We start from the raw sequence: 70,432 nt of genomic DNA, 5'->3' as shown, positions 1-70,432 counted from the left end.
AGCACCCCAATGTTGCTGATAGAGGTAGCCGAAAGCTCTGTGCTTGAAAATTGTTTTGGCATGTGTCCTTACAGACCTCATGCGAGGAAAACCCATCTTTGAATGCAGTATTTTTTAGCCTTTGAGGAGAAATCCAGGCTTTGCGCATACACACAACCTGAAGTAAACGGTTGGCATTTTATATAGCGCCTTCATCCAAAGTGCTGCACAATTGATGCTTCTCATTCACCCACTTACACACCAATGGCAATTGGCTGCCATGCAAGGCACCGACCAGCTCGTCAGGAGCATTTGGGGGTTAAGTGTCTTGCTCAGGGACACTTCGACACAGCCCGGGCGGGGGGATCGAACCGGCAACCCTCCGACGGCCAGAAAACTGCTCTTACTGCCTCAGCCATGTCGCCCCTAGTTGTGTTGTGTGCAGAACTATTATCCGAGCACGATTACCACTTTCGCCCACATTCTGGCAGTGGTGGGTTGGAGCCAACACGTTTCTTGATAAACCGGAGATTGTGGCAGTTCCCATGCACACCGTACAAGCAATGGCATATATCATAATTATAGTATCATAATTCCTCTGAAGATCACTTTCAAACACGTTACAATCAGGGCACATGCATTGGCATGAACCAGTGTAGTTGTTAACTATCTAACTACTGAAAAGTTAAGCTGTTTTTGTTTATGTGTTAGTACATAAACAAAAATTAAGAAATACAGAATTAATTGAATGCTTAATTAATGCATTTGTTAATAATTAATTCACGTTAACAACTACAGTGGTTAATGGCAATTCATGTGACCTGATTGTAAAGTGTTACCAATATTCTATCAATGTTTCTCCAAGTTAGCATGTTTTTGGGACTAAACACTCTGGGTTTGTTCAATGGACCCTTCTCGTGATAATGATACCAACTTTTTTGCGATTCATGCCGTGTGCAGAGTTTCAAAACACATAATTGTTCCCAACCGTGCTTCCTGACATAGGATAACGATTTTGTTATTCATCTTTTTTTTACTTGATTTACTTTTTTTTTGTGATTACAGTACCCATACGTTTAATGTACCTTACCTAATGCCTTAGCTCAGTTCTGGGGTACTTTTCCCTCCCCTGCTGCCCACTAAGTTTCACGTGATGCCGTCACTCACCCCCATGTCGAAGACACGTTGGGTCTGAGATGGCCTGGCTGTAGGCCTCTGGGTCATGGAAGCTAACCCCAATTACGTCGAGGCCCAGCTCCCACACAAGCTCCAGGAGCAGGCAGCTGCTCTTCACCGTTGCCCCGTATTTCACATTCCCCCTGGTACGCCACCTTTGAGTCGTCCTGCCGAAGCACAGCATCAGCCTGAGATAGAGGATTTGATTTTTCAAAGCAGACCACATTACATTACATCACATCACATTACATCACATTAATGGCATTTGGCTCTTATCCAGAGTGACATACAGTTGATTAGACGAAGCAGGAGACAATCCTCCCCTGGAGCAATGCAGGGTTAAGGGCCTTGCCAACGGCTGTGTGGATCTTATTGCGGCTACACCGGGGATCGAACCACCAACCTTGCGGGTCCTAGTCATGCACCTTAGCCACTACGCTACAGGCCACCCTACAGGCCGATGCACAAACATGGAAACTGAAGTGTCTGTACTGCAGTTTTAGCATTTAAAGTACACTCACTGAGCACTTTATTAGGTAGACCTGTACACCAGCTTGTTAATGCAAATATATAATCAGCCAATCATGTGGCAGCAACTAAATGCATACAGGCATGCAGACATGATGAAGAGGTTCAGCTGTTTTTCAGACAAAATGTCAGAATGGGGAAGAAACGGGATCGAAGTTACTTTGATTGTTGGAATGACTGTTGATGCCAGACATGGTGGTTGGAATATCTCAAAAACTGTTGTGATCTTCTGGGATTTTCACGCCCAACAGTCTCTTCAGTTTGCAGAGAATGGTGTAAAAAACCACCCAGTCTGCCACCAACAATCATTCCACGGTCAATGTCATTTTTTACCCCCATTCTGATGGTTCATGTGAACACTAACTGATGTCTCCTGACCCATATCTACCTATATCTATGATCGTATGCATTGCACTGCTGCCACACAATTGGCTGATTAGATAATCGCATGAATAAGTTAGTGTAATAAAGTGCTTGGTGAGTGTACACTTGCTTGTGTCAGGTAGCAGTCCCTGTGCCTGTGGGCCATTACAAGTGTGTATAATATGCACAGCCTAATGAGTTAAGCTGTGAAATCAAGCCTACTTCCCCATGAGTGGGGGAGGCGCGGTGGCACAGTGGATGGTGCTGTCATCTCACAGCTAAGAAGGTCTGGGGTTCGACTCCCAGCCTGGGCCTTTCTGCGTGGAGTTTGCATCTTCTCTCTTTGCCTGCATGAGTTTTATCCACCGACTCCATTTCCCCACACAATATACAGGCATGCAGATTAGGCTGCTTAGGGTGGGGCATTAACTGGGTGTTGCTGCTAAAGAGCATAACCTATATAAATTTAAGGTTAATAAATCACAAGTGACATTGATGGGACCAGATGAACTCTCTGTATGGCTGCAGGCAGGCCTGGGGCAAAGTCTTGATTGGGTGAAGCGTTTCATGAGGATATTATTATTATTATTATTATTATTATTATTATTATTATTATTTATTTGCACATAACCAGAAACCAGAGATACAAGAGTACATAATGCGATGGGGGAACCCAAAAAACCCTCAATGGGTGTAGACAGTGAGATGGAGGCCATTCATCAATGAAGCCAGGAGCCAAGGAGCCAAGGCTGAAGTAAGCAATGCAGGTTTGTATCATACGCTGCGTCTTTGAATTAGTCATGATCTATAAGTACTGCCCAATTATTCAAAAGAGAAAATTCACACCCTACGCCCTTGGGAAATGGTTCATACACGGTCTTGCATCTCTCCCTTTCTGTGCAGTTCCATCGGCTCAATGATCCTGGGTACTGCGTGCTTGGTGTACTGTTCGTACAGCTTGCGGGCGGGGCCCGGTTTCAGAAAGCTGCAGATCTCTGGCTCCTCACTGGCCTCCTCCTCAGGGGCATACAGGCCCTTAGCAGCAGAGATCTCCTCAATGTGTTGCCTGGATACAGGAAGGAAAGGAGGGGGTCAGGATCTACAGTGGCTTTCAAACCCACAGCTATGTTCACCATGACAATCCTTTAGTCCGTTACTGAATATGCAGTGAGCATGTTACATTTTAGTGGCAGTTTTTCCCCTTTGCATGATTGATATCATGGTCCTCTTCATGGAAAGTTCATGATGGTTTTGGTTGACTTCTCAACAAAAGTAACATCAATTTATTTTCTTAAATGTTGTTGTTAAGGCAAGGAAAAAGCACAGCACACCTTTAATGAACAAGCCACCGAAATAAGCTGCACACTAAAAGCTGGCACCTTTGCATTCATGCCTGTGTTTTTGTTAATCATTGTGTACCTTCCCCGTAAAACAAAATGCTACAAATCAGGGAATATATAAGGTAAACGTCTGTCTTGCTGCAGAAATGCCAGCTAAATGAGCGCACCTACTCCAGCACCTTCTTCGGCCAGACCTGTGATGGGCAGGACCTCATCATGGAGGATTTTCAGCTTCCCGAACTGCGGGAGGGCGAATGGCTGCTGTTCCACAACATGGGGGCCTACACCATCACCACCTCCACCACCTTCAACGGCTTCCAGAAGCCTGACATCCACTACGTGATGTCCCGGAGCATGTGGTGTGTGCCTGAGCGCCTTATGTTTTCTGACCTTCACCTTATATATTCCCTGATTTGTAGCATTTTGTTTTACGGGGAAGGTGCACAATGATTAACAAAAACACAGGCATGAATGCAAAGGTGCCAGCTTTTAGTATGCAGCTGATTTCGGTGGCTTGTTCATTAAAGGTGCGCTGTGCTTTTTCCTTGCCTTCACAACAACATTTAAGAAAATAAATCGATGTTACTTTTGTTGAGAAGCCAACTAAAACCAACAGGAACTTTCCATGAAGAGGACCATGATATCAATTATGCAAAGGGGAAAAGCTACCACTAAAATGTAACATGCTCACTGCATATTCAGTAACGGATTAAAGGATTGTCATGGTGAACATAGCTGCGGGTTTGAAAGCCACTGTAGATCCTGACCCCCTCCTTTCCTTCCTGTATCCAGGCAACACATTGAGGAGATCTCTGCTGCTAAGGGCCTGTATGCCGCTGAGGAGGAAGCCAGTGAGAGCCAGAGATCTGCAGCTTTCTGAAACCGGGCCCCGCCCGCAAGCTGTACGAACAGTACGCCAAGCAAGCTGTACCCAGGATCATTGAGGTGATGGAACTGCACAGAAAGGGAGAGATGCAAGACCGTATATGAATTCTTTCTGCATGCCTGTGTATTGTGGGGGGAAATGGAGTCAGTGGATAAAACTCACGCAGGCAGAGAGAGAAGATGCAAGGGCATAGGGTGTGAATTTTCTCTTTTTAATAATTGGGGAACACTTATAGATAATGACTAATTCAAAGACGCAGCTTATGATACAAGCTTATGTTCGCTTACTTCAGCCTTTAGCTCCTGGCTTCATTGATGAATGGCCTCAATCTCACTGATGGGGGACCAGTTTCTAGATGTGTCCAATCCCCAGACATCACTGCCTGGGCATCTGTTCTCAGGCTATCACTGGGGAGACCTCTATTTCCTTGGAGGTTCTACTTATACTTCTACATGTATAGGACATAGTGTATCATCCTGTTAGACTGCTTTCTTATTCAGCTAAATAAAAGCATTTCTGATGAACCCATCGCTCGTGAGTGCAAAGTCTGTTGTTTGAGTGAGAGGCTAAATTTCCACGACAGTACCATCAGCTCCGTCTAGGATATAAAAGTCGGTGTTCAGTGCTGATCACATTGCCCCTTTACTTTCTTACTGCTATTCCTAAATTGGCATTAATGATGATGGAGATGCTCTGTGTGTGTGTGTGTGTGTGTGTGTGAAAGTGTGTGTTTACATCTTTACATTTACATTTACATTTTTGTCATTTGGCAGACACTTAATCCAAAGCGACTTACAAGTGCATAGGTTCTACCACAAGTCAAAGCATCACATCCATAAGTAGGAAAATACACATGTAGAATGCTGTTCTACACATATAGTCATCATAAGTGCCTTTTTTTTTTTTTTTGGGTAGAGAAGGAGGATAGGGATATCAGAAGGGGGGGGGGGGCAGGGGAAATCAGGAGGGAGGACTAATGTAGAGTTTGAAAAGGTGTGTTTTGAGTCTGCGTCGAAATAGGGGGAGGGATTCTGCTGTCCTGACAGTGGTAGGCAAGTCATTCCACCACTGAGGAACCAGAATGGAAAACAGGCGTGAACGTGCAGCTCGACCGCCAGGTGCACGTAGAGAGGGAACCATAAGGCGACCAGAGCTGGCAGACCAGAGCTGGGGAGTAGGGAGTGATCAAGGATATCTGAGAAAAGTCTGTGTTCAGTGCTCATCACATTTTACTTTCTTACTGCTATTCCTAAATTGGCATTAATGATGATGGAGATGCTCTGTGTGTGTTTTTGAGTGTGTGTGTGTGTGTGTGTGTGTGTGTGTATGAATGGGTGGGGCTGGTTGGGTATGCATCTGATTATCTGTAATGTGCAAAAGAGGGGATCTCCAGCTGTCTACACCCATTGAAGGTTGTTTGGGTTCCCCCATCTCATTATGTACTCTTGTATCTCTGGGACATACAAGGACATACAATCTCCATGCATTTAGTCAGCTCTTCAGAAATGACAACCAAAAATATATGTTGTAAGACAAAATTTGCTTAGAAGTCAAGCTCTATGCTTCATGGCAGGTTCTTCATAATGAGTAATTATGCTGACCAGAGCAACAGCACAGTGCAATGCGTAAGTATTTGGACAGTGGGACAATTTCATTGGCATTGGCTAGACGGAAACGTAATTGTTTGTGAAATTGAGGGCGACAGTCTTCTTGCACTTCTCATCCTCATAAAGAGCCGCTCCCACCACGACTTTGCCCCAGGCCTGCCTGCAGCCATACAGCCAGTTCATCTGGTCCCATCGATGTGATTTATTGTGATTTATTAACCTTAAATTTATATAGGTTATGCTCTTGAGCAGGCGGCACGGATGGTGCAGTGGGTAGCACTGCCGCCCCACAGCAAGGAGGTCCTGGGTTCGAATCCCCGTCGGCCGGGGCCTCTCTGTGTGGAGTTTGCATGTTCTCCCCGTGTCTGCGTGGGTTTCCTCCGGGTACTCCGGTTTCCTCCCACAGTCCAAAGACATGCACGTTAGGCTGATTGGAGAGTCTAAATTGCCCGTAGGTATGAGTGTGTGAGTGAATGGTGTGTGTGCCCTGAGATAGACTGGCGACCTGTCCAGGGTGTATTCCTGCCTTTCGCCCGATGTATGCTGGGATAGGCTCCAGCCCCCCTGCGACCCTGTCCAGGATAAGCGGGTTAGGAGAATGGATGGATGATTGTCCTGCCTGATGGGAGGAATATAAAAATGGATGGTTGGGGTTGTGGGCGATCCTGTTGAGTGGTCTCATATCAATTGGAATGCAAAACAGCCTTGGGAAAAAAATGACAGTTTTTTTTTAGAACAGCACTTCATGTGTATTTTCCTAGTTATGGATGGTGATACTTTAACTTGTGGAAGAACCTATGCACTTGTAAATCGCTTTGGATTAAAAGCGTCTGCTAAATGACTAAAATGTAAATGTAAATGGAGGTAATGAGGAATCAGGAACATAAACATTTTGAATGCATATTTTGCAAGCAGACAACACTTCAGCATGTATATGAGATAAATTGGTTGTACAATTTGTTGTACGTCGTTCTGGATAAGAGCGTCTGCTAAATGCCACATAATGTAATGTAATGTAATGTAAATTGATAAACACAAACACAAATAAATGTCTAAATTAATTATTAAATGATTAATGTATAGCATTTCTATTACACTTCAGCCCTTTTTCTTCATGATTAAAACCATAAATTAAATAAACCCTCTCATCGGTACACATTTTTATACACATTTTTGCACTACAATGTTCTTCAGTGTCGGGGTGGTCATATTAATCATAAAACAAATAGTGCTATTACACACTGGCGAAACAGCCTCCACTTCATCACAGTGAACTTCCCGGGTATGTGTGGCAGTACTCATCAGCGGTGTGATATTTCCAGGAATTCTGAATCATACACTGGAAAAAACACAGGCACCTACCTGATGGCCTCGCCCTGATAGCCTGATTATATAACTTTTTCTCAGTAGAATTGTCAGCCATCACCCAAGGCTGTTCACACAACAAGCAAACATACGGTCCAACTCATGCATTGGGTAACACATGATGAATGAGGCTGAGCTCAACTTAATCACAAGTTATATTTTCCCGTTGTCAATACACACTTGGTTACCATGGTCCCCGGATACCGAGTTGTCGTAAAAGGGGCAGCAGCTTGTTGCTAGGCAACGCTGCTGGCAGGCAGGCCAGACAGGTGCCATTAGGGTGCATCTTCCTGGCCCCGAACAGCATGAAGGCGCGCCACACATTGTCCTGCCATTCTGGGGGAGCTCCGAGGTACCGAGTGTACCACCAGAGAGACCGTTGGTTGTGTGGGTGCTGCCTTATTTGGATCATCTGGACATAGCAAAAGATGATCAGAGCCAAGAAAGGGCGGCCTGTAGCGGAGAGGTTAAGGGACATGACTGGGACCCGCAAGATCAGTGGTTCGCTTTTAATCCAAAGTGATTTACAAGTGCATAGGTTCTTCCACAAGTCAAAGCATCACATCCATAACTAGGAAAATACACACGCCATTACTCTTTGGGCCAATCAATGTGTTCCTTGGCAAATTTTAACCGATTCTGCACATGCTGTTTTTTCAACAATAGCGCTTTTCAGGGGCATGTTGCTGGTTGCTTAGCTTCGATCAAACGTCTTCTGACTGTAACAGCACTTACAGGGAATTGTAGATCATCTTTGATCTTTCTGGAGCTGATGATTGGCTGAATCTTTGCATTCTGACTATTCTTCAATCCGTTTTTACCAGTAGTTGCTTGTTTTCTTCTGCGTATTTCGGCATTTTAAAGAATTTGATATCATTTTAGCAGAGCATCCTGTAATTTGCTGCACTTCTTTTTGCGTTTTCCCCTCTCAAATCAAGTTTTTAATCAAATGACGTTGTTCCTCGGAACAATGTTTGGAACGGCCCATTTTACTTAGCAATTCGGAAGGAAATATATTTTATAACAATGAGTGAAACATTTGTTTCCCTTCTTCCTTAATAAAGGAAATTAATGACACTGTTTTATCAGAATAAATTAGTTCTCTACTCCCCACTGCTATTATTTTGAATACGCCCCTTTCAATGAATGAGTCAATTACTCAACAAGCAGCGTGCATGTCATGACAGTTGGGTCTGTTGTTTTTCTATGATACTACTACATCTACAAGTAAATTATTTGCCATGCAGAAATATCACTACTGCTAATAACAGTGGTTACTCAGGTTACTGATGTTGTACTGCTAATTTTTGTAACATGACTGTATATAAGTGCTATTATAATCTATGGCATACGCAAGGCTAATCATGGTGGTGCGGTAGGAAGGGAAAGGTGTGGCCTGTGCCGTAAACCTGAGGGTTACTATTCTTAGTCAGATCCTGACCCCAGCAAGGTCACCTTGCATGGACCAGAAGTGGATATTGTAAAACACCGTCAAGCATTCATCCTCTCTCTCAGATCAATTCACTCCCATGTCAAGGCGGGACGTCCAGCTGTGGCCACAGGACCCCTGCATCCCATAAGACCAGGAGATGGGTGCTGGTGAAGGAAGCATCGGCACCAACCCCTGTGGAGAGGGCTCTACCAAGTGCTGCTGATGACCAACATCGCCGTCCGAGTGACAGAGGGAGAGACCTCGGCCGAATTGTACTTGAGCCCTAGGAGAAGAGATGACAAGCCCAGGCAACTGGGCTGCTCTACAAGCCAAGGGCTATGCTTTCATTACATGTCATGTCAGGTCATTTGGCCGACACTTTTATCCAAAGCGACTTACAGTTTATTTAGACCAAGCAGGAGACAATCCTCTCCTGGAGCAATGTGCCTTGGGTCTTGCTCAAGGGCCCAACAGTTCTGTGGATACCCGGGGATCGAACCACTGATCTTGCGGGTCCCAGTCATGTACCTTAACCACTCCGTTACAGTTTCTTTATCCTGGGCTGAAATACCTGTTTTTTCGGTGAAGTTGGTTACTCGATGCAACACAGATGCGCAGCAGTCACAAAAAACAATGGTTTTGCAACTAAATATTAGTTCAGTAATTTAAAGTGAAGTTAAATCTTGAAAAATGTCTTCAGTTTATACAGTAATGCTTGAGTTTGAAGTGAAACATGTCGACACTGCCATTTTTTTGAACAGATTAATATTCCTTTTCTTTGCTTCCTGTAAAATAATAATGCAGACTTGATAAAATGTGTTAATGCTTTGATTTGGAATTAAATGTGTAATGTTTCCACTACATTTAAAACATGGAACTAAAAGCTATTAAAAAATAGTTGCACTTTATTCACTTTTTTTAACACTAGGACTCCTCCCTCCATACTTTCCTCTAGGGTCCTCATTGCACTTGTCCCTGTGTTTGATTTGCACTTCATTGTACTCCGCTCTGAATAAGAGCATCTGCTAAATGCCTGTAATGTAATGTAAAGTAGCCACACAGACAATTTTCACTACAAAGGCAACTTTTGGCCCCCCTGTTCTTCAGGACTCAGGCCTTCTTTTCCCACAATTGTCACAATTGTCTCCTAATTTGTTGGGATCAACTAATCTCCCCACAGACACATCATATAAAGGCTTAGAGGTTTGACACATCGTGTGATCAGATATACACTCCTGTATACTACTGTTGCAGTGTTTGGTTATATGCCAACTCACATATGCTGCCCAATGAAAAGTTATTACGCCTACAGCATTCGCTGCCTGTTGAAACTAGTAACACGTGCTTTGCTGTGTATCGTAACTGTCAACTGTCAACACTCTGGCACTCATCCACCTTCAATGTCTTCCATAAACCAGACATCCACCATGTGGTGCCCCAAAGACTGTGGTATATACCTTCAATTTAATGTCATGTTTTACTGATTTTAGCATTATTTTACTTTTTTACGGGGAAGGTGCACAATGATATTGTTTTTTTTTTTAAATGTGAATCAATGTATAGCTGCCAGCTTTTTCTGAGGGGTGGGGACCTCAGTTCTGCGACTGTTTCAAGGACCAGTTACCAGTTGGTTGGCTTTTTTGAAAGGGTATTTTCATAAATTTTGGTTTCACCATGTAGTAATTACTGCACTTTTCATTTGTACTGTAATCCCCCATTTCAATGTCTGAGACAAATTAACATACTGTCACATAAAAGAGTCATGTTTTGTATTTGGTTGCATATCCTGGTCCTGGGCAAACTGTGTATACAGAGACGTTGTGTGTGGCCATTCTGACCCCAGGCTCTGTATAGCTGTATAAAATATATACAATATATAACCCGTTCATTTTAATATCTGTCATGTCAAGATGTTTATATTTCAGTCATTTTAATAATTTTGTGTTGGTTTAAACTGACCTCAAACATAAAAGGCATCATAAAATGTCAACATAATATGACTTATCTCGTTAGCATGGCGTCGGGCAGGGTTGGTGCGTCAGCAGCCCTTCTCACTTTTGTGATGTTTTTGAACTTTACAGGTCTTTTTGGTTTTACCCCCCATAATTTTAATTGCGGGTTTTTAAATGTTTGTAAAACACAATCAGAAGGTGAAGTTTTGATCGGAATGAACGTCAAACATTTTGGATTTGGCAAAGCCGTTTTGATGAGTACTTTTGCGTGTCATCTTGGGCTCAACCGCGTCAGATACAAATCCAAAACAATCTAAAGAAATTTAGACACATGCTTATCATAGCCATTTGCCTGCTTTTATCTGGAGATATTCATCAGTGCCCTGGTCCGGTTAATGCGAATGAGGAAGTCAACAACCTGGCGGATCTACTGGAGAGCAATAACAGGTGAGCATGGTAAACAGTGAACCTGCTGGTTTTACCTGTGACATCCTTACTGATCCGTCTCCACCTCTTTGCTGTCCGGGGGCTGCGTCGAGGGTCGGGGGAGACGATGCCAGGCGGACCGAGCGTGGCGTATTGGGAGAAGGAGTTGGTGTGGCGGGGTTCGGTACCAGACGCAAGGGCGGCTTCGGGCGGAGTGCGGGAGCGGCGGCCACCGGCGTACCTGTCGCGGAGAGTCGAGATCCGTTCTGTACGGCCCACAGTGCTTACCGAAGCAACATTAACCCTGTTTTTAAAAAACATCGCAGACTGAACTTTTTTAAAACTGTTAATCACTCTCAGGTGATCTGGGACCCACGGCTCAAACCCAGGGGTATTTTTGGAGGACATATTAACATCCGTCGCCTCACCCCAAAGGCTGAACAAGTGCATCATCTTCTTAGTAACTCTAACTTAGATTTTCTATGCCTGTCAGAGTCGTGGTTACATAGCAACTCTCCATCTGCTGCATTACATGTACCAGGCTATAACACCTTTAGACAGGACAGATCTAAGGGAAGAGGGGGTGGGGTCATGATCTATATCAAAGACCATATCAACTGTCATCAAATATGCTGGCCTTTTAATCATGATTTAGAATGTATTGGACTGAATATAATGCTCTCACCTGAAATGTCCTTTGTGCTCATTGTTGTATATCGTCCACCTTCTTCCAATAATGATTTTTACATCACATTTAAAAAGCTGCTTCAAGCATGTGATTTTAAAAATGAGGTAATACTACTTGGTGATCTGAATTGTAACTGGCTAGATAAGACTAATAGGAAAGCCCTTAAGCAGGTCACAGATAGTTTGGATTTTACGCAACTGATGGAAGGACCAACTAGAATAACTGCATCCTCCCAGACACAGATAGACTTAATATTCAGCAACAAGCCTGAAAGAATTGTTAAGACATTCAATTTTATTACTGGACTGTCCAACCATAATTTGAAATTAATGTCAAGAAAACTCACAAAGAAGCGCTTTCATCATTCCCATAAACCTGTGGAGCAACTTAGGATTCCAAAAAATGAAATGGTCAATTTTGAAAGAGCAGTTCAGCAGACTGATTGGAAAAATATACTTACTGGGACCAACGTAGAAGCAGATTGCAAAACGCTTACAACCAAGTTACATAGTTTAGTTGAGGAGTTCACTAGAAAAGTGAAAGGAAAGAAAAAAAACAATGCACTTCCTTGGCTCAATACTGAAATATTGAACCTGATGAAGGAAAGAGACTCTGCATTGAAAAGAGCTCTGAAGACTAAATTAAATAGTGATAGGCAGAGGTTCACCTCATTACGTAACAAAGTAACCAAAGCAATCAGAAAGGCCAAAGCCAACTTTTTTTATAACAATTATCAATGAGGCAAAGGGTAACACAAAGCTGATCTGGGAACAGATTAAGAATGTAATGGGGATCAACCACAGGCCTAGGAACCAGTTAGAGCTGAAACTGAATGGTAAGCTAATGCAAGACCCAGCACAAATAGCTGTAGCCTTTAATAAATATTTTATCAATTCTGTAGCCAAAATCGCACAGAATTTCCCCTTAACAACAGAAAATATTATTAAGGTTGACGAAAGCAAGCCTTCCTTCAGCATTCAACCCATCTCTGAACTTAAGACTCAAGCAATCATTAATTCTCTTAGAACCTCAACGGCGAAGGATATATATGGTATGGATTCTATAATGCTTAAATCTCTGAAAGAATACATAGTCCCCCCTATCACACAAACTATTAACCTGTCAGTATTACAGGGGACATTCCCAAGTACCTGGAAGACTGCAATTGTATCTCCCATATTCAAGTCAGATGATCCCCAGAACATATGCAACTATCGCCCAATCAGCATTTTACCTGTGATTTCCAAGGTTGCTGAGAAGTGGGTATCAGAGCAGCTTGTTTCTTTCTTAAATAATGGTCCATTTAATCTCCATCCCATGCAGTTTGGCTTCAGGGCCCATCACTCCACTGAAACAGCTAACTGTTTCTTCTTAGAGAAGGTCCGTGCAATGGTCGACAAAGGAGGTGTTGTCGGTGCTGTGTTCTTAGACTTTCGCAAAGCTTTCGACACAGTCAACCATAAGGTCCTTATTGCCAAACTGTCTGCTTTTAACTTCTCCTCGTTAGCACTCAAATGGATTGAGTCATACCTAACTGGTAGAAGCCAACATGTTTCTGTGAACAACCACCGTTCATCAGCTCTTAACCTATGCACCGGTGTACCTCAAGGATCAATACTTGGCCCGCTTCTGTTTAGCCTATATATTAATGATCTGCCATCTGTCTGCCCTGATGTTGAAACACAATTATATGCAGATGACACTGTAATATATGTGCATGCCAAGACCAAACATCTGGCTGCTGCCAAACTCATCACAGCTATGGATCAGATCACAAATTGGCTGAACCGTTCATGCCTTCAACTTAACGTAAATAAAACTGTAGGAATGTTTTTCACTAAAAGACAATGTAACACTGTGTCCAATATATCAATCTCAGGTAAAAATATTAGCATTGTGCCACAATTTAAATATCTGGGTATCATTATTGACTCCAATCTGTCATTCAAAGCACACATTAAGAAAGTATGCCAAAGAGTCAAGTTTAGCCTAACTAATTTTAAATACATCAGAAATGTAATGCCTTTTAATGCTGCCAAATTAAACATGAACGCCATGATTATGTCACATCTGACATACTGTTTGACAAGTTGGGGACAAACTAACAGCTCGTCACTCAAACCACTAGCAATTCTCTACAAGCAAACCCTTAAAGTCCTGGACCAGAAGCCTAACAGCTCTCATCATTGTATCATCCTAAATAACCGTAAACTTCTGAGCTGGGAAGATGTGATCAAATACAAAAACATCTGCCTGGTCTACAAAGTCTTACATAACACTGCTCCTCCTCCTCTTAACTCAATCATAATCCAATGTAACAATAGCAGTCAGATCACCAGAAGCACCACACGAGGCGACTTCTTAGTCCCATTTAGGAAAAGTACATTTGGTCAATTATCATTCTCTGTTATAGCAATACAAAACTGGAACTCAATACCTACCTACATAAAAAATATACATACATACTCCACCTTTACAACACACCTTAAAACATGGCTTTGCGATAACTACAACTGCATACATTAATCTCTGTCAGATGTGACGTGTGTTATGTACACCTCCATCTTTGCTACCCACCTGCATATGTCTGTGTGTGTTTCAATGTCTGGATGCTACTGTGCCTGTATGCTGCTGTGTCTGTATGCTACTATGTCTGTATGCTATTATGTCTGTATGTTGCTGTGTCTGTATGTCTGCTATGACTATTTGCTCTTCCCTTGTACTGTTTTATCTCATGTACTGCATTGATGTTGCTGCCATTTGTGCTTGCATGTCTTGTCTCCCCGCATGTTTGTGCTTGCTCCAATTGTGCTTGATATGTTTGTATGTCTTGCTCCATTTGTTTGTGCTTGCTGCAACTGTAATTTTATTATTTTTTTAACTAATGTATTTTAGGGAGCCTATTGTCAACTGGCCGGGGACTACAGCTGGAAATTAGTCATGTAGGCTAAAGCTGCTCCATTTACTGTTTACAGTTAATTAATGGGGACTGTCCACGACATTATAAACAAATACATTCAAATTCAAACTTAGACACCTATTGAAGGAAAATGTACTCTTATAATCCCAGGAATTTCAAACAATTAAAACAATTTCTGCCTTCATTTACTTTTATATGAAAACTAGTTCTAAGGAACTTGACTGACACTAAATGTATCATACGAGATTGGAACCTGAGAACAACTGACTGAGGTGGAATATTGACTGAAACCTTGAGCAACACATAAGTGATTAATTTGATAGCACTTAAGAAAATAAATTACAAACAATGCACAGAATTTATTGCTTAATACACTCTTTCCCCACTCACTCTCTCCCCACTCACTTGTCAAAAATCCATTATGTACAATGTTTCAGCATTGCAACCCTGTCATTTCCCCCTACGTCCACGTAGTGGCAAGTGGCCAGTTTAGAATCTGAGACCAAAAAAATGAAATATTGACTGACGCCTTGAGCGACACGTAAGTGTTTTATCTGACAGTACTTAAGAAACTAAATGACCAACCATGTATAGTATTTCCTCTTGCTTAATAAACACTCCCCCAGGCAGATTGTACCTACTCTGCTGCTCACAGGAGAGTAACAGCGCCACCTCCTGGTGAAGAGGATGAATTTAACAGGGCTTCAGATTAGTAATGAACTAACCGCATCCAGCAGTGCTTCTCAAACTCAGTCCCGTGGGACCACTGTGGATGAAGGTTTTTGTTCCAACCAAAATTGTTTAAAACTATTAGTTTTCATGTTTTGAGGAATTATTTACCCAAAGAAGCCATTTTGTCAGAAATAGCTATGCATGCCATGAAGAAAAAAGTCCAATATTCACATTGTGCTACATTGCACTGATTACATGAAGTGAGGAAATAAAAATGAAACTGAAACATTTCACTTTCTTGTCATTTTGGCAGACGCTTTTAATCCAACGTGATTTACAAGTGCATAGGTTCTTCCACAAGTTGAAAGCATCAAATCCATAAGTAGCAAAACCCAAAGTAGCTGTTCTACACAAAAAGACATAATAGTCATTGCAATACTTTTTTATTTTTTTCAAGGGTTAGGGATAGAAGAGGGATATCAGAAGGGGGAGGGGGGGGGATCAGGAGGGAGGACTAAGGTATAGTCTGAAGTTGTTTTTAGTCTGCGTGGAAATATGGGGAGGGATTCTGCGGTCTTGACAGTGGTAGGCAAGTCATTCCACCACAGAGGAACCAGAACGGAAAACAGGTGTGAACGTGCAGCTCCACCACCTGGTGCTTGTAATGAGGGAACCAGAAGGGGACCAGAGCTGGCAGACCAGAGTGGTCTTGCTGGGGCATAGGGAGAAATTCAAGATTGTATGTAAAGGGGGGGCAGTCCCCTTAGCAGCCTGGAATGCCAACACTAGCGCCTTGAAGAGGCCTTGAAGGTAGTGCTTGGTCGGCTGGTCTCCTTACTGCAGCAGGACAGGGTACGGCTGGGACAGGACTCTTCCACGGGGGCAGGCAGCCCCTGAGCAGAGATCTGCTGGATATGCTGCCTGGAGACAGGAAAGCAGAGGGAGGGTCACTCAAACTCAGGATCTACAATGGCTTTCAGGCCCACAGCTATGGTCACCACAACAAACATTCTCATCCTTTGCTGCAGGAACGACATGGCTCAGGCAGTAAGAGCAGTCGTCTGGCAGGCGGAGGGTTGCCGGTTCGATCCCCCGCCTGGGCTGTGTCGAAGTGTCCCTGAGCAAGACACCCAACCCCCAAATTCTCCTGATGACGTGGTTGGTGCCTTGCATGGCAGCCAATCACCGTAAGTGTGTGTATGAATGGGTCAATGAGAAGCATCAATTGTACAGCGCTTTGGATAAAGGCGCTATATAAATGCCAACCATTTAGAATTTACTGCAAAGGCAGTCAATATGTTACATTTTTAATGGAAGTTTTTTCCCTTTTGCATAATTGATATATATCCATTGGAGCAACAGGGACAGCTGATGGTTTCATGCCTTTTACACGCTTACACACTTCCTGTTTGCGGGGTTGGTGGTGTTGTGTGTCATTGACGTATATATGTCTATGGTTGTGTGTTCCATATGTGTTTTCCATATAATATTTTGGGTGTATTTTTGTCCAGAGATTAATAAAAGTACTAGCCAACCAGACAGCAAGCGACTCTGGGCCGGATCTGCCCCCGATGTCAGCCAGTACAGGCACAGATCTGGTCCGGAGTCAATTGATCTGGGTAGTTAGCTAGTTACCCAGTACAAGCGTTCTTTTCTTTTTGAGTTAATGTTAAATGCCGGTTATTTCAAGTCTAAAAAACTTTTATTTAGCAAAGCTAGTATAGAATATTTTCCCTAGTTATTCCTAGTTATTCTATGTTTATCTTATGTATCGGTATGTTTATTTTATATTATTCTATTTATCAGTATCTGCACTAACACAACACTATAGTATACACTGAAGTATGATATTTGCACTGTATTGTATTATTTTGATATATTCTCAGCACTGAAGTACACTGCACTGAATTGTATTATTTCAGTTTTTCCTTAAAACACTGGAAACACTGAAAACTCGAATGTTTTCTTAAAGTAAAATGTTAAGGGGGGATTGATTAAAAGTTTCTGAGATGTGGATGAGAAGGTGTAGGACAATCACGAGAAGTGTAAAAGCCAATCAGAAGCAACTATAGCGTGACTGGAGAAGATGGAGCCGTACCCAGACAGAGGGAGATACCAAGGCCACGAAAATGATATATCAGAAACTGTGTTGCAAAGTGTGTGCGCTCAGCTTGCTCAACTCTGCTCATGCTGTGTGTGTGTGTGTGCTTGCTGTTCTGTGCTCTGCGGATGCTTTTGTAATTGGATTCCATCTGATGGAATAAAAGCCTATTATTCGACACTTTACTCCAAATTGTATACTTGTAATTGGACTGAAAATTTGTTGGTGTGGGAGCCCACAACTTTAGCTGACTATTAACCATATTTATTCCGCATCTGGTCATCCTTCTGGGTCAAACTAAGTGTTTAGATAACGTTAAAAGGTTAAGAGGCTTTTTCCTTGTCCGGTCTCTACTAAGTTAAGTCGCAACGCTAAGTTAACTGAGTATATCGTTGATTTATATTGCTAGCGCCTGGTAGTTTTCTTTGTGCAGTTCAGTAGCTAGCTAAACTTATGAAGTTAAGAGGCGCTTTTATCTCTTTTTTCTGCTGCTAACTGTTCGGAGCCACCTGGCGCTTTTTTAAGCTGCGTTTTTTGCTTCCATTTGGGCACTCTCACCTTCTTGAGAGTTTTACCAGGGAGGAGGTTACTAGTAGGCCAGAAGGCATATTCAATACCCAGCCAATATTGCGATAGGGGATAAAGTAAATTACATAAACTAAAGACAAATAAGGCAGCAGGCCCCAATGCCATATTCCCAAGGGTACTCAAAGAGTTAAGTGAGATCATTTTTAAACCATTGGCAAGTATTTTCAGACAGTCTTTAGAAACTGGAGAAATACTGGATGACCGGTAACAAGCTAATATAATACCAGTATATAAGAAAGGGGACCAGACCGATCTAAGAAACTACAGGCCTGTCAGTCTATCTTGCATCACATGTAAAATACTGGAATCTATCATAAGGGACAAACTGGAAATATTTATTGAAAATAATAACATTCTAAGGGATAGCCAGCATGGTTTTCATGGTAGGTCATGCCTGACAAACCTTTTGGCATTCTTTGAGGAAGCAATCTAGATTTCCAAAAGTAGGTACAGGGGTAGGTAAAGGCAAGCATTGCTGGGCTGAATGGGCTGTTCTCGCTGGGCTGTTAAGATCCCGATGAAAAAAAGTTCCTGCTATTTTTAGTCAGTTGATAAATGTTAATGTTGATATATTTTTTTAGGTAATGCTATGAAGTTGAAGGCTTTTAAATGATATTCATAAACTGACGATTTCCCACTCTCTCGGTGTGCTGGAGAGATGTTTAACCATAGTTCTTTCTTCGTTTTGTTGGACATTGGACATATTTTCCTAAAACTGGAAAATAATGTTTCTGTATTCAGTGCCACGTCTAACAATATCTGTATTTCGTTTACTGAGAAGATTTGGGACCGCTTATTTATTTGTGTTATGTTTTGTTGTTTTTGACTACCGGAACCTACTTGCTCTTTAAGCTAATAGCCACAGCAACACAGCGCAGTTACAAAACATGCACATCAACATTTATCTCTCTTTACCTTCTCCAATAATGACGTTACATACCCTGAGAGGTAGTAACCGGCAAATATGACTGGGTTCTACGGCCCCAGCCCTGTCCGGGATATTTTGATCCCCTAAACAGTGTACATGCAGTAAAAGAACACAACTCTCCCTAACATATGCTGATATGAAAGAAATTGTGCTACTCACCACACCAAGGACCGCAAAACCAGATGGAAGGAAAACCACACACCCGCGGTAACGGTATCATGCCCGAATGCAACAACACCACCAGAAGGAGCAAACTTCAGACACCCCCATTGTAAGCCTCAGCAGACGAATCTTACATGGATGAAATTTGTTCACGTTGAGCTTGCCAACTGTAAAACTCCAGATTCCACACACATGCATGAAATTTGTTCACATCGGCAGACAAATCTTATATGAATGAAAATTTGATCACGTTGGACAAATCAGATATGAATGAAAATGACCATCACGTAATGAAATTTGATCACGTTGGACAAATCTGATATGAATGAAAATTTGATCACGTCGGGGTCACCAACTGTAAAACCCTACGCTAACCCAATGACGGAATTTAGCTTGTCCTTCTGGCGTTGCTGGGAGAACATTAGTAGGGTTCATTATTATCCTCCGTACAAGAACAGAGCACAATTATGTTTAAGAATATACTGGGTCCGTTGCCATGGGTCGGATATGGATTTACCTGCCGCTTATAGCTGGCCAGAAACGGATCAGTACAATTCTTAATATTCTCCATTCTCAAACCGGGCCGTATTGTATGCTTAGTGGTTACTATAGTTTTACTCATTTATCTGACTCCATTTAAAATATAATTTAGAAATTTGGGTTTGCAACTTACGCGGACCTCGGGAGTGATTACATTCGACTTGTACCTGCGCCACCATTACTCAATATATGCTCCCGGGATTAGCATTACTGCTGAAATCTCAGTTCGGTGGAGAACTCAGAGGCTGAGGGTGCAGTCAACACAATACATGCAAACCTGCCATGATAGTTGCGAGCCCAGGTCGGCGTAGCATTAACTGGGCTCCTTAGAGCTAATTTGGCAGGAACCAGCGCCGTAACGCCCAAGGGTTCCCTTCGCACCAAATCACCCGACCCTTTAAGGGACAGAAATTGCTGGCCTCACAGCTTAGAACTACCACAGGTGTATCGCCCTGCCGATCGGTCGGTCTTTGGCCACCATTTCCCCCTGAGTATTCAGTTGTAATTTAGGCTGAAAAGGTACAAGATGAATTAGAGTCATGGAGATCACGCAAGTTACAAACAAAATAGTTTATTCGCAGACAGGTAGGTTATTAGTTTTAGAATATCACAATCAAGTACAAAATACACAAATTAAGAATAGAGAGAGAGTAAATAATCATACCTAGCCTGCTTGGACTACACACAAACAAAGAGTATAGAATATGCCATGTATGGGAAGCCGATTACGATCTTCCGTTGCTACACATACATACATACATACCTACATACCCAAGACATGTTGTGTGGGAAGTCGAATACGATCTTCCCGATACTTACATATACATACAATGTGCTGTGTGGGAAGTCGAATACGATCTTCCCAGATTGGTCTGTCTCCCTTGCTTTTATGCCAAATCATACGTTTGGAACCAGGCGGCAGTGTTATAAATCAACCTGGAGGGGTGGTCAAATCTGGAATTTAGACCCCCACCGTTGGAGGTTGTTGAGTAGGGAAAATGAGATGATTACCAAGAGAGGACATGCAGGTTTTCCCTTGGGATACTGATTTATTAAATTCCATTTGGTATGAAATGTATCTCATCCGATTCTTTGATTTTATCAGATCACATCCATACCAAACACAACCCTTATGTTTTATTATGTTGCAGTTATCATGAAACTTCCCTCCTGATTATCCATTTTACATGCAACTCCTGTTACCATTACATAAGACTTAATGCAATAATACAAGGATCACATGGGCAATGTTTTCAAGGTGTTACCGGGTCTATTTACTATCTTAATAGCAGTTTTTAATCTAGGAGAGCAGTCACCGGTGTAATGACAGCAGTGCCCAAATGAGGGCACTGTGGCATTGTCCGGAGTCTTCCCCCTTGGAAGTGACCAGGTATGGGGTCACAGGGAGGTCACCAATGTTCTGGAGGATTCTTTTCCCATGACCCAACTGGCCTTGGACCACTCATACATCTTAACTCCCCAACAGGTAGTCTAAACAACATTGAAACCCCAGCTCTCAGGCCCCTCACAAATGGCAGCCCTTCCTGACCTTAACCACTATGCTACAGGCCGCCCCATCATATCTATGAATGCTGTAGTTGGGAGTTTTCAGGATAACTGCATTATGCTGTAAATATGTCTTTGTGCCTCTCATGGTAATATACCTTTGGGATAAACCTGATTTGGGTGAATGAAAGGAAAGGAGACATCCCAGACTGTTTGGTTTCTTCTCCTTATCTCCGAAATCCAGGCCTTAGTTCTTGACCCTAAAAGTGAGTCACCCATCTATAATTTACAGCCAGGCCCACCAGGCAGGGGGCTAAAACACATGGCTTCTACAGAGACAACTTTTGCCCAGTTTCCCCTCGGCTCCTGAATGGTTATGCTATCAAAGGTAGACTGTTACAAAAACTAGACCATTACACCAGTCACACTGAACCAATCAGAATAACACCAAACATCACTATATTCTGACCTGGGATTATCATGAAACATCTTTATACCATCTCCAATATTCCTGTTCTGGAATGTGAGAAAGGAAGGTGCCTCTAAGAATCCTTCTCTAGCTCTCCCCCACAGACATGTGTGCCAACGGTGGGGGCTAACAATGTATGCTCCAGGAGGGGGAAGTCAGCAAGCTGACCAGCGCATGAGACCAAATGTTACTTATGACTAGCTTACAAGGGTGATCTGGCCGAATATATATCATATTTCAATCAGAATCTTGATCCATGATCTGAATCACAATTTTTGTACCTCATTTTAAAGTTGTCCTGTATGGTAGCCTGCAGTGGGGCGGCCTGTAGCGTAGTGGTTAAGGTGCATGACTGAGACCCGCAAGGTCAATGGTTCGATTCCCGGTGTAGCCCAACTAAGATCCGCACAGCCGTGGGGCCCTTGAGCAAGGCCCTTAATCCTGCATTACTCCAGGGGATTGTCTAATCAACTGTACGTTGCTCTGGATAAGAGCGTCCGCCAAATGCCAATAATGTAATGTAGCCTACAACCAAACTAGAAATAGCCTATGGATTTTTCTATTTGTACATAATTAAAGACAGTATTACATTAATGATACACTCTCAGAAATAAAGCTACAGTGGAGGTACATTTTTGTTCCTCAAGGATCAAATTTCCAAAAGGTACCCTGAAGGTACAGTACTGTTCTCTTTGGGTACAAATGAGTCTTCCTAGCAAAAAAGGTACAAATTAGTTTAATATTGCTGGTTAGGGGTACACTTTTATGCACCTATAGGGTACCACCCCAGATACCAGCATTTGTAGGCACTATTCCTACCTTTATTTTTGAGAGTGGACCACACTATTTTCACTATTAGGTTGATGAATACCTGAGTGCAACTTTACTGTGAACATTCAGCAAACTTGTAGCTAATAAATAATAAATAATACATACATAACTGCCAAATGGCACAAATATCAAAGAATTAACTATTTCAAGTACTCAGAACTTGAAATGGTGCAGTGGGTAGCACTGCTGGCTCACATCAAGGAGGTCCTGGGTTTGAATCCCCGTCGGCCGGGGTCTCTCTGTGCGGAGTTTGCATGTTCTTCCCGTGTCTGGGTGGGTTTCCTCCGGGTACTCAAGTTCCATCCCACAGTCCAAAGACATGCAGGTTAGGCTGATTGGAGAGTCTAAATTGCCTGTAGGTATGAGTGTATGAGTGTGTGAGTGAATGAAGTACTCAGAACTGAAATACTGAACAAAATGTAACAAATCTGCAAGTGCACACCTGCAAAATTTCACCAGAATTTCAGCTTCTCAGAAGAATAGTGATTAATTGGCTGTGTCCCAGTTATTTCAACAGCCTCAGGTGCAAATATTGCAATAAAGGAAAAAAGGATCTGGCAAGAGTTCAGCGAGTTCCCTCTTCTCGAATCATGTGCGCGTATGCACCGCAACTACAGTGGGCTCCAGAATTATTGTCACCCTTGATAAAAATGAAGACGTAAGACTAAGTAAACAACACAGATAACAGTCTATATTTTATGTTCAAACATATAGAAAAGCTATGTAAATACTTTTATTTCCATACATTTACTCTCATGCCTCAATGTTTTTGAAATGAAATGAAAACCATAGGCGGCAAAATTATTGGTACCCCTGGTTTAATACTTTGTGCAAACACCCCTGGCAAAGAAGACAGCCATCAGTATTTTCCTAAGGTTTGAAAACACATTTGGAGAGATTTGTGAACATTTCTCCACGCAGAACATTTCATAGTCATTGATATCCCTCGGTTTGAACTTATACACTCACCGAGCACTTTTACCTGACTTTTGAATGCGATTACCTAATCAGCCACTTGTGTGTCAGCAGTGCAATGCATACAATCATGCAGACATGAGTCCGGAGCTCATCAACCATCAGAATGGGCCAAAAGAAATGTTATGTAAGTGACTTTGATCATGGAATGATCAATTATAATAATTCATTGAGTCTCTCTGTAGATAATGATTGTGGAAATTGGACAGCTGAAATCTACACTACTGTTGGAAGCAGTTCCCGATTCAAGTGGCCTGTAGCGTAGTGGTTAAGGTAAATGTCTAGGACACCCAAGGTCGGTGGTTCTAATCCCGGTGTAGCCACAAGAAGATCCGCACAGCCGTTGGGACAACTACAGCAGAACAACCCTATAGTGATAACTAAACTTAATGAGAAACAGCACAAACAAATGATACTTAACTAATCCAGGAGAAAATGCTAACAACCCACTGGAGAACACTCCTGCACAGAGTTCATGTCATAAAGGATTGTGATACCCCCCTCCCACCTTCATTCCATTCCTCAGCCATCACCCAATCAGGGAATCCATGGGTAGCCTGGCTGTGGTATTTAAGATGGCCACAGGAACTGTTTGTGCATTAGATTTTGGATCTTTGGAGGATCGTTTTGGTGCTGGTTCCTGGGGTAATACGCTGGTAAGGCATGGCCTCTCTTCCTCTCTTCCTCTCTTCCTCTCTTCCCTCTTCCTCTCTAAGTAGTGAGCCTACATTCAATAAAGAATGCATGATTTCTCCTTTTTCATGAGTTAATCTGTTTTGTTCTGATATAGAGTTTGTTTTGACCTTTGGTCGATTACTATAGACTGACCTATCCAATAATTTGGTGATTTAAATGATAATTGTCATTCTCCATAATTATTCATTTCAATCTAGCACGCAATACCACTTGTGTTCAGTACTTAGAGGGTTGAACATCTTAACAAGGATATTGTTTGTTGGAACCACTTGTATACAACCCATTTTCTTCATTTTTATTAAGGGTGTCAATAATTCTGGAGCCCACTAACTGAACTTCACTATTGAAGTTGTCTTCCCCTACACTCTATAGTGGGAAAAATCAGGACACCAAGCTGTAATATTTCTATCAGAAATATTCTGCTGTTGGATACCTGAGACAGCTCCATTCAGAAAGATAATTCTCAGGTTTCATCAGGGGGCAGCTTTGGACGTAGGTTATTTGGCATGAGATGTGTTTGGTTATATTAATATGTCTCATTTCTTTAAATCCAAAATTGGTGCAATAATGCCTATTGGGTAGTGGCGGTTAAAAAAATAAAAAAGTCTCAAACATGTCCTATTTAGAATCTGAAAGAATTATAATGACATTTTACTTGGTTCAGATAGAGATTGTTTGATTATTGGTTTGGCTTCAATTTGGGCTGTAACATTTTGAAGTGCATGTGCTTTTGGTTCCTGACTTTCTTGTCGCATCACTGGGCCTGAAGGTGTTAACAGACCGGCACAGACATGCAACACATCTGCTTCTGACTTTCAGAGCTCTGCATGGTCATGCACCTGCTTACATAACTAACCTGTTTTTACCCTATAAGACCACTGTGTCCCTCCGTTCTGAAAATGCAGGCAAACTGGTAGTCCCGAGAGTATCAAAAAAGCTGAAGGTTGGTAGTCTTCTTACACATAGCTCCACTACTGTAGAACACCCTATGAGGGAGCCAGACAGTCTCAACATTTAAATCTAGATTAAAAACACGCTTTTACGTTCAGGCATATAATCAGTTATGACGCGGAGGGCTGGCATCATCGGAAGTGTTTCTTTATGGAGATGGGCGCTGGATACGGATAGTGGTTATTAAGAAATCCACACTTGACCATCAGCGGTGCCAGTGGGGTTAGCTACTACCTTAGTCACCGGGTACGTATGAGTGGTCCCTGCATTTGTTCTGTGCATGAGGAAATCTTATTCTATACATTTTAGGGTATGACCTTGCCTGAACGCATGCTTCAGAAAAGGGCACCCAGTTATGCATTTCGTTGATCTGATCTGGGGTGCAGTTGGTGGTGTGGGGAGAAGCGCTTTAAAATAACTTAAATCAAATATCTAAAATTACACTTCAACATATTCCCTTGCCTTGCAACCAAGAAGCAAATAAAAGAACCTGTGAGACCATGACTACCTTCACTCCAGAGGACTTTGGCTTCACCTTGCTGGAGGATGGGACTTCTGTCCAGGACGTCATCGATCAGAAGATCGACACGTTGCGTGCGGAGGTGAGAGAGCTTGAGCTGTCCTGGAAGGCTGCTGGTCAGGCCTTGGAAACGAGTTGTCTGGACTTCAGCTGTTCAGTTCCTCGAGTTAATCCTTGTGTAGTCTTAACATTCGGTATAAACAACCTGTAACAAATTTCAAGTTGAGAAATATCATTTAGGGGGTTTTCTCTGCTGTTAAACATAGTGGCAGGTCATTTGACCCTTGAGACAACACTAGGGTTAAGCATTTGAAACCAGCAGATGCTGGCAGATCTACCCCAACCAGAATTTGAGATCCATGGTTTGGCGTCTTGCCTCGCTGCTGGTGCTTTGATGCCGTTCCACTTCGTGCCTGTCTGTTGTCCTTGACCTCGCGTCCCTAGGAGTCCAAAGAGGCCTTCTTTGTGGCGGACCTGGGGGAGGTGGTGAGGAGGTACCAGTTGTGGGTACGTGAGATACCTCGAGTCACGCCCTTCTACGCCGTTAAGTGCAACGACAGCCCTCCCATTGTCAAGACGCTTGCCGCCCTGGGGGCAGGGTTCGACTGCGCCAGTAAGGTACTAACCCCAAGCTAGAAGAGTGTCAGTGTATGCATGATTGTGTTTTCAGCAATTTGATAGGGCTAATTAGTAAATATGAGAGAAAATGTAGCCGTATTAAATGTTTTCACGCAAAATGATGTCAATTCGAGACCCTGCAGCTCTTGTCACACAATTAAGCTCCATCATAGTTGCCTTCTGCATAAGAGGCCCACTGGAATACCTGATGCACTCGTTTATGTATTCATGTCCATTTCAAAATGAGATTTGAATTCACAACTCCTCGCTACTCCTGATGCAAACGGGGACTACTGCGTTCACCATGGTGCAAAAACTAGAAATAATTTTTGGATTAATTCAATTTAGATGGTGCCAGCTGCCATGTTAATTCCATTTTTTTTTTACCAGCTTATCTGGTCCAAATGATGTCAGCTATGTGGGGAGTTTACACATATTAAACACTGATTTTAAATAATTAAATAAACACTGGTTATTTATTCAGGACATTGTTTACATGATGGCACTGATTTAAATGTGTATATATTTTTGACTCCTATCAGGATACAGATGATAGTGTCTTTGCAGGCTTGCTTCTTATTAGTGTGCTAGTTCATTCATAGAATAGACTCCAGTTCAACAGTTATCCTAATCTGAACCACTCGGGATGCCCTGTGATCCTGTTTTTGCCTTTGCCCCTTTCCGCTTTCAGTGTGAGATGGAGCAAGTGACGTCTATCGGGGTGGACCCCAGCAGGATCATCTTTTCCCACACCATCAAGCCGCCCACCTACCTGAAATACGCCACTTCCCTTGGGATCCAGAAGATGACCTTCGACAACGAGGCAGAGCTTGTTAAGATCGCCCAATGCTGTGAAAATCCCAAGTGAGTGATATTGTTCTCTCTTTTCTGATTTGTACTCCACCCCCTTAAGAACTTTAATGCATGAATATATTCAGGGCTCAACAATAAGGTGTAGCAGATGCCACTTTCCAAGTTGAGCCAGTGCCCATATACTGCAAAAAATGCAGTCTGTCTTAACAAGTGTTCTAGTCATGTATTGAGACTGACAATCCTTTTTTTTTTCTTATCAAGTACAAAAAGTTATGCAATTTACAGCAATCTTCCTCTTTGGCTAATCTTGAATCAGTGGTTGTGGTGCTGCTTGATTATAAGCCAATGAAATTAACTATTTCCCTGTAAGGTCCATGAGCATCAGATCAGGGTGTATTGCCAATTTCCATCATGCACAATTTCTGAATGTATATGTTACAATTTTAAATCTAGACCAAAGAATACAAGAGTTATGGTAAGCAAATGTCCCATGTAAGCATGAGCCAAATGGATGTATGAACATTTATCCCATTCACATGCAGTGTTCTGCATTATTTTTTTTCTAAGCTACGTCTAGACAGTTTTGCAAAGGACATTTGAAGACTGCAAAATGGCACAAGACCACTAAATGATAGTATGGGTCTCATACTTGTGTTTTGCTCACTAAAGTATCCTGACCTGTCACCCTCCTCCTACCTCTCCCTCTCCTTGTGCTCTCCTCAGATAGCAACTTTAAAGAAGATTTAAGAACTAAGTACAATAATCACAACAATAATATATTGTACACCATTATATTCATTGAGATGCTTTGATTGACATTTGTCAAATACCCAGCTGATGTGGTGGAGCACCGAGCCAAGAGAACAGAAGTTGTGGCACTGTCCAAATACCTATGGACTGCACTGTATGAAGGGCTGATGAGTAGAGTGATGGATGAATAATCGATAATACTGTACATATTCGCATGGGTAGATACTTGGGTGTATCGATAGGTATCTGGATGGATAAACATTTGGATGGAAGGATATTTGGGGTGATCAATGGTAAGATGGATAACAGATTTAGATGGAAAATAAATAAAATGTAAAAATGATACTCCGCAGATGCATCGAGTTTCCACATTTGTGCATCTGCTTTGGAAAAACTCACCCTTGACTGGGCCCCTCCCACCCTTTCCTCTTCCTCAGGCTGGTCCTCCGCATTACTGTGGATGACACGCATTCCATGTTCTCCATGAGCACCAAGTTCGGGGCGAAGCTGGAGACATGCCCGGCACTCCTGAAACGTGCGCAGGAGCTGGGCCTGGACGTCATCGGGGTCAGCTTCCACGTGGGCAGCTACTGTATGGATCCTGTGTCCTACACAAAGGCCATCGAAAATGCCAAAGGCATCTTTGACCTGGCGGTGAGCACCTGGCACCATGTGAAAAGCTCAACTCAGCTGGCAGCTACATTTAGAAATGCCATACAATGTTGTAAAAGTAACTATTTTGACACACCCAAATTGGCGAACTCAAATTCCAGGTCGAGAGGGCTGTTCTTATTTTTTCTGATCTTTCAATCATAAGTGACATTTTGCCTCTAGAAAGATATGTGGGTCTTCTCTAATGCATGAGTGCAATGAACCATTCAAGTACTGAAACGCCAGAAACCAGTAGATGTCGTAACTATCGAGGACTGGACTGGAGATTTGTCAGAGCTGATTACATGGTTGTGACACTGAAGCATCTGTGGCTTGATGAGCTGTGGTCTTGTGTGTGTGGTAGGAGTCTGTATTGTGTAAAGGATGTAAAGCGTCATTCATGGATGATTGTTTTGCAGGCAACGATTGGCTACAAAATGACCTTCCTGGACCTTGGTGGAGGATACCCTGGGTTTGACATTCCCGATGTTCTTCACTTTAAACAGGTAATCATTTTTCCACTCTCTCAGAAAGCACACAGCAGGTGTGCAGGGGAGCCTCAGGTCTCTTCTCATAAGAGGCTGATGTGGATGTGAAGGCTGATGGTGCACCTCCACTCACCAACGCTGTAGAAATGAATGTGTAGATTTAGCATGCTCAAATTAGGCTTTGGAAGCCAGTAGAGCTGCTGGTTTCAATTATTTACCACCACACGGAATGGTTTTGTACTTGAATGACAGGTGACAGGAGGCTAATCAGTGACTTTGATCAGACAGTCCGCTAACAATCAGTTCGAGAGAACAAGCATTACTGCTGGCCAGACTTGGACAGTCTGGACTTGCAGAAGAGATACTGAAGAACAGGAGGGTTTTCATTGTGATCCGATCATGACCAATACATCCCCATTTCCAGATGGCCGTTGAAATAAATCTCGCTCTGGACAAGTACTTCCCCGTCAGCTCCGAAGTCCAAATAATCAGCGAGCCCGGCCGCTACTTCCCATCGACAGCCTACACGCTGGCTGTCAATGTCGTCAGTAAGAGGGTGGACATCAAGAAGTTCAGTGATGGTAAGTTTGTGCCAAGTTTGTCACATGCTCTGGAATTAAGCTCTATCAGTCTGGCACAGCTCTGCATACAGAGTCTGAACACACAACATACTTCATGTCACCTGTAAGATGGCACCGGTTTCTTCTCATTCAGCTCTAAACCCCAACTCCCTCCCCCCCCCCCTCTCCCACAGACAACGATGACGGGGCCAAGGAGAAGATCGTTAATTACTTTGTGAATGATGGGATCCACTCTTCATTTAGATTCGTCATTTTCCACGATACCTACGTCCTGCCAAGTGCACAAAAGGTACGAACAAAAGCAAACGCTGTATTCCAACATGCCACCGCTATTATAAATTCGTCAGCCACAATAACTTGTAATGTAACGCTGTATAATCCATGTGTACCATGCGCTCATTCGGTCCTATTTAGCACTTGATCTTATCCATTTCTTCCCAGGCATTCATGACATATATTATCACATATTATTACATAACCCCTTAAGTATCGCCCCGATTCTTGACCCAAGCTTAAAAATGACGGACCCAAAATAAAATGGTTGCTATACTTGAACCATTTTGACTACAGGCATAATCCTGGTCTCGTCTAAAAGGTATCTTTGGGGTTTGCTTGCCCAGTGTCGGAATTACTCCAAATATTATGAAAACAAAGTTACAGAAGCTCAAACATTTCTCCGAGAAGAAATGTTCTGTATTTGAATACAGATTATTATACTCCAAAATGACACTTGATAGTGCAAACCTTCAATGCTTTTAGTAGTGTCCAAACATTCATTTCAGGCTCCATGTTTTCAGAATGCCCTTTTCAGTTACTGTATCCCTGTCTCACTGCAGAAAAGTAAGCCAGGTGAGTGCGTCTACCCCAGCACCATCTTCGGCCAGACCTGTGATGGGCACGACCTCATTGTGGAAGAATACAACCTGCCGGATATACAGGTGGGCCAATGGATGATATTTAACCACATGGGGGCCTACTCCGTCACCACTGCCACCAACTTCAACGGCTTCCCGATGCCTAAAACCAACTTTGTGATGACCCCGATATTATGGTAGGTGCCAGAATATGTTACGTTTTCTTTCGGTTTCCTAATATTTGCCCTGATTTGATAGAACCAATTCTAAGGCCTGGCAAGAAATCATAGATTGTTTCTGGAGATTTGTTCAAGAAGCCGACAGCAAGGCTTCCAGCATACTTCTGAACTCCTCATTTGGGCCTCCGTTCAAGAAGTAGTTTGATAATGACAACATACGTTTCAATAGCGAATGAAAAGAAAGATGTGGAAGAAATGCAAAGTGAACAAAGTCACACAGCAACCCTAGCTGCTGGATGCCATTGTAGGTCCTGGTCTTCAATGACCACCCCCCCTCCCTTTCCTGTCTCCAGGAAACAGCTTCAGGAGATCTCTGCTAAGGCGGGCCAAGATCGTTTGAAGCTGTGCTGTCTCAACGCTGACTTGGATTCCGTCTGCACAGTGATGCCTGGCCCCACCCGCAAGTGGAGAGCTAAAGGGGGGGAGGGGAAGTAGAGAGGGTGAGAGGCAAGAGCGTGTATCTTAATCCTTTCTTGATGGTGTAGGGCGTGGATTTTGATTAATTGGGGAAATACTTACAGATAATGAATAATTCAAAGACAAAGCATATGATCATATAAACTACAAACCTGCATGACTGACATTCAGCCTTTGGCTCCTCTAAGAAGCCATGAGCCTCCATCTCACTGTAGGAGGGCCAGTTTTTTCAAGATCAGTCTAGTCCAATCCTAGAGATCATTGCCTGGGCCTTTAGATCATTTTAGGTCTCTCCAGTGATAGTCGGGAGGACCTCTCTTTCCCTGGATGTGTGACTTCAGGGCTCGGCTGGTTTCCTGAGGGTGTATTCAGTTCCACTTTCATCTACCTATCTGGAGGTGTGTGGGATCCTGTAAATGTCTGTCCTACAAGTCCACATTCTTGATCTTATCCCCCTGTCAGATCTCCACCAGGTCCAAACAGCAACACCAGGGGCCTGTTCCAAAACCAGAGCTTGAGGCAATGTGCTTGAAGAAGGTGTTTTGATCTCTTTCCGGTTGCCAGGAGAAGGGGTCGTTTTGGCAACCAAATTGAGAGAAAATGGGGGGGGGGGGAAATCTGAAACTATTTCTCTTTTTTCAAAGCCCTGAAATCTGTAATCAACTTTTCCTGTAATAAACTCTCTGTAATCATGCAATCAGTGTGCATATGGGACTTTTATTCATTGTGGCATGCATAACTATTCCTGTATTCACATTTCTATAATCTTTTCAGAGCTTAATGAATCTCTCGAAACGTGAAATGTGATTTAGATTTAAATTCCACGATGGTTGGAATGTGGATGATGAAGTCCTGGGAAGTGCATCCTCTTGACCAAGAGGTGGAGCTGTTGATCACACAATATGATATCACACGGTCAGGATACTGTTTTTGCAACCAAAATGTCACTGGATTTCTTTTCTTATTTTGTTCCATTCCAGTGACACATTGGTACTTTTCTCAAATAAATTTACAGTAAGGTGAGCCATCTGTCCACTTGATTCTCCTTGTGTGTGTATGAATGTAAGTGTGGCAAGATTAGGCTGAGATATCGAGTTGAAAGAACACAAGCTTTACGTTTAATGTAAGGAAATTTTAAAATTGTCAAGTACAACAGAGTCCAGGATTTCACCCAGTGCTTTATTACGAGAGGTGGTCCACCTCCATTAAATTACCCAGTGCATGTAGAAATCAGCAATGGCTTGCAATTCACAATAAAAAAATAAAAAAAGACTGACCCAACCTAAACATTTAATATTGTCACCAATCGCTAGCCTAATCATTGCATGATTAGCAGCATGATCTAACAACAGTGCCTGTGGTTACTGCAGCATACTATCACACATGCCATTACAATCTTGAGGAAGGAACAAGATCAAGATTAAATAATACCCACCTAAATACTGCACGTTCCACTGAAGTCTCATTGTGAATAGTTCATATTGAAGAAGTGGTTAAGGTACATGATCTCATCCGATTCCTTGATTTTACCGGATCGCATCCATACCAAACAGATTACCCTTATGATTTATTATGTTGCAGTTATCATGAAACTTCCCTCCTGATTATCCATTTTACATGCAATTCCTGTTACTATTACATAAGACTTTATGCAATAATACAAGGATCACATGGGCAATGTTTTCTAGGTTTTACCGGGCCTATTTATGATCTCAACAGCAGTTTTGAATATTTAATCTAGGAGAGCAGTGCCCAAATGAGGGCACTGTGGCATTATCCAGAGTCTTCCCCCTTGGAATTGACCAGGGGGCTCATTTATAAACGTTGCGTAGGCACAAAAGAATGCGTACGCCACTTTCTAAGCAAACTTTGGCATTTATAAAAACGAACTTGACGGGAAAATGTGCGGTCCTCCACGGAAACTCTGACCCCTGCGTACGCACATTAACTGGAGAGATGAGAAACTGCGACTCCGATGGCAATGGGATGAAATGCGAGAAATGGTGTGAAATTGATACTGTTGTGTCCTGTGCCTTTAATGCTCGTGACGTAAGACCAGGAAAACGGGAAGTGAAACAGGATGTAAAAAGGTATAAAGATTTGCCGGGAGTTGTGGCTGGGTATGGCTGCTCTAAGGACGTGCTTCGTCCCTGTTATACTTATACATAGGGCTGATTGTGGGATGAGGTGTGTTATGTAAGGAGCGGATCAGATGTCGGATGGTCGGGGGGGAAAAGGTTGCAAGATATATCTATGAATGTAGTTTGGGAGTTTTCATGATAACTGCATTATGCTGTAAATATGTTTTGTGCCTCTCATGGTGATATACCTTTTGGATAAACCTGATTTGGGTGAATTAAAGGAAAGGAGACAAAACCGAAGATTGCTTGGTTTCTTCTCCTTATCTCCAAAATCTAGGCCTCAGTTCTTGACCCTAAAAACGGGTCACCCATCTGGAATTTACAGCCAAACTCCCACCAGTGAGACCTTGGTCAGGGAGCTAAAACAAATTACTTCTACAGAGACAGCTTTTCACGCTGAACCAATCAGAATAACACCAAACATTACGATATTCTAACCTGGGATTATCATGAAACATCTTGATGCCATCTCCAGTATTCCTGTGCTCTAAACTTGTAAGGACTGTGAGAGAAGGGGGCTCCCCAGGGGGCCCAGGAAGGCTCCTCCAGGAACCCTTCTCTAGCCCTCCCCCACAGGCATGGGTGCCAAAAGGTGGGGGCTAACAATGTATGCTCCGGGAGGGGAAGTCAGCAAGCTGACCAGTGCATGAGACCAAATGTTAATGATTTCCGGCTTACAATAACACGGTGTTCTAGCTTTAAGCTCTGAGCCATTCAATTAGCTTCACACAGAAATGTAATTATCATTCTGACCATCTTCGCCATTAAGTTTGTATTACGGCTACCAATAGTAAATACACTCACCAAGCACTTTATTTGGAACATTTTTACTTTATTACACCTACTTATTCACAGATCACATTTTTCCCCAGTCTGATGGTTGATGTGAGCATTACTCAAAGCTTATGACCTGTATCAAAATGATTGTATGCATTGTATGGGGTGACATGGCTCAGGCGGTAAGAGCAGTCGTCTGGAAGTCGGAGGGTTGCTAGTTCGATCCCCCGCCCAGGCTGTGTCGAAGTGTCCCTGAGCAAACCACCTAACCCCCAAATGTTCCTGATGAGCTGGTTGGTGCCTTGCATGGCAGCCCATTGCTGTTGGTGTGTCGGTGTGTCGGTGTGTGAGTGTGAGTGTGAGTGTGTGTATGAACGGGTGAATGAGAAGCATCAATTGTACAGCGCCTTTTTTGTACAGCGCATCAATTGTACAGCGCAACCATTTACCATAGCACTGCTGCCACCCAATTGGCTGATTAGATAATCGTATGAATAAGTAGGTGTAACAAAGTCCCAGAGGGGTTTTCCGTTTTTATTTTATAGTATTTAATTTATTTAGCGATTCAAACAATTGTAATGTTTTTTTTTTTTTTGGAATGGAAAGACATTGGAAGAGCACGAGGAGAGTTGAATCGACTAAAGGAGGCAGAGTTGAAAATCTCCCTTGACGAACGTCAGCTTTCACCAACCAAAAGCTGAAGTATGATGGGCACAGTGTCAGCTGAAGCTGTCGCCCCTGATCCCGCCATGGAGCCTGCTGTCTCTATGTGGCTTCGCCCCCCTGCGATAATTTTTAGGGTTCCTGTGGACATTACTGCAGATTCATCACCAATTTACACTTCAATTGTTCACCCCCTGACAGAGCTGGCCGAGGGTTGTGCCCCCACCCAACGTCAAAAGAAGTTGAGCAGTCGAGGAAAAGCCAAAACCTACCTGAAGGAGTCAGAGCCCTTCGGCGAGAGGTGGGAGGCATCCTGTACTGACTCATTCCGACTGGATCATACACGGCCTTACCCGCGCTCCAGTATTGCCATTTGTGGATCCCAGCAAGCTACACACACCAAGCACTTTATTAGGAACATTTTTTACTTTTTACACCTACTTATTGCCGTGATTATCTAATCAGCAAATTGAGTGGCAGCAGTGCAATACATACAGTCATGTAGGTACGGGTCAGGAGCTTCAGTTAACATTCACATCAACCATCAGAATGGGGAAATGTCCTTCATGTTGGGTAGATGTCCTTAATGTTGATGCAAGCTTGACAGGACTCAGTGCTGTCCTCTACCAGGAATATCCTGAAGAGTTGAGGCCAGTGGCATTTTCCAGCAGGAAGTTGAGTTTGTCAAAACTACGGAATCCATCAGCTAGAGTTTCTGTCACTCAAGGGGGCTGTCGTGGACAAATTCCATGATTACCATATACGGCACCCAATTTACTGTACGTACGGATAATAATTTCTTCACATGTGTGCTTACCACAGCCGAGCTCAATATGATTTCCAAGTCCAGTATCGGCCTGGAAAGAACAATATTGATGCTAATCTACTGTTCAGAAAAGTGTCGGGGGAAGAGAAGGAAAAAGAAACACACACAAACAAACAAAGGGAAGCAAGTGAAGGTGCCAAGGCTGTGTTTCAAAAAAAGAAAAAGAAAATAAAAGCACAACTTGCTACAAATGTTGTAACTGTATTTATTTTTGAGGAAAAGGTACCAACAGTCGATGGGCAAACATGAAGTTGGGAAAAGGAATGAGAATAGTGAGATGTGTGTTGAATGGATCATGATCAAATGCTTTGTTTTTGATTTCGTCATAAGTATTGCTCCAATTCATAAAAAAAGAAAATTCACACCCTACACCATCGAGGAAAGGATCAACATGCACACTCTTGCCTCTCACCCTCCCTAAACTAATCATTTCCCCTCCTTCCCTGTAAGGTTGTGCTTGCGGGCGAGGCCAGGTTTCACAAGGCAGCAGGCATCCGGCTCATCATGGGGACTGGGCTGTTGAAGAAGGACTTGGTTCCCCTTAGCAGCAGCAATCTGCAGAAGGCGTTGCCTGGAGACAGGAAAGGAGGAGTGGGCGGGGGTCGGGGGTCAATGGAGATTAGTATCTACAATGGCATCCAGCAGCTAGTAGGTTGAGCCAGAGGGTCTACCAATCAAGAACTAACCAAGCCCACACCTGCTGGCCATGTGCAGTGTGCTGGACATGGAGCAGGGATTTCACCTGAATGCCAAGATAACCTTTCATAACCTTTTTTCATTCACTGTTGAAATCCATGTTGTCATTATCAAACCACATTATCAAACCACTTTTTGAATGGAGGCCCAAATGAGGAGTTCAGAAGTATGCTGGAAGCCTTGCTGTCAGCTTCTTGAATGAATTGATCTGATCTCCAGAAACAATCTATGATTTCTTGCAGGAACTTTAAGCAGGCTAGAGAGGAATAGCTTCATTCGGTGATTCATTTTAATAACTTTTTTATGTTGCTTAGCCAAAGTCTAATTTATATACTGTGTTGTGAAGCATTGACAAGTTTTCTACTCTGTCAACTAAATACACTGACAGTGGACACACAGATGTTCAGAACAAAATACAGATTTGAAAAAAACACACCACACCATCATTGACCAAGAGACCGAAATCAGCCGCACAGCAAAAGCTGGCACCCTTGCATTCCAGCATGTTTTTGTCAATTTTCATCCACCTTCCCTGTAAAATAAATGTTTGGCAGGTTCTGTGTTTTCATTGTCAGTTTTTGTCTAAGTTGTTCGTGTTTCTGTGTATTCATTCCCTCTTTACTTACCGTAGTCTGTTTCCAGGTTGTTCCATTCATTCATTCATTTAATCTGTGTCTTGTTTCATGTCTCCGCCTTCCCAGTCCTTATATGTACTTCCTTCCTATCTGCCGTCATCGATTCCACGTGTCTCGTTCTGATCCGAGTTTAGTTGCGTGTATTTAAACCCATTTGTTTCTGTCTTTCGTAGCCAGATTGTTATGTGTCATGACCATACTCACCAGTGTTTATTTCTGTGCAGATTTCTGTTCTGATTCATCCTTCTGCATTGAGTTGATCCATAGTTTTTCGATCGTGTTTGGTTTATCGGTTTTTGTTTCTGGATTCTGTTTTTATTTGGACTGCCCGTGTGTTATCATCCCTTTGCCTGTGACATTGACGACATCTTGGATTACCCCCGCTATATCTGTTTGCCGTTGTACCGACCCCCTTGTTTGAATCTCGTTTACGAACCGCTTGATCTCTGTTGCTACGGCTTGCTGGTTAATAAACCCTGCCTGTCTACTCTGCTGCAAGGTTAATAAAGACTTTAAACTTACTCCTGTGGTCATGCTGCTGGGTCTATTGTTCTGGTCCCTGACAATGTTACAAATAAGGGAGAATTTCAGGTAAAGGACAGAAAACATAAGATACTCAGGCATATACCATGCTTTCCGGGTCATCACAAATTGGGTTTCAGGCTTTGGGAAGCCGTTGAATTCGGTCATGGTGGTGACAGTGTAGGCTCCCATGTGGTTGAACAACATCCATTCACCCTCCTGTGCCTCTGGCAGGCTGTAATCTTCCACAATCTGGTCGTGCCCATCACAGGTCTGTCCGTAGATGGTGCTGGGGTAGAAGCGCTCACCTGGCTTGCTTCTCTGCAGTGAGACAGGGATACATGAACTGAAGAGGACTCAAACACAACCTGGAACTGCAACAGTACATAGTTACTTATGCAGACACACTCACAAATGATCTGGCACTGCAGATTGGCAGGGTTGCCAGGACTATAAAAGCAGCAAAACCAATGACAAACTTTGTGCTCGTACCTTGTGTGTACTTGGCAGGACATAGGCATAGGGGAAAATGACGCTTCCGAATGAAGTGTGGATGCCATCATTCACATAGTAACTAATAGTCTTACTGTTGGCCCCGTCTTCTTTGCCTATGGGAGTGAGAGGAGAGTTGGAGTTGAGAGCTGCATGAGAAGAAACAGGTGCCATCTTACAGGTGACCTTGCTCCACTTCATTACATTACATTACATTACATTACATTAATGGCATTCTTATCCAGAGCGACTTACAGTCGATAAGACTGAGCAGGAGACAATCCTCCCCTGGAGCAATGGAGGGTTAAGGGCCTTGTTCAAGGGCCCAACAGCTGTGCGGATCTTATTGTGGGTACACCGGGGATCGAACCACTGACCTTGCGGGTCCCAGGCATGTACCTTAACTACTGCATCTACCTTAACCACTACGCTACTACGCTACAGGCCGCCCAACTTCAGATCTCATGAAGTATGTTGTGTGTTCAGACTATGTGGAAACAGAACTGTGCCAGACTGGGGATAAGGCTTAATTACGGAGCAAACTCACCATCATAGGCCGACTTCTCCATGTCCACCCTCTTACCGATGATATTGACAGCCAGCGTGTAGGCTGATGATGGGAAGAAGCGACCCGGCTCGCTGATTATTTGGACTCCGGTGCTGACGGGGAAGTACTTGTCCAGTGTTTTGTTTATGTCAACCGCCATCTGGGAATGGGGATATCAGGGTCAGATCCAACAAAGGAACACTCTGAGTAACTCTTGTAAAAGTGGTGATTGTCTAAGTCTGGCCCTGAACGGCAGCAGTAATGTTTGTTCTCACTTCTACCTGATTGTTAAATGACTGTCTGATCAAAGTCACTGATTGGCCAGAGACTCCACTCACCTGGCATTCAAGTTCAAAACCATTCCCTGTGTGGTGGTGAATAATAGAAACCAGCAGCAGTAGCAGAGTTTCAGAAAAATTACCTCCTTAAATAGAGAAATATTGGGAAGGCTAAACCCAGGGTATCCTCCACCAAGGTCCAGAAGGGTCATTTTGTAGCCAATCTTTGCCTGAAAAACAAGCAGCCATGAATGATTCTTTACATCCTTTACACAATACAGACTCAAACCACACACACAAGACCACAGCTCATCAAGCCACAGATGCTTCAGTGTCATAACCATGTAACCAGCTGTGACAAATCTCCAGTCCAGTCCTCGATAGTTACAACATCTACTGGTTTCTGGTGTGTCTCAGTACTTCAGTAATTTTAGTTGTGTACAGTATTAGCTAAAGACCCACACAAGGGCGTGGCTGCAAAATGTAACTTGATCGAAAGATCAGAAATGATGAGAACAGCCGCCCTTCTAGGCCTGGAATTTGAGATCGCTGATCTGATGGGTTTATTGTCAAAATGGTTACATTTACAGCATTGTATGGCATTTCCAACTGTAGCTGCCAACCGAGTGGAGCTTTTCACACGGTGCCAGGTGCTCACCGCCATGTCGAAGACGTCACGGGCATTTGTGATGGCCTTCGTGTAGGCCACTGGGGTCATGCAGTAGCTGCCCACGTGGAAGCTGACCCCGATGACGTCCAGCCCCAGCTTCTTTGCTTGCTTCAGGAGCTCCGGGCATCTCTCCAGCTTCGCCCCAAACTTTTTGCTCATTGTCAACATGGAACCCGAGTCATCCACGGCAATGCGGAGGAGCAGCCTGAGGAAGAGGAAAGGGTGGGAGGTCAAGGGTGAGTTTTTCCAAAGCAGATGCACAAATGTGGAAACTCAAAGTGTCTGCAGAGTATCGTTTTTACATTTGAAGCATCCATCTGTCCAAATATCTGACCAAATTTTTATCATCCATCTATTCACCACCCCAAATATCCATTCCATCCAAATGTCTGTATATCCAAATATTTATAATATCTATTACTCATCCATCTAAATATGCATCCATCAGTCTACCCATCCAAGCATCAGCCCGTCACACAGTGCAGTCTGTGAGTACTTTGAAAGTGGCACGGCTTCTGTTCTTTTGGCTCTGCGCTCCACCACATTGAATTTTAAATGAAACGAGGAAAATTGTGTTGAAGTGCAGATGGTCACCTTTAATTTGAGGGTGTTACCATCCACATCGGGTGATCCGTGTAGGAACCACATCCATTTTTATACAGTGTCCCTCCAATTTTAGGGGACCAACAGTAATTAGACAGTGTGGGGGAAATTCCAAGGAGGGAGGTCTTGCAAGCAACCTTTCCCGTTTAAAAGAACCCAGTTCTTTCACAGCAAGGAGAGTTTCAATAATACAAACTTTATTAACCCTATAACAAAGCATGGAGAATGCCTCACACCAATGTGAGAAAACACTCTAGATTTTAGCAGACAGGGTGTCTATTCTTATACCATTACACATCCTAAGTTGTCGCATGCATACATTACGGTGAAAGCCAATCATCTTCATGCAGTGTTTCAGTATTTTTCCATCACGCGTTGTACTCCTGGGCCCACATCTGCTCCTTAAGTCATATAACATTTGTTTTGCAATTAACACACTGCTAAAGGTTACATTTATCATCTGTGGTTCCTCCTAGGCTGGTTAAGGAGGAACCGACCTTGGATGCGCTTCCTCCTCATTCTTTTCTATCATAACAAGCACCTGAGCGCACCCAACGATGGGAGGGTGTTCTGTCTTATCTCCTGAAGCCGCGGTCGAGCACTCATCCCTCCCTTACATTTTTGCTGGTTATCTGGGTGGAGTGCCAAGCAGAAAAGAGCAAAAATATATAGAAACCACTCACTTGGCATTTTCACAGCATTGGGCGATCTTAACAAGCTCGGCCTCGTTGTCAAAGGTCATCTTCTGGATCCCATGGGCAGTGGCGTATTTGAGGTTGGAGGGCTGCTTGATGGTGTTGGAATAGATGATCCTGCTGGGGTCCACCCCGAGAGACATCATGAGATGCATCTCATACTAAAAGCGGAGAGGGACAAAGGAAAAAACTGGCTCACAGGGCATCCCGAGTGGTTCAGATTAGGACAACAAATGTTGAACTGGAGTCCATTCCATGAATGAACTAGCACACTACTAATAAGCAAGCATGAGAACACACTCAGCCCACAATATCATTTGTATCCTGATACAGGGGTCAAAAAATATGTATTGAAAGAAAAAAGAAAAACACCCATTGCCTAAACTCGGAATAATATATACATTTAAATCACTGCCATGTATAGCGTATCATGTAAACCAGGGCCGCCAAAACCTGTTCCTGGAGATCTACCGTCCTGTAGGTTTTCACTTCAACCCTAATTTGGCACACCTGATTCAACTAATACCTACTAAGTAGCTCAATGAGATCTGAAGCTGTTGAATGAGGTGTGGCTTTGTTAGGGTTGAAGTGAAAACGACAGGACGGTAGATCTCCAGGAACAGGTTTGGGCCGCCCTGATGTAAACAATGTCCTGAATAAGCAACCTGGAGCAAATATCAGTGTTTAATATGTGTAGCCGACATTTTGTTACATATTTACTAATTAGCCAGATAAAGCCCAGGTAATTGCTGAGAACACAATCATGCATACACTGACACACGTCTGGCTTGGGGTTAGTACCTTGCTGGCGCAGTCGAACCCTGTCCCCAGAGCGGCGAGCGTCCTGACAATGGGGCGGCTTGCGTTGCACTTGACAGCGTAGAAGGGCGTGACTCGAGGTATCTCACGTACCCACAACAGGTACCTCCTCATTACCTCCCCCAGGTCCGCCACGTAGAAGGCATCCTTGGCATCCTAGGGAACGGCGAAAGGGGACGTTGAGGACACCGAGCTCGAAACACAACAGACAGGCATCAACGCAGCGGCAGCAAGGCCGGACGCCAAACCATGGATCTCGAATTCTGGTGGAGAGAGATCTGCCCTTTCTGCAGTTTCAAATGCTTAACACTTGTGTTGTGTTAAGGGTCATACCTGCCAGTATGTTTAACAGCAGAGAAAACCCCCTAAATGATCTTTTCTCAACCTGAAATTTAATGAAAGTTGGTGATGAGTGACAGGTTGTTGTTTTTTTTGTTTTTTTTGGGGGGGGGGGGGGGGGGTAATTCAATTCAATTAAGCTGCTCTATTTTAAGGGTTTAGTGAAGGCTGTATACAACTTGTTTCCAAGACCTGACCAGCAGCCTTCCGGGACAGCTCAAACTCTCACCGACGCAGACAACGCCTTGATCCTCTGATCGATTAAGTCCTGGACAGAAGTCCCATCCTTCAGGAAGGTGAAGCCAAAGTCCTCTGGAGTGAAAGTGCTCATGGTTGCCAGTTTTTTTATTTGTTTCTTTTGAAGATGTTTCTATCTGTAAGGACAAGGGGAAAAGAAAACACCTCTGCTTATATGTTAACCCTTGTCAAAAATGACCCACCACTATGTTTAACAGCAGAGGAAAACCCCTTAAATGATCTTTTTTCAACTTGAAATTTGATGACAAGGTTTGTGATGAGTGACAGGTTGTTTCTTTCATGCAAAATAGATTTGCGGTTTAAAATTCAATTAAGCTGCTTTATTTGAAGGCATTTTCAGAATTATTTTTGTACGTTTGTATGTGTGTGTGCGTGCGAGGACATAACTATTTAAATGTTTTTAATCTCAGCAAATCTTTCCATTTTCACCACTGATCTCATTATTATTTTAAGTCTGCCTGGGCAGGGGCAGTGCTCTTGCGGACTAATAAAGATGGGTAGTTTCTCCACTAAAAACTTGAATTATTTGGTTGAGAAAAACAGATCACTAGGTGCTCAAAGAAAAGGCTGAAGAGCTCAGGAGAAATATGAGGTAATGAGCAGAAAAATACAGAGATGGTGCCAAGAGCGTAGTAAAAGAACTGGGAAAGTCGAACCATGTGGCAAGCCAAGACAAGCCACGCCCTGATGAAGGTTTTTGTTGCCAAACGCATTGGCGTCAGATGTTTTAATGAACCCTTATGGATATACCAGGTCTATAAGGTAATTTAACTCCTCCACGACGTTTAAGTGCCTCGAACCTGACTTAAGTAAACCCAGTTCTACATTTTTTTCTGAATTATTTGGTTTGTGAAAAGGATCACATCATCTTGGCTCAAAGGTAAAAAGAAATTCCAGGAGCTGTGATTTTATATATTCAGGTTTATAAAGTGATGATCTCTTGTGACAACAATTGCTATGTCTTGTGCTTATAATATTCTAAGAATATAATTAAATATTTTCAGTCATTTGTCACTGACAACTAACCCATTTGTACAAACAATGCTGTGAAACCATTTTGCCTCTATTATTTCAAGTATTGTTTTTCAATCCTCCTTTCCTCAACTACCCCCACACGTCTGTGTTCGACAAAGCGCAAGGAAATGCAATGCGTCGTGATTTAATGGCATGATAAATGCGCATCATTCAGTAAAAGCAATGACAATAATGATCACAAGTCTCAGTAGTGATGTGTATTTAATTACTGAAATTAATTACTGAGTCACTGAATCTTCCATATGCATGCATTCTTCATGGCATGCAATGGCATGCTATTTCTGATTCTAATGTGGCTTAAGATGGTGCAAAATTCTTCTAAACATGATGCAACCCATTTTAAAAATCAATGTTGACTCATAGGTTTCCCAAATACAATATTTGAAATTATTCTGAAGTGATGTCACTGGGCAAAAATAACTGTGGTGAAACCCTTTTTTTTTGGCCATTGATGGCTTTCCATAACCTGTGTTCTTGCCTTTAAGCAGAAGCTTATGCTGTTAATCAATTGAAATAAAGCATGAAAAATCACTCACCTTATAAACACCATTCACAATGCCCTGACCAGCCGAGCTTGTAACTGTAACTATGGTACTGTTCCCGGCTGGGAGTGGCATTGAGGTAGTAGGCTACCTGTATTTATAGGCAGGGAATCGTTCTATACAAATTGCAGTGTCAGTGATATCTTGATATGGTTGGTATACACAAAAACAAGTGACCTCCTTTCCTTCACTTGTCTCCTCCTCTTTGGAACTATTCTGTCACTGTTTAAGAAGAAGAAAAGTACTGAGGTGTGTTGCATGCAATAGAAAGGCTACTTGTTGGCAAACATGCATTGTATAATACTTTGAGCTACGAACATTGAGTAGACAGTTTTATAATTTCCCTTTGTAATATAAGTATTCTGTTGTACAATTGTATCTATGAAATGAATGAATGAATGTGGTTTTCATTTCCAGTCAGCTCACATATTTCGATAGTTGGTGTGTTAGAGTTAGAGATGTTTTCTCCACGGGTAATGTCAGGTCTCAGCAAAAAATATTTTGCCGAATGATTTTTTTAAGAACCGTCAAAATGACAATTGTGTTTTTAACTCCTTAAGTATCACCCCTTTTCTTGAAAATGACATACCCAAAATTAAATGACTACTGTTCTTGAACTGTTCTTGTCTTCTGAAAGGTAACCCTTTGGGGTTTGTTTTCCACGAGTCAGAATTACTCTTGTAAATTTTTAAGTATTACTAAATCAAAGTTAAATCTCATACACATTGGAAGTGGAAGATGTTTTTCTTTTTATGATTTTCCATTTTTGAGTGGATCCAGATTATTGTGGCAGTGCCTGGCACGCTCGGAGCCATAGCCAAAACACTTTCCCCTTTAAAATTTGATGACAATGTCGCCAAAAATGAGCATTCTGTATTTTTTTCCATGTAGGAGACATGGAAACTAAATTATATTATGGGTCTTATGAAGTATATAAATATAAAATACTGTATTTTGCTCATTACATTATACAACACCTTTAATTCTGAAAAAAATAACTTCTGCCCCACCTGTCACCCTCCCCCTACCTCTCCCTCCCAGGTCGAGAAGATTGTACAAAATCAGTACAATAATCACAATGATAACATCTTGTATACTAATATATTCATTGAGGTCCTTTGTCACAAATTTGTTGTAAAATGTTTTGGCTTTAAAATCTCAAGAACAGTTTTTGCCGAAGTGTACCACTCTCAGTGTACGTATTGACAATGCTAAAATACTTCTCAACCGTTACTTCAACACCGTACTGCTAGCTGGTTGTAGGTTCAGCTGAAGGTGTCCTGTATTTTTTCCTGACGGATGGGGATCACACATTTACTGGACAACAGGATTACCCATACTGGTCTTTGTACGTGGGCTCTTCTTGCTCCAGAGAGCCAATACAAAACGTAGGTAATAGCATTTATATGTACAAGTACTTTTGTAGAAGTATGCAACATAAAAACAACAACAATGATAATTCCTCCAGAGAACTTCTAAGTAAACAATGGACATTCTATGAACGTTTCTCCAAGTTTTCCAGATTTTCTGAATTACATTATAATGAATTTGGTCAGCTGGACACTTGCCATTGAAAGAACACTGACATTACCTTATTTTGTGTAGTATATGGATTTCCAAAATGTGAGATCCCCCCACATTTGTTTTGCCACCCACATGTTACAAAATAAGGAACTGTTGTCGCTAAAGCAATGGCATCTTAAAATAGGTCATATGGATAGAATTGTGAGTTTTAACGCTTCCAAACTGTATCTCCTGTTACCACAATGATTGAATATTGCGCCGTTAAACATGGAATGGAACGAAGCCCTGGGCTTGTGAGACTTTGGCGACATTGGCTCAGGCGGTAAGAGTGGTCGTCTGACAGTGGGTTGGTTGCCGGTTCGATCCCCCGCCCTGGGTGTGTTGAAATGTTCCTGAGCAAGACACCTCACCCCTAAATGGTCCTGATGAGCTGTTGGTGCCTTGCATGGCTTCCCCTTCATAATGATTAATTATCGCTCAAAGCTAGGGAGGGAATGTGGTCAATTAAGGTGCTGTCCACCAGTTGGCAGCACCGGCCCTATAGACAGGTGTGGCCACAGCTGTGATTGATTGTAATCACTGTAGTTGTGGCCAATTACCTCGTTACTTTTTCAGTGGAGAGAGGTTTTGGGTTTAGAGAATTGGAGTGGTATGGACTGCTGCCTTTTGGGAAAGTGTTTGAAAGAGTTCTTCTGTTTGGGTTGCCAGTTTTTGCCTCATTTCGTTTTATTAACTCTTGTTCCATTTTTGACAAATAAGAGGCTTTAAGCCTACCCTCCCCTTTGAGTTCTTCTGTCTGTTCACCACATGAGCAGTGGCCACCCCCAGCCCTGCATCACAGGGGTTAAATTATCGTTGTTATTTTTGTTTGCCATGCATCCATAAGTATGCCCACAGGGGGGCCCTCTTGTAACTCACCCAGGGTTGCCAAAATGGAGGCTTACAGAATCCATAAACTCATTAACATATGTGACCTGTTCTATCATGATCAGTCATAAGTCGTGAAGGCAAATTTCACATGAATCGTTTATGTAAAGACTTTGGTTTAAAGTTTTCATCTTGTGGAACAATATCTTGGCTTTCATAACCAGCATGTCTTAATTAATTTCAAATTTAGAGTAAAAATAACACGGAGTCCTGCATTATTTAGAGGCCAGCCAGCTTGTCAGCATTCACTAGTCACAAACAACCAAATTTACTTTAATGGTTGAAAATGTTGTGTTATTTGTTCTGTTTGGTTTCCTTGATTGGTTCTCGTTAGGTTGTGGCTCTTTTTTCCTTGCAAATGCCCCCTTATCAAACATTGTGACAACAACAGCATTTGGTTTTGTTTTGTTTTGTTTTGTTTGTTTTTCCATGTGTGCATATCTTGATCTTATCAAAAACTGTTGTCCCGACAGCATTCATGCCTTTTTTGGCTACATAACATGTCATCTGCGGGATTTTGTTTTTTGTGTTAGCTGGTAAATGTTGCTTTATAAAGGATTTTGGTGAGTTTGTGGCTCTTCTTTCCATGGGTATAATCAGGCCACATATTTTTGTAGCTAGCAAATGCATCCCTATCAAAAACTATCAAAAGTTCAACTGCATTCTCTTCCTGTGTACATGCATAAAATGAGAGCATATCAAGTCATCTGATTCTTATCTGTGTTTTTTATGATGTTTTATGATGTTTTTTTAAATGTTGCTTTGTGAACAAAGTGACCCCCAAAACATTTTCTACCTGTTAACACCAAACATGCTGTTGAAAAACAGAATAGGATGTTGTCACCAGAAGGATTTTGGTTAGTTTGTGCCTCTTTTTTCCATGGTTATAGAAAAAAATATGGTTATATTTTTGATAGCGTGCAAATGGGCGCTCATCAAAAGTGTTCTGGCAGATTTCCACGAGCACCCCAATGTTGCTGATAGAGGTAGCCGAAAGCTCTGTGCTTGAAAATTGTTTTGGCATGTGTCCTTACAGACCTCATGTGAGGAAAACCCATCTTTGATTGCAGTATTTTTGAGCCTTTGAGGAGAAATCCAGGCTTTGCGCATACACACAACCTGAAGTAAATGGTTGGCATTTTATATAGCGCCTTTATCCAAAGCGCTGCACAATTGATGCTTCTCATTCACCCACTTACACACCAATGGTAATTGGCTGCCATGCAAGGCACCGACCAGCTCGTCAGGAGCATTTGGGGGTTAAGTGTCTTGCTCAGGGACACTTTGACACACCCAGGCGGGATCGCACCAACAACTATGCCATACCGACTGCCAGACGACTGCTCTTACATCCGGAGCCTATGTCACCCCGGTTGAAAGCATCCAACCATTCAAATATCTATCCACCCATCTAAACTTCTATTATCCATCCATCAATCCATCTAGTCATCCATCCACACAAATATTCTTCTATCTAGATGTTTATCCATCCAAATATCATTCATCTATCCATCTGTGAATCCATCTATTCATCAATCCAAATATCCATGTAGCCATGGATAGTTAACAATTCCCTTGCTGGAAACAGCCATTTTCCTATAGGGATCGGATTGGTCACAACAATCCTAATATTTTCACACACCAGTCAAACAACAATTTTCCCAACCGCTGAAAGAAAGAGACCTATCACAGACCCATACCAGAGGATCAAAAAGGGCATACAAATGACTAAATTCAGCGAATTAATAAACATTAAACTTAGATGTGTTGTGTAAAAAGAACTAACTATTACCTCACAAAACTCAGTATCATATATATTTAACATCAGATCACTGATCACTATTTTCTTTTGATAAATGCTTTTATTTCTGAGCTAAGACTAGATCATGGGTATTTAACAGAGACCAGGGGGGAGGTATTTCACAAAGCTCGCTTAAAAAGAAAGCTTGATTGCTGCTGAATCATTGAAGCTAATTCAAGGGTGATGAAAACCTGGTTTGGCCGATGAAGTTACATGCCCGTTCATTAAGTGTTTAAACAGCCCAAATAAGTGAATGTCGATTGAAACATTAGATCTGAGTAAAATAGCAAAATAACATGTAGTGTTGTTTGGAGCACAGGAGCTGGTACTCATTGTGGATATTTAAGAAAGATTAAATCTATGATAATAACCAGTTCCGTCTGACTACTGACAATGATGAATTAAGCAATATCTCCTGAGGTGTAATATCAATGAAAACTTTGGCATCGGCTCTGCCTCTCATCATTCTCTGCGGTAATCCTACCAAAACAGGGAGTGACTACAAACGCCCCCTCATGGGGATCTGAGAAGCCTTGGGCGGCGGCATGTTTGAGGTGGGAAGGCTGGTTACAGGTATTGGTGTAGATGATCCTGCTGGAGTCCATCCCGAGAGACTTCACCAGCTCCACCTCATACTGTGAAAGGGGAACGGTGCACAGCCTTAATAGGATCACAGGGCATCCGGAGGGGCAAGCGTAAGACACTCAGCCCATGATATGATTGATATTCTGATATAGTGGTCCAACTTTTATGTTTAAATCACTTTAAATCAATAAATATACTTGATTATTTAAACAATTTCCCAAATAAACTGCCAGCAGCATCAGTCAGCATACGTATATGTGTAGCCGAATAAGTCAACATTCTTTTTTCTAGACAATTTGAATATATGTCATGAGGAACAGTTGACTTCCCACATAACTGACATCATTGGCACCAGATAAACTGCTAAAACCTTGATTACCTCAAGCTTCTTTTTTGCAAGGAGGGACGCAGGGATGGTTATGCACATTGCAATGTCATTGCAATGGGCATTGTGCAGCAGAGCACTAAAAGGTGCTTAATGTGCTGAAACACGAGGACACACAGACCAAATGTCAGAATGGGGAAGAAATGAGATATAAGTGACTTTGACCATGGAATGATTGTTGGTACCAGACAGGGGGGTTTGAATATCTGAAAAACCGCTGATCTCCTGAGAGTTTCACACACAACAGTCTCTAAAGTTTGTAGAGAATCGTGCGAAAAACAAAAAACATCCAGTGAGCAGCAGTTCTGCGGGCAGAAACGCGTTGTAAATGAGAGAGGTCAGTGCAGAAAGGAGACTGGTCAAAGTGGACAGAAAGGTGACAGTAACGCAAATGTAAAACCCCACACTAACCCAATGACGGAATCTTGCGCGGGCGAAGGTATCTACGTGCCTGTCCTTCCGGTGTTGCTGAAAGAATGTTAATAGGGTTCAGCCGATAAATAAACCAAGGTCAAAGACAGTAGTACCACTCTGCCTTCCGCTCTCTACTGGTCCAGGCTGAGCAAGAATCTCCACAATAGGGCCAGTAAATTAACCTTTGTTGTATCTGATTCCATTTGAAACTAGAATTTATAATTTGGTTTTAAGCATGCGTGACGCTCAGAGTGCTTACACTCTCCCTTATATGCCACCATTGTACCTCAGAAACAACAGCACTGTTTCTAAAACCTGCAGTTGTTTTCCACTGGATTAATCATATATCTTATGTGTGGGCGGCCTGTAGCGTTGTGGTTACGGTCAATGACTGGGACACGCAAGGTCGGTGGTTCTAATTCCAGTGTAGCCACAATAACATCCGCACAGCTGTTGGGCCCTTGAGCAAGGCCTTTAACCCTGCATTGCTCCAGGGGAGGATTGTCTCCTGCTTAGTCTAATCAATTGTATGTCGCTCTGGATAAGAGCGTCTGCCAAGTGCCAATAATGTAATGTAATGTAACCATTACTCAGTATATGCTCCTGGGATTATCACTATTGCTGAATCTCAGTTTGTTGGAGAACACATAGGTGGGGGTCTAGCCAACACAATACCTGCATAATAATATATTTTATATTATATTCACATAGTTAGTTGTGAGCCCAGGTAGGTATGCATTCAGATGGATCCTTAAAGCTAATTTGACATGAACCCACGTATAAACGTCCATGGGTTCTCTTCACATGAAATTACAAGAACCATGCCCCACCAATCCTGTTTTACGGGCAGAATTTGGCTGCCTTTCCCAACTTGGGAACCCCACTAAAGTACCAAGTCACTGATCAGTTGGTCTCTGGTCAGAATTGTCCCCCAGAGTATTCCGTCATAATTCAGGCTGAAAAGGATTGGAGTCATGGAGATCAGTTAAAACAAAGAAGAATTTATTCACAGGCAGGTAGGCCATTATCTTAGATTACTGAACACAGAATTTAAGGAAAGAAATACAAAGTCAATAATCTTACCCAGCCTGCTTCAACTACACACAAACACAGAAAATGCCCATGTGTGGGAAGTCGGATGTGATCTTCCCTGAACGGTTTGTCTCCTTTCCTTTTATGCAAAATCACGTGTTTGAACCAGGCAGCAGTGCTATAAATTAACCTGGAGGGGTGGTCATATCTGGAATTTAGACCCCCACCTTTGGGTGTTGTTAGAAGGGAAAAGCAGATGATAACCAGAGAGGAAATATAGTTTTTCCCTTGAGTTATTTAAACTATGCTTTATTCAACTCCATTTGATATGAAATGTGTCTCAGTTGATTCTTTGATTTTACCCAATTACATCCATATCAAACACATTATCATTATGTCTTATGATGTTGCAGTTGTCATGAAAATCCAGGAGAGAATTGAAGGGTGTAATGACAGGAGTGTCCGAATGGGGGCGCTGTGGGAGTGTCCTGAGTCTTTCCAATTCTTTTCCCATGGTTTGGCCAGGGGCTTAATGGCCTCTCTGACCTAACGGCCCCTAGAACACACATCCACAACAATGCCAATTTCCCTTTATCTCAGTCATCCCAGATGCCGACATTCTTGGGAGCAAATGGTCTGAATCGCCCAAAGGAAATCTTGAGCGGACTGAAGAGGGATGTAGTTGTGAGTTTTCATGACAACCACATTATGTAATAAATATGTTTTTGTACCTCTCATGGTAATATACCTTCTGATTTTGGATAAACGTGATTTGGGTGAATTAAAGGAGAGAGCCCAGATTGCTTGGTTTATTCTCCTTATAACCAAAATCAGGCCTTTGTTAACAATTGGTCCGCAATTAACCATCTGGCGTTCATGACCATTTGGAATTCAGAGCCAGGCCACCCCCAGACAGCGAGATTTCAGTCAGGGGGTTGGAGTCAAATGGCTCTCCACAGGGACAGATTTCCGCACAGTTTTCCCTAAGCTCCTGGGTGGTTATGATATCCTAGGTATACTGTTGCGGAAATTAGACCATTGCACCTGTCGCACTGATCTGGGATTGTCATGAAACATCTTCAGTCTTTCATACAGAGACACAGAATGCGACGTGTACCCCAATTAATTAGAAAAGGAAAAGTCACTCCTCAATTAATTGTTTCCATAATAAAGTATATTTATTGATTTAAAGTGATTTAAATGCACATTTTTATTTTGAAGAAACGAGTTAATGCAGAATTTTTTTTCAATGTTGACATAAAAGTTGGACCACTATATCAGAATATGAATCATATCATGGGCTGAGTGTCTTACGCTTGCCCCTCCGGATGCCCTTTGATCCTGTTTCGGCTGTGCACCGTTCTCCTTTCACAGTATGAGGTGGAGCTGGTGAAGTCTCTTGGGGTGGACACCAGCAGGATCATCTATGCCAACACCTGTAAGCAGCCTTCCCACCTCAAACACGCCACCGCCCAAGGCATCCAGATGATGACCTTCGACGATGAGGGGGAGCTTCTTAAGATCGCCAAGTGTTATAAAGATGCCAAGTGGGTGACTGATATATATTTTTTCTGTTTTTCGCTCTTCTAAATCACACTTTTCACACATCACACTCCACCCACCAATGTCCCCAGCAAGACCACTCCGGTCTGCCAGCCTTATGGTTCCCTCACTACGAGCACCTGGCAGTCGAGCTGCACGTTCACACCTGTTTTCCGTTCTGGTTCTGGTTCAACAGTGGTGGAATGACTTGCCTACCACTGTCAGGACAGCAGAACCCTCCCCCTATTTTGACGCAGACTAAAAACACACCTTTTCAAACTATACCTTAGTCCTCCCTCCTGACCCCCCCCTCCTTTCCGATAGCCCTCTTGTCTTACCCCAAAACATGTTTTTATAAAAATTGCACTTACAATGACTGTATTTTTGTTTAGAACAGCCCTTCATGTGTATTTTACTAGTTATGGATGTAATGCTTTAACTTGTGGAAGAACCTATGCACTTGTAAATCGCTTTGGATTAAAAGTTTCTGCCAAATGACTAAAATGTAAATGTAAATTGGTGCTGGCACAAAATGGGCTGAATTGATCTGCCCTGATGCAATTTTACAAAGCTGCCCTGTTGCCTGGTTCATTCTGCATGCTAAAGTCATTGCCCTGCCCGGCTCTTTCTGCTGCAATGCTTGTTTTGGAATGCTGCCATTTGTCCATATTGCTTGCTATTGCCACATTTGCTGGCTGCTTTTGAATTAACCTGCTATTCCTGATTCATGCCGTCAAAATATTGCGCTCCCACCACCACCCCAGCAACCACCGGTGAGCTCTGCTTCTCAGATCCCCATGAGGGGGCATTTGTAGTCACTCCCTGTTTTGGCAAGCTTACCGCAGAGAATGATGAGAGACAGAGCCAATGCCAAAATTTGCAATTATATTAAACCTCAATAGATATTGCTTAATTCATCATTGTCAGGAGTCAGACGGAACTGGTTGTTATCAGAGACTTAATCTTTCTTAATCTCCACAATGAGTCCCAGCTCCACTGCTGCAAACAACAGTACATGTTGTTTTGCTATTTTACTCAGATGCTTCAGTCAACATTCACTTAATCGGGCTGTTTAAACAGTCAATGAATGGGCGTGTAACATCATTGGCCAAACCAGGCTTTCATCACCCTTGAATTAGCTTCAGTGCTTCAGCAGCAATCTAGCTTTGTGAAATGAAATTCATCCAGGCAAGGATGCCAAACTAATTCAAGTCAGATTTATTTTAGAAAGTGCAGATTTTATTAGCGAGCTCTGTGAAATACCTCCCCCCTGGACTCTAGTCAGATCAAAAAAAAATTGTGATCAGTGATCGAATGTTAAATATATACCATTTTGTTAGGTATTTTTACACAATATAATTTGCTGAATTTTGTCATTTGCGATTCTGTTTCTGACAGCGGTTGGGAGAATTGGTGTTAGACTAGTGTGTGGAAATATTGGGATTGAATTGATAATGGATATTTGGATGGATAAACATCTAGATAGAAGAATATTTGGGTGGATGGATGACTAGATGGATTGATGGATAGATAATAGAAATTTAGATGGGTGGATAGATATTTGGATGGTTGGATGCTTTCAACCGGGGTGACATAGGCTCCGGATGTAAGAGCAGTTGTCTGGAAGTCGGTATGGCATAGTTGCTGGTGCGATCCTGCCTGGGTGTGTCGAAGTGTCCCTGAGCAAGACACCTAACCCCCAATTACTCCTGTCAAGTGGGTTTGTGCCTTGCATGGCAGGCAATTCCCTTTGGTGTGTGTGTAAATGGATGTAGATGAACAAGAAGTAACAATTGTACAGTGCTATATAAATGCAGACATAAACAATGTCCTGCAGACACTTCAGTTTCCATACTGATAGTGCATCTGCTTTAGACAAATTCACCCTTACCCTGCCCCTTCCACCCCTTCCTCCTCCTCCTCTTCCTCAGGCTGGTCCTCCGCATTGAGACGGATGACTCGGATTCCATGTTCCCACTGAGCAACAAGTTCGGTGCGACAGTGGAGATGGGCAAGTTCCTCTTGAAGCGGGCGAAGGAGCGGGCCCTGGACGTCATCGGGGTCAGCTTCCACGTGGGCAGCGCCTGCAAAAACCCAGAGGCCTACACAAAGGCCATCGCAGACCTTTCAATCAGCACAATGCCTATTGCAATGACATTACAATGTGCATAACCATCCCCGCGTCCCTCCTTGCAGAAAACAAGCTTGAGGTAATCAAGGTTTTAGCAATGATGGTGCCAATGATGTCAGTTATGTGGGAAGTCAACTGTTCCTCATGACATATATTCAAATTGTCTAGAAAAAAGAATGTTGACTTATTCGGCTACACATATACGTATGCTGACTGATGCTGCTGGCAGTTTATTTGGGACATTGTTTAAATAATGAAGTATATTTACTGAGTTAAAGTGATTTAAGAGAGCTGGGGTGTGTGTAAATGGATGAACGAGAAGCAGCAATTGTACAGCGCTATATAAATGCAGACATAAACAATGTCCTGCAGACACTGATAGTGCATCTGCTTTGGACAAATTCACCCTTGCCCTGCCCCTTCCACCCCTTCCACCTCCTCCTCTTCCTCAGGCTGGTCCTCCGCATTGAGACGGATGACTCGGATTCCATGTTCCCACTGAGAAAGTTCGGTGTGACACTGGAGACGGGCTAGCTCCTCCTGAAGTGGTCTAGCCCTGGACGTCATCGGGGTCAGCTTCCACGTGGGCAGCGCCTGCAAAAACCCAGAGGCCTACACAAAGGCCATCGCAGACGCCCGCATCCTCTTTGACGAGGGGGTGAGTGCCTGGCAGTTGGGAGATACAGTTGGAACTTCCATAAAGTGTTGTAGAAGTACCTGTTTTGACAATAAACCCCTTAGTTCAGATATCTCGAATCCCAAACATAGAGGGCTGCAGTTTTCTCAGTATTTCTTCTTTTTTTTCCCGACCTTTCAATCAGCAGTAAAATTTTTCCCCTGGAAAGAAGGTGTGTAGGTCTTTAGTTCATAAATGACTAAAATGAAACAAAAACCAGCAAGGGACTGGACTTGAGATGTCTGTCATAGCTGATTGCTTGGTTGTGACACTGAAGAGTTTCATCTGCGGTTTTCATGAGCTGTGAAAAGCTTGTGTAAGTAGTAGCAGTCTGTATTGTGTATATATTCTCATGATGCTGTCTGATTGTTTTACAGGCAGAGCTAGGCTGCAACATGACCCTTCTGGACATTGGTGGGGGATTCCCTGGTTACGACATTCCTGACTTTGTGTTTAAGGAGGTAAAACTTGTTTAACTTCTCTCAGAAATCACCCAAGAGGTGTACATTGGAGCCTCAGGTCTTTTCTGACAAGAGGCTGACATGGATGTGAAGGCTGGTGGTGGGCCTGCACTCACTGGAACAGACCTATGGAGTAGAGATGAATGTGTAAATTAGGGAAGCTACAATTAGGCCTTGAAGGCCAGTCGTGTTTTGTCACCAGAAAGGGAATGGTTTCCACCTGGGATGCCAGGTGATCAGAGTCTCTGGCCAATTTTTGACTTTATCCACCAGTGGGGCAACATTGGCTCAGGTGGTAAGTGCAGTCGTCTGGCAGTTGGAGGGTTGCTGGTTTGATTCTTCCCTGGGGGTTCCTGAGCAAGATACCTAACGGCCAAATGCTCCTGACGAGCCTTGCATGGTAGCCTATTGCTGTGAATGTGCGTATGAATGGGTGAATGAGAAGCATCAATTATACAGTGCTTTGGATAAAGGCACTATATAAATGCCAACCATTTAATCGGTTAAGAAATGAAGTAGAAGAGGGAACAAGCAGTAATGCTGGCCTTCATGGATAAGATTATCTCTTGTCTAAGTGGAGATATTTTGAGTGTTCTGTCCTTCAGTTGGATGGGCTTGAGGAGCAGGATCTGGTCTGAGGGTTTTCATCATGGTTGATATGACCTGTGCGTCCCCATTCCCAGTTCGCGGCTGAAATAAACCCGACACTGGACAAGTACTTTCCCGCCAGCAGCGGAGTCCGAATAATCAGTGAGCCGGGCCGCTACTTCTCATCTACAGTCTACACACTGGCTGTCAATATCATCGGCAAGAAGGTCGCTGCCATCAGTGAGAAGGAGAAGCAGGACGGTGATGGTGAGTTGGGTGGCGGGAGGGTGGATGGGGGTTGGGGGAATGGCATGGTCCATGTGTTCCAGCATTAAGCTCTATAGCCAATCCTGGCTGTGCACTGTTTGCACAGAGTCTGCACACTCATTGTGTCTCATGAGATCTGAACCTGTTTCTTCTCATGCCCACCTCTAACGCACCCACCGCCCTCTGCCACAGGCGAAGATGTGCACAAAAACAGGATGATGTACTACGTGAATGATGGGATCCACGGCTCATTCAAATTCGTCCTTTTTCCCAACGCCTTGGTCCTGCCAAATCCGTGCCAGGTAGGAGCGCAAACCCCATCACCTGGCGTGCTGCTTTCATAGTGCATAGTCATAGTGCAGCCAAGTCTCAGTGCCGGATCATGTTTCCGTGTGCTCACCCCACCCTGCTGCAGTGCCAGGTTGTATTTGGCTGTTACCCCTGTCTCGCTGCAGAAACGCCAGCTAAATGAGCGCACCTACTCCAGCACCATCTTCGGCCAGACCTGTGATGGGCACGACCTCATCATGGAGGATTTTCAGCTTCCCGAACTGCGGGAGGGCGAATGGCTGCTGTTCCACAACATGGGGGCCTACACCATCACCACCTCCACCACCTTCAACGGCTTCCAGAAGCCTGACATCCACTACGTGATGTCCCGGAGCATGTGGTGTGTGCCTGAGTGTCTTATGTTTTCTGACCTTTACCTTATATATTCCCTGATTTGTAGCATTTTGTTTTACGGGGAAGGTGCACAATGATTAACAAAAACACAGGCATGAATGCAAAGGTGCCAGCTTTTGGTATGCAGCTGATTTCGGTGGCTTGTTCATTAAAGGTGCGCTGTGCGCAGAGAAAGAGAGAGATGCAAGACCGTGTATGAACTCTTTCCCAAGGGCATAGGGTGTGAATTTTGAATAATTGGGGAATACTTATAGATAATGACTCATTCAAAGACGCAGCTTATGATACAAGCTTATGATCGCTTACTTCAGCCTTTGGCTCCTGGCTTCATTGACGAATGTGTAAGCCAGTCATAAGTAACATTTGGTCTCATGCGCTGGTCAGCTTGCTGACTTCCCTCTCCTGGAGCATACATTGTTAGCCCCCACCGTTGGCACACATGCCTGTGGGGGAGAGCTAGAGAAGGATTCTTAGAGGCGCCTTCTTGGGCCCTGGAGGCCCCCCTTTTCTCACATTCCTACAGGATTTGAGTACAGGAGTACTGGATATGGTATAAAGATGTTTCATGATAATCCCAGGTCAGAATATAGTGATGTTTGGTGTTATTCTGATTGGTTCAGTGCGACTGGTGTAATGGTCTAGTTTTTGTAACAGTCTACCTTTGATATCACAACCATTCAGGAAAAATGGGCAAAAGCTGTCTCTGTAGAAGCCATGTGTTTTAGCCCCCTGCCGGGTGGGCCTGGCTGTAAATTATAGATGGGTGACTCACTTTTAGGGTCAAGGCCTGGAGATAAGGAGAAGAAACCAAACAGTCTGGGATGTCTCCTTTCCTTTCATTCACCCAAATCAGGTTTATCCAAAAGGTATATTACCATGAGAGGCACAAAGACATATTCACAGCATAATGCAGTTATCATGAAAACTCCCAACTACAGCATTCATAGATATGATGGGACGGCCTGTAGCATGGTGGTTAAGGTCAGGAAGGGCTGCCATGTGTGAGGGGCCTGAGAGCTGGGGTTCCAATGTTGTTTAGACTACCTGTTGGGGAGTTAAGATGTATGAGTGGTCCAAGGCCAGTTGGGTCATGGGAAAAGAATCCTCCCGAACATTGGTGACCTCCCTATGACCCCATACCTGGTCACTTCCAAGGGGGAAGACTCCGGACAATGCCACAGTGCCCTCATTTGGGCACTGCTGTCATTACACCGGTGACTGCTCTCTTAGATTATATATTCAAAACTGCTATTAAGATAGTAAATAGACCCGGTAACTCCTTGAAAACATTGCCCATGTGATCCTTGTATTATTGCATTAAGTCTTATGTAATGGTAACAGGAATTGCATGTAAAATGGATAATCAGGAGGGAAGTTTCATGATAAGTGCAACATAATAAAACATAAGGGTAATCTGTTTGGTATGGATGTGATCTGATAAAATCAAGGAATCGGATGAGATACATTTCATACCAAATGGAATTCAATAAACTATAGTTTCAGTATCCCAAGGGAAAACCTACATGTCCTCTCCTGGTAATCATCTCATTTTCCCTACTCAACAACCCCCAACGGTGGGGGTCTAAATTCCAGATTTGACCACCCCTCCGGGTTGATTTATGGCACTGCCGCCTGGTTCCAAACGTATGATTTGGCATAAAAGCAAGGGAGACAGACCAATCTGGGAAGATCGTATTCGACTTCCCACCCAACATGTCTTGTGTATGTATGTATGTATGTATGTAAGTATCAGGAAGATCGTATTCGACTTTCCATACGGCATATTCTATACTCTGTGTTTGTGTGTAGTCCAAGCAGGCTAGGTATGATTATTTACTCTATCTCTATTCTTAATTTGTGTATTTTATACTTGATTGTGATATTCTAAAGCTAATAACCTACCTGTCTGCGAATAAACTTTTTTTGTTTGTAACTTGCGTGATCTCCATGACTCTAATTCATCTTGTACCTTTTCAGCCTAAATTACAACTGAAATACTCAGGGGGAAATGGTGGCCAAAGACCAACCGATCGGCGGGGCGGTACACCTGTGATAGTTCTAAGCTGTGAGGCCAGCCATTTCTGTCCCTTAAAGGGTCGGGCGACGCAAGGCTCTTGTAATCTGGTGCGAAGGGAACCCATGGGCGTTATAGCACCGGTTCCTGCCAAATTAGCTCTAAGGAGCCCAGACAATGCTACGCCGACCTGGGCTCGCAAATATCATGGCAGGTTTGCATGTATTGTGTTGATTGGACCCTCAGCCTCTGAGTTCTCCACCGAACTGAGATTTCAGCAGTAATGCTAATCCCGGGAGCATATATTGAGTAATGGTGGCGCAGGTACGAGTCGAGTGTAATCACTCCCGAGGTCTGCGTAAGTTGCAAACCCAAATTGCTAAATTATATTTTAAATGGAGTCAGATAAACGAGTAAAACTATAGTAACCACTAAGCGTACAATACGGCCCCGTTTGAGAACGGAGAATATTAAGAATTGTACTGATCCGTTTCTGGCCAGCTATAAGCGGGATATGGGGCAGGTCAATCCATATCCGACCCATGGCAACGGACCCAGTATATTCTTAAACATAATTGTGCTCTGTTCTTGTACGGAGGATAATAATTAACCCAACTAATGTTCTCCCAGCAACGCCAGAAGGACAAGCACGCAAAACCCCCTTCGGCCCCCGCTAAATTCCGTCATTGGGTTAGCTGTGGGGTTTTACAAATGGCCTCTATCTCACTGTTGGGGGACCAGTTTCTAGTTGTGTCCAATCCCCAGACATCACTGCCTGGGCATCTGTTCTCAGGCTATCACTGGGGAGACCTCTATTTCCTTACTTATACTTCTACATGTATAGGGCATAGTGTGTCATCCTGTTAGACTGCTTTCTTATTCTGATGGTTGATCCTCCCTTCAGCTGAATAAAACTATCTCTGATGAACCCATCGCTCGCGAGTGCAAAGTCTGTTGTTTGAGTGAGAGGCTGAATTTCCACGACAGTACCATCAGCTCCATTTAGGATATTGAATGCTTTTCCGAAGTCTATGACGTTCCATTCTATGGACTGTGCGATTGTGATGTGCAATGTTGCTGTGTGATCTGTGCATGATCAGTCTCTCCTGAGCCTTGACTGCTGGACCCTGGCCCTCTGTCAACAGCTCCTTGGAGATATCTGAGAAAAGTCTGTGTTCAGTGCTGATCACATTGCCCCTTTACTTTCTTACTGCTATTCCTAAATTGGCATTAATGATGATGGAGATGCTCTGAGTGTGTGTGTGTGTGCGTGTGTGTGTGAAAGTGTGTGTTTACATCTTTACATTTACATTTACATTTTTGTCATTTGGCAGACACTTTTAATCCAAAGCGATTTACAAGTGCATAGGTTCTACCACAAGACAAAGCATCACATCCATAAGTAGGAAAATACACATGGAATGCTGTTCTAAACATATAGCCATCATAAGTGCCTTTTTTTTTTTTTTTGGGTAGACAAGGAGGATAGGGATATCAGAAGGGGGGGGCAGGGGAAATCAGGAGGGAGGACTAATGTAGAGTTTGAAAAGGTGTGTTTTGAGTCTGCGTCGAAATAGGGGGAGGGATTCTGCTGTCCTGACAGTGGTAGGCAAGTCATTCCACCACTGAGGAACCAGAATGGAAAACAGGCGTGAACGTGCAGCTCGACCGCCAGGTGCACGTAGAGAGGGAACCATAAGGCGACCAGAGCTGGCAGACCGGAGCTGGGGAGTAGGGAGTGATCAAGGATATCTGAGAAAAGTCTGTGTTCAGTGCTCATCACATTTTACTTTCTTACTGCTATTCCTAAATTGGCATTAATGATGATGGAGATTCTCTGTGTGTGTTTTTGAGTGTGTGTGTGTGTGTGTGTGTGTGTGTGTGTATGAATGGGTGAGGCTGGTTGGGTATGCATCTGATTATCTGTAATGTGCAAAGGAGGGGATCTCCAGCTGTCTACACCCATTGAGGGTTGTTTGGGTTCCCCCATCTCATTATGTACTCTTGTATCTCTGGGACATACAAGGACATACAATCTCCATGCATTTAGTCAGCTCTTCAGAAATGACAACCAAAAATATATGTTGTAAGACTAAATTTGCTTAGAAGTCAAGCTCTATGCTTCATGGCAGGTTCTTCATAATGAGTAATTATGCTGACCAGAGCAACAGCACAGTGCAATGCGTAAGTATTTGGGCAGTGGGACAATTTCTCTTCCTTTGGCTCTGTACTCCAGCACACTACAGCAATATTTTCTTTGGACAGCAATGGATGTCTATGATATCCAGTTCATTGGCATTGGCTAGACGGAAACATAATCGTTTGTGAAATTGAGGGCGACAGTCTTCTTGCACTTCTCATCCTCATAAAGAGCCGCTCCCACCACGGCGATTATCTAATCAGCCAATTGTGTGGCAGCAGTGGAATGCATACAGTCATGCAGATACAGGTCAGGAGACATTACATTAATGGCATTTGGCAGACGCTCTTATCCAAAGCAACGTACAGTTGATTCGATTAAGCAGAAGACAACCCTCCCCTGGAGCAATGCAGGGTTAAGGGCCTTGCTCAAGGGCCCCTTCTTGTGGCTACACCGGAGATCATGTCATGTACCTTAATCACTATGCAACAGGCCGCCCTAATGATTATTGGTGGCAGACTGGGTCACACACACTAGTCTCTAGAGTTTGCAAAGAATGGTGCAAAAAAAAAAAAGACACCAATGAGTAGCAGTTCTACAGACAGAAATGCCTTGTTCATGAGCAATGTCAGAGGAGAATAGCCAGACTGGTCAAAGCTGACAGGAAGGTGACAGTAACGCAAATGACCACACATTACAACAGTGGTGTGCAGAAGAGCATCTCTGAACACACAACGCATCATAACTCTGAGTGGATAGGCTACAGCATTAGAAGTCTTAAAAAGTCAAATAAATACCTAATAAAGTGCTTGGTGAGTGTAAGGCCATGTGGCCCGGATCTAGCTGGCCCTTAGCAGCCTTTATGGGCCTATTTCGGGGGTGGAGGCTTGTACAAAGATTGCCCGGGGTGTTTTTAATAAGGTTAATATCACCTGCGTGAGAGTCTGGCCTGGAAGAGAGTTCATGGCCGTTGGCCCTGGTATGTGAGACATGTAGTCGAGCCTATAGGTGAGGTGTCCATTTCCTGCTTTGTCACTGTGAGTGTGAACGGAACAACATAACATGAAACAAACATAAATCATGACATAACAACTATAACATGAATAAACTATATAATGTGACATGACAAGACTAGGAAATAACAAGAACTAAGACAGAGTCTGAATATTTTATTTTCAGCTTGTCCTACAAGTGATACCGTCATACAACAACATAGAGTGAGCAATCTTGATAAGCTTACAGGACCATACAGGTTTGAGCTCTAGCTAATGTGGCACAGGTTCTTGCGTCGATGGGCTCGATGAAATGCAACTGAACCTGGTTCATGATTGAGAGCTGCAGGCATATACGTGAGGCAACATGTAATGTGTGTGGAGGGGGGGGGGGGGTTGTGCAACATGGGGAACATAGAACAGCACTTCGTGTGTATTTCACTAGTTATGGATGGTGATGCTTTAACTTGTGGAAGAGCCTATGCACTTGTAAATCGCTTTGGATTAAAAGCGTCTGCCAAATTACTAAAATGTAAAATGTAAAATGTAACATTCTTTGGACTGATGCGAGTAAAATTGTTCTTTTCAGGTCTAGTGGTCACCGACAATACGTCAGACGACCCCCAGGTACTGAATTCAGGCCACAGTACAGCGTAAAAATAATGGTATGGGGATGTTTTCATACTACAGTGTTGGGTTCGTATACCAGGGATCATGGATCAGTTTGAATACGTCAAAATACTTGACGAGATGATGTTGCCATATGCAAAAGAGGAAATGCCCCTGAAATGGGTGTTTCAACAAGACCACGACCCCAAACACATGAGTAAGCAAGGAACATCAAACAAGGATTGAGGTAATAGAGTGGCCAGCTCAATCCCCCGACCTCAACCCCATTGAAAATTTGGGGTGACATTCAAAATCCAGTTTCTGAAGCAAAACTTCACAGGAACCAAGCAGGCCTTGGGTCTTGCTCAAGGGCCCAACAGTTGTGTGGATACCCGGGGATCGAACTACTGATCTTGCGGGTCCCAGTCATGTACCTTAACCACTCCGCTAGTTTCTTCATCCTGGGCTGAAATACCTGTTTCTAGGTGAAGTTGGTTGACTCGATGCAACACAGATGCGCAGCAGTCATAAAAAACAATGGTTTTGCAAATAAATATTAGTTCAGTAATTTAAAGTGAAGTAAAATCTTGAGAAATGTCTTCAGTTTATACAGTAATGCTTGAGTTTGATGTGAAAAATGTCGACACTGCCATTTCTTTGAACAGATTAATATTCCTTTTCTTTGCTTCCTGTAAAAGAATAATGCAGACTTGATAAAATGTGTTAATGCTTTGATTTGGAATTAAATGTGTAATGTTCCACTACATTTAAAACGTGGAACTAAAAGCTATTAAAAAATAGTTGCACTTTATTCACTTTTTTTAACACTAGGACTCGGAACCATACTTTCCTCTAGGGTCCTCATTGCACTTGTCCCTGTGTTTGATTTGCACTTCATTGTATGCCACTCTGAATAAGAGCATCTGCTAAATGCCTGTAATGTAATGTAAAGTAGCCACACAGGCAATTTTCACTACAAAGGCAACTTTTGGCCCCCCTGTTCTTCAGGACTCAGGCCTTCTTTTCCCAAAATTGTCACAATTGTCTCCTAATTTGTTCGGATCAATTAATCTCCCCACAGACACATTATATAAAGGCTTAGAGGTTTGACACATCGTGTGATCAGATATACACTCCTGTATACCACTGTTGCAGTGTTTGGTTATATGCCAAGTCACATATGCTGCCCAATGAAAAGTTATTACGCCTACAGCATTCGCTGCCTGTTGAAACTAGTAACACATGCTTTGCTGTGTATCGTAACTGTCAACTGTCAACACTCTGGCAACTGTCAACCTGTTAACACTCTCGCCTCCCTCCCCTTGCTTTCCCCTGTCACCTCTGGCAGCAGCACACCTGGATGATTGTATAACATAACTACGTATCTAGTTTACTAATAAATTGATCGAGGTCCATTGATTTAAGTTTTAGTGAAAGTGTGTCAAACACTATCCCTAACTCCTCCACCATCAATGTCTTCCATAAACCAGACATCCATATATACCTTCAATTTACTGTCATGTTTTTACCGATTTTAGCATTATTTTATTTTTTTACGGGGAAGGTGCACAATGATATATATTTTTTCAATGTGAATCAATGTATAGCTGCCAGCTTTTTCCGAGGGGTGGGGGCCTCAGTTCTGCGACTTGACTCTTTCAAGGACCGGTTACTTGGTCAAAGCGCAGACTCTGAGCTTTTATTAAAGGGTATTTTCATAAATTTTGGTTTCACCAAATTACAGCACTTTTTATATGTACTGTAATCCCCCATTTCAATGTTCGAGACAAATTAAATTAAAAGAGTCATGACATTATGAATTTGGTTGCATATCCTGGTCCTGGACAAACTGTGTATACAGAGACGTTGTGTGTGGTCATTCTGACCCCAGGCTCTGTATAGCTGAATAAAATATATACAATATATAACCCGTTCATTTTAATATCTGTCATGTCAAGATGTTTATATTTCAATCATTTTAATAATTTTGTGTTGGTTTAAACTGACCTCAAACATAAAAGGCATCATAAAATGTCAACATAATATGACTTAATAAGACACCTATTGAAGGAAAATGTACTCTTATAATCCCAGGAATTTCAAACAATTTCTGCCTTCATTTACTTTTATATGAAAACTATTTCTAATTGGAACTAGACTGACACTAAATGTATCATACGAGATTGGAACCTGAGAACAACTGACTGAGGTGAAATATTGACTGAAGCCTTGAGCAACACATAAGTGATTAATTTGATAGCACTTAAGAAAATAAATTACAAACAATGCACAGAATTTACTCTTGCTTAATACACTCTCTCCCCACTCACTCTCTCCCCACTCACTTGTCAAAAATCAGCATTGCAACCCTGTCATTTCCCCCTACGTCCACGTAGTGGCAAGTGGCAAGTTTAGAATCTGAGAAAAACTACTGACCAAAAAACGGAAATATTGACTGACGCCTTGAGCGACACGTAAGTGTTTTATCTGACAGTACTTAAGAAACTAAATTACCAACCATGTATAGTATTTCCTCTTGCTTAATAAACACTCCCCCAGGCAGATTTTATCTGCTCTGCTGCTCACAGGAGAGTAACAGCACCACCTCCTGGTGAAGAGGATGAATTTAACAGGGCTTCAGATAAGTAATGAACTCACCGCATCCAGCAGTGCTTCTCAAACTCAGTCCCGTGGGACCACTGTGGATGAAGGTTTTTGTTCCAACCAAAATTGTTTTAAACTATTAGTTTTCTTAATCACACTTTTCATGTTTTGAGGAATTATTTACCCACAGAACTGCAGGTTTGCCTCTCCTGGACTGTAACCTTGTCTCAGTGGAGAAGTTTGCACACCCCCACGACTCCCCTCAGAGCAAAGCCAGTGGGAGTTTATACCCCCGGCAGGTTAAATCAAACTGGAAAGGCAAAGGATTGGAGGCAGATAAAGCAGTCTCGGGTCCTCTGGGTTGAGCGTGGGGTTACATACCCCACCCCCAAGGAAGAATTTAACTTTTTTACATTTTACTTTCTTGTCATTTGGCAGACGCTTTTAATCCAATGCGATTTACAAGTGCATAGGTTCTTCCACAAGTTAAAAACACCAAATCCATAAGTAGCAAAACCCCAAAGTAGCTGTTCTACACAAAAAGACATAATAGTCATTGCAATACTTTTTTATTTTTTTCAAGGGTTAGGGATAGAAGAGGGATATCAGAAGGGAGGGCGGCACGGATGGCGCAGTGGGTAGCACTGCCGCCTCACAGCAAGGAGGTCCTGGGTTCGAATCCCCGTCGGCCGGGGCCTCTCTGTGTGTCCTATACCTTAGGAGGGAGGACTAAGGTATAGTCTGAAAAGCTGTTTTTAGTCTGCGTGGAAATATGGAGAGGGATTCTGTGGTCTTGACAGTGGTAGGCAAGTCATTCCACCACAGAGGAACCAGAATGGAAAACAGGTGTGAACGTGCAGCTCGACCACCTGGTGCTTGTAATGAGGGAACCAGAAGGCGACCAGAGCTGGCAGACCAAAGTGGTCTTGCTGGGGCATAGGGAGCAATTCAAGATTGTATGTAAAGGGGGGCAGTCCCCTTAGCAGCCTGGAATGCCAACACTAGCACCTTGAAGCGGCCTTGAAGATAGTGCTTGGCCGGCTGGTCTCCTTACTGCAGCAGGACAGGAAAGCAGAGGGAGGGTCACTCGAACTCAGGATCTACAATGGCTTTCAAGCCCACAGCTATGGTCACCACAACAAACATTCTCATCCTTTGCTGCAGGGACGACATGGCTCAGCCGGAAGGGCAGTTGTCGGGCAGTTGGAGGGTTGCCGGTTCGATCCCCTGCCTGGGCTGTGTCGAAGTGTCCTTGAGCAAGACACCTAACCCCCACATTCTCCTGACGACCTGGTCGGTGCCTTGCATGGCAGCCAATCGCCGTGAGTGTGTGTATGAATGGGTCAATGAGAAGCATCAATTGTACAGTGCTTTGGATAAAGGCGCTATATAAATGCCAACCATTTACCATTTACTGCAAAGGCAGTCAATATGTTACATTTTTAATGGCAGTTTTTCCCTTTTGCATAATTGATACATATCCATTGGAGCAACAGGGACAGCTGATAAGCGGCTGGTTTCGTGCCTGATACACGCTTACGCACTTCCTGTTTGCGGTGTTGGTGGTGTTGTGTGTCATTGACGTATATATGTCTATGGTTGTGTGTTTGCAAGGAATGAAGGAGACTGAATCGGAGGCTAATATCAGAGGTTTGCGTTTCAAAAGCTCATTCTATAAATGTGGAAATCTTTGTTGCTGTTAGGGGACAGAGAGGGAAGTTCCCCCTTTTTTTCTCGTTTCGTTAACACTTGGCTGCATGCCGGTTAGATAATCAGACCATATTGTTTTCGGTTTTTTTTGTTTTTTTGCGGGGTTTCGTCCACTTGGAAGCAAATCCTGTTGGTATTTAGTGTGCCTTCAGCGTTACGGTTAGCGTTAACTGTAGTTAATTATAAACGGTTTCCTTGTAATATTTTGGGTGTATTTTTGTCCGGAGATTAATAAAAGTACTAGCCAACCAGACAGCAAGCGACTCTGGGCCGGATCTGCCCCCGATGTCAGCCAGTACAGGCACAGATCCGGTCCGGAGTCAATTGATCTGGGTAGCTAGCTAGTTACCCAGTACAAGGGTTGTTTTCTCTTTGAGTTAATGTTAACTGACGGTTATTTCAAGTCTAAAAAACTTTTATTTAGCAAAGCTAGTATATAATATTTTCCCTAGATATTCCTAGTTATTCTATGTTTATCTTATGTATCGGTATGTTTATTTTATATTATTCTATTTATCAGTATCTGCACTAACACAACACTATAGTATACACTGAAGTATGATATTTGCACTGTATTGTATTATTTTTATATATTCTCAGCACTGAAGTACACTGCACTGAATTGTATTATTTCAGTTTTTCCTTAAAACACTGGAAAAAACATTCAAAGGTTTTAGGGGGTCAAACACTCAAATGTTTTCTTAAAGTAAAATGTTAAGGGGGGATTGATTAAAAGTTTCTGAGATGTGGATGAGAAGGTGTAGTGTAAACGGAAATTATTAATATCTGGCATTATCACTCAGGGCTGGTCAGCTTGCTGGCTTCCTCTGGTATTGTGGAATATGTAGCTGTAAAGTAATGACTATAGATATCTAGTCAGTTAGTGAGGTGTGCACATAACGCGCGATGTGACATGCGGCGGTACCAGCAGAGGACTGTTCGGAGAGTAAATCTCAGTACAGGATTCCTATAGCGATCAAGTCAAAATTATCAATAAGAAATCTACCTAATGTGGATAACTAATCTAAATTATTATTCTAAAATGGAGTCAGATAAACAAAAGTGAATCTATTGACCCTATTGTGGAGATTCTTAGTCAGCCCGGACCAGTAAAGAGCGGAAGGCGGAGTGGTACTCCTGTCTCTGGTTTATTTATTGGCTGATCTAGACTCTCCGCATAGGGGCCACTAATTTTTAACCCTATTAGTATTCTTTCAGCAACACCAGAAGGACGAGCACGCTGATACCTTCAGCCCTCGCTAAATTCCGTCGTTGGGTTAGTGTGGGGTTTTACAGTAGGACAATCACGAGAGGTATAAAAGCCAATCAGAAGCAAGTAAACAACTATGGCTTGACTGGAGAAGATGGAGCCGTACCCAGACAGAGGGAGATACCAAGGCCACGAAAATTATATATCAGAAACTGTGTTGCAAAGTGTGTGCGCTCAGCTTGCTCGACTCTGCTCACGCTGTGTGTGTGTGTGCTTGCTGTTCTGTGCTCTGCGGATGCTTTTGTAATTGGATTCCATCTGATGGAATAAAAGCCTATTATTTGACACTTTACTACAAATTGTATACTTGTAATTGGACTGAAAATTTGTTGGTCTGGGAGCCCACAACTTTAGCTGACTATTAACCATATTTATTCCGCATCTGGTCATCCTTCTGGGTCAAACTAAGAGTTTAGATAACGTTAAAACGTTAAGAGGCTTTTTCCTCATCCAGTCTCTACTAAGTTAAGTCACAACGCTAAGTTAGCTGAGTATATCGTTGATTTATATTGCTAGCGCCTGGTAGTTTTCTTTGTGCAGTTCAGTAGCTAGCTAAACTTATGAAGTTAAGAGGCGCTTTTATCTCTTTTTTCTGCTGCTAACTGTTCGGAGCCACCTGGCGCTTTTTTAAACTGCGTTTTTTGCTTCCATTTGGGCACTCTCACCTTCTTGAGATTTTTACCAGGGAGGAGGTTACTAGTAGGCCGGAAGGCATATTCAATACCCAGCCAATATTGCGATAGGGGATAAAGAAATACTAGATAAATTACATAAACTAAAAACAAATAAGGCAGCAGACCCCGATGGCATATTCCCAAGGGTACTCAAAGAGTTAAGTGAGATCATTTTTAAACCATTGGCAAGTATTTTCAGACAGTCTTTAGAAACTGGAGAAATACCGGATGACCGGAAACAAGGTAATATAATACCAGTATATAAGAAAGGGGACCAGACCGATCTAAGAAACTACAGGCCTGTCAGTCTATCTTGCATCTCATGTAAAATACTGGAATCTATCATTAGGGACAAACTGGAAATATTTATTGAAAATAATAACATTCTAAGGGATAGCCAGCATGGTTTTCAGGGTAGGTCATGCCTGACAAACCTTTTGGCATTCTTTGAGGAAGCAATCTAGATTTCCAAAAGTAGGTACAGGGGTAGGTAAAGGGGCGGCACGGATGGTGCAGTGGGTAGCACTGCCGCCTCACAGCAAGGAGGTCCTGGGTTCGAATCCCCGTCGGCCGGGGCCTCTCTGTGCGGAGTTTGCATGTTCTCCCCGTGTCTGCGTGGGTTTCCTCCGGGTACTCCGGTTTCCTCCCACAGTCCAAAGACATGCAGGTTAGGCTGATTGGAGAGTCTAAATTGCCCGTAGGTATGAGTGTGTGAGTGAATAGTGTGTGTGCCCTGCGATGGACTGGCGACCTGTCCAGGGTGTATTCCTGCCTTTCGCCCAATGTATGCTGGGATAGGCTCCAGCCCCCTGCGACCCTGTTCAGGATAAGCGGGTTCAGATAATGGATGGATGGATGGATGGGTAGGTAAAGGCAAGCATTGCCGGGCTGAATGGGCTGTTCTCGCTGGGCTGTTAAGATCCCGATGATGAAAAGTTCATGCTATTTTTAGTCAGTTGATAAATGTTAATGTTGATATATTTTTTTAGGTAATGCTATGAAGTTCAAGGCTTTTAAATGATATTCATAAACTGACGATTTCCCACTCTCTTGGTGTGCTGGAGCGATGTTCAACCATAGTTCTTTCTTGGTTTTGTTGGACACCGTAGTCCTAAAACTGGAAAATAATGTTACTGTATTCAGTGCCACGTCTAACAATATCTCTATCTCTTGCGCTTTTATTGAAAACGTCAGCTAATCAGAGAAAATAGTGAATTACACCAGTAATGTGATGATGCTTCTGCCAAATCAACCGCCTGAGTGATAGTTCGGGGAACACAGGAAGAAAAGAAAACAACTTTAGTAAGGTATACCTTAGAGAGTCTTCATAAAGTGCTAAGAGACACCGTTATCGGGAAACCCCGATATGTATATTTTATTCCAAGTTTAGACAATGGGTGTTTTTCTTTTTTCTTTCAATATATATTTTTTGACCCCTGTATCAAGATACAAATGATATTGTGGGCTGAGTGTGTTCTCATGCTTGCTTATTAGTAGTGTGCTAGTTCATTCATAGAATAGACTCCAGTTCATTTGTTGTCCTAATCCGAACCACTCGGGATGCCCTGTGATCCTGTTTTTGCCTTTGTCCCTTTCCGCTTTTAGTATGAGATGCATCTCATAACGTCTCTCGGGGTGGACCCCAGCAGGATCATCTATGCCAACACCATCAAGCAGCCCTCCCACCTCAAATACGCCACTGCCCATGGGATCCAGAAGATGACCTTTGACAACGAGGCAACGAGGCTCTTTTCTGCTTGGCACTCCACCAACTTTTTAGGTAAAATGAAATGCATGAATTAAGATTCTCAATCGCGATAATTGACAGACACTATCTGACGTACACTGCTGC

At 42.9% G+C, this 70,432-nt stretch overlaps 2 protein-coding genes across 5 annotated transcripts; one reads left to right on the top strand and one right to left on the bottom strand.

Moving 5' to 3' along the window:
* The first annotated feature begins 25,560 nt into the window (after positions 1–25,560).
* Positions 25,561–31,513, top strand: LOC133129333 (ornithine decarboxylase 1-like). The gene is made up of 10 exons (XM_061243343.1): positions 25,561–25,683; positions 26,046–26,219; positions 26,911–27,083; positions 28,220–28,436; positions 28,853–28,939; positions 29,346–29,502; positions 29,676–29,791; positions 30,339–30,553; positions 30,889–31,035; positions 31,475–31,513. Exons 1-9 carry the CDS (start codon positions 25,582–25,584, stop codon positions 31,028–31,030), a joined length of 1,383 nt encoding a protein of 460 aa, XP_061099327.1. The 5' UTR covers positions 25,561–25,581; the 3' UTR covers positions 31,031–31,035; positions 31,475–31,513.
* Positions 31,514–35,652: 4,139 nt separating this feature from the next.
* LOC133129319 (ornithine decarboxylase 1-like) lies at positions 35,653–43,611 on the bottom strand. 4 transcript variants are annotated; one of them, XM_061243314.1, is made up of 10 exons: positions 43,545–43,611; positions 41,945–42,089; positions 41,359–41,532; positions 40,546–40,718; positions 39,248–39,464; positions 38,733–38,819; positions 38,312–38,471; positions 37,765–37,880; positions 37,379–37,593; positions 35,654–35,990 (listed from the first exon to the last, which is right to left on the bottom strand). In XM_061243314.1, exons 2-10 carry the CDS (start codon positions 42,044–42,046, stop codon positions 35,846–35,848), a joined length of 1,389 nt encoding a protein of 462 aa, XP_061099298.1. In that variant the 5' UTR covers positions 42,047–42,089; positions 43,545–43,611; the 3' UTR covers positions 35,654–35,845. The 4 variants fall into 4 exon arrangements, 2 of the variants coding, with proteins under 2 accessions (XP_061099315.1, XP_061099298.1); XR_009708807.1 differs by having other exon boundaries at positions 35,859–35,990; positions 37,379–37,580; XR_009708808.1 differs by lacking the exon at positions 35,654–35,990 and adding an exon at positions 37,034–37,100 and having other exon boundaries at positions 37,379–37,580.
* Between the last annotated feature and the right edge of the window lie 26,821 nt (positions 43,612–70,432).

This window comes from Conger conger, chromosome 1, assembly GCF_963514075.1.
Source record: "Conger conger chromosome 1, fConCon1.1, whole genome shotgun sequence".
Taxonomy (NCBI): Eukaryota; Metazoa; Chordata; class Actinopteri; order Anguilliformes; family Congridae; genus Conger; species Conger conger.
Note: the sequence above shows the minus strand (reverse complement) of the source record. Positions and strands in the feature narration are given on the sequence as shown.

Coding starts and splice junctions, on each gene's coding strand:
- LOC133129319 (XM_061243314.1), bottom strand. CDS start 42,046: ATGAGCACTTTCACTCCAGAGGACTTTGGCTTCACCTTCCTGAAGGAT. Junction 41,533..41,944: donor TCAAGGCGTTGTCTGCGTCG/GTGAGAGTTTGA, acceptor GCCGTTCCCTAG/GATGCCAAGGATGCCTTCTA. Junction 37,594..37,764: donor TCCTGCCAAGTACACACAAG/GTACGAGCACAA, acceptor GTCTCACTGCAG/AGAAGCAAGCCAGGTGAGCG.
- LOC133129333 (XM_061243343.1), top strand. CDS start 25,582: ATGACTACCTTCACTCCAGAGGACTTTGGCTTCACCTTGCTGGAGGAT. Junction 28,437..28,852: donor AAGGCATCTTTGACCTGGCG/GTGAGCACCTGG, acceptor ATTGTTTTGCAG/GCAACGATTGGCTACAAAAT. Junction 30,554..30,888: donor GTGATGACCCCGATATTATG/GTAGGTGCCAGA, acceptor TCCTGTCTCCAG/GAAACAGCTTCAGGAGATCT.